At 46.9% G+C, this 71,540-nt stretch overlaps 1 protein-coding gene across 1 annotated transcript; it reads right to left on the reverse strand.

The window, feature by feature from the left end:
- Window positions 1-16,742: 16,742 nt before the first annotated feature.
- CA6 (carbonic anhydrase 6) lies at window positions 16,743-36,911 on the reverse strand. The gene is made up of 8 exons (XM_032415195.1): window positions 36,833-36,911; window positions 34,645-34,824; window positions 27,489-27,637; window positions 26,734-26,826; window positions 23,094-23,163; window positions 20,143-20,300; window positions 19,023-19,149; window positions 16,743-16,843 (listed from the first exon to the last, which is right to left on the reverse strand). The coding sequence occupies exons 1-8, from the start codon at window positions 36,909-36,911 to the stop codon at window positions 16,743-16,745; spliced, it is 957 nt and encodes a 318-aa protein (XP_032271086.1).
- Window positions 36,912-71,540: the final 34,629 nt, after the last annotated feature.

Raw genomic sequence — 71,540 nt, forward strand, 5'->3', positions numbered from 1 at the left:
TAAAATATCATGACCAACTGGAGTTTATTCTAGAAATGCAAGGTTGGCTTAATCCTCCCCAATTGATCTATAAATTCGACACAATTCCAACCAAAGTCTCAGCAGGCTTTTTTAGGGGGGATAGAAATTGACAAGCTGATTCTACAGTTTAGGTAGAAATGCAAAGAACCTATAATAACCAAAAGAACTTTGAAAAAGTTGCACTTGGATGACTGTATGACCTAATGTCAAGACTTACTATAAAACCATAATCAGAACAGTACATCGTAGAAAATAGATCAATGGAACACAATAAAGAATCCAGAAATAAACACATGTAACAACAGATATTGACAAAAACAATTGAATGGTACCAGGATAATAGTTCTTTTCTTTTTAAGATTTATTTTTATTTATTTGAGGGGGAGAGAGAGAGAGAGAGAACATGAGTGGGAGGAGCAGAGAAAGAGGGAGAAGGAGAGAAACCAAAGCAGACTCCATGCTGAGCACGGAGCCCGACTTGGGGCTGGATCTCATAACCTTGAGATCACGACCTGAGCCAAAACCAAGAGTTGGGCACTCAAGTCATTGTGCCACCCAGGAGCCCCATGACAGGATAGTAATTCTTTTTGTTTGTTTGTTTAAGATTTTATTATTTATTTATTTATTCAAGACAGAGAGCAAGGGGAGAAGCAGAGGGAGGGGGACAAGCAGACTCCGTGCTGAGCACGGAGCCCCACCTGGGGCTCAATCTCAGGACCCAGAGATCATGACCTGAGCTGAAACCAAGAGTCAGATACTTAACCGACTGAGCCACCCAGGCCACCCAGGATAGTATTTCTCACAAATGTGCTGGGTGATTATATCCACATGTAAAAAAATAGTATCTTCTATCCATACCTCACATGATATATAAAGATTAACTCCAAATGGATCATAGGCCTAAATTAAAACCTTGAACTCTAAAACTTGTAGAATAGAACATGAGAGATAAATACCTGAGACTTTGGCTTATACAAAGACAGCACCGAAAGCACAATTCGTAAAAGTAAATATTGATACATGGGACCGCTGTGATAATGAAAAGACAAGCAGACCAGCAGAAAATATTTGCAAATCATATAGCTGAGAAAGACTGGCATCTAGATGGATTAAAGTATAAAGAATCCTCAAAACTCCATAATAAGAAAACTTACAACGCAATAAAAAAATGGGCAAAAGTTTTAGATACTTCACCAAAGAAGAAATAGATCGTAAATAAGCATGGGAAAAGGTGCTCAATATTATTAGTAATTAGAGAAATGCAAATTAAAACCACAAAGAGCTACTTTAACGCACCTGTTAGAATGCCTGAACTCACCAAGACTGACTACATCGGGTGTCGATGGGATGTGGAGACAGAAGCCCCTGCACACTGCTGTCAGGATTGTAAAATGGTACGACCCCTTTCAAAACCAGTTTGCCAGTCTCTTAAAAAGGGATTGGTACATCTACGAGTGAGCCAGCATTCCACTCCTATGTATTTACCCAAAGAAAGTAGAGCATTTCTCCATACACAGGCTTGTATGCAAATGTCTATAGCCGATTTATTTGTAACGGCCCCAAACTGGAAACAATGTAAAAGTGCATCCCTAGGTGAGTGGATAAACCAATTGTGGTATATCCATACAACAGAGTACTGCTCAGCAATAAAAAGATAGGAATAATGGACAAGTGCTACAATATGCATGAATCTCAAGGTAATTCTGGTAAGTGAAAGAAGCCAACCCCCCCCAAAAAAAGTACATACTGTATTACTTCAATTATATAAAATTATAGAAAATGCAAACTAATCAGGGCACCTTGGTGGCTCAGTCAGTTAAGCTTCCAATTCTTGATTTCAGTTCAGGTCGTGAGTGAGATCAAGCCCCGAGTCAGTCTCCACACTCAGCAGGGAGTCTGCTTGGGATTCTCTCTCTGTGTCCCTCTGCTCCTCTCTCTCTCTCAAATAAATAAAATCTCTTAAAAATGCAAACTAATCTAAAGTTACAGAAAACAGATCAGTCGCTGCCTGGGGGTAACTTTTGGAATAATGGAAATGTTCATTATCTTGACTGTGGGGTAATATCATGGATGTATGCATATGTCCAAATATCAATTTGTACATTTTAAATAAAAGAAATGATTAATAAAAATATTTTAAAAATACACATTGGTAAACCACCTGTCTCTAGGGAATTGTGCTATGCGGTGGGGAGTTGGTGTGATCTTGGAAATCAAGAGGCCTAGAGTCTGGTCCCCACTCGGCCACAGACTCCATGTCCTAGAAGCAAGCCCCTGAATTTCTCGGGATTTCCTCCCCATGTCCATTGTACCGAACAGCGTTCCGTCCATCAGCTTCCCCATGGAGGTGGCACAGCCTTGGAGAGCAGAGTGCTTGACGGCACTTAGCGTATGCCTGCCCAGCGCTTCCAGCAGGTGCTCAATAAGTGCTTATTGACCGGGTTTAATTCCCAACCAGGTGACCCCGGGGCTCCAAGCTGTAACAGCCGCAGCCCCTCCCTGGGCGGCCTTGGTAGCATTGTTGTTCTGAGGTTTGGGGTTCAGACTGAGTCACTGCACGTGCCCCCGTCTCGTGTTTCGTGTGAGAATGAAGAATAGTTCTTTGTACTTTGCTTGGTTAACACAGCAATCTTCATGCCTGAGCCAGGTGCTGCAAGGACGTGACTCTGCAGATAAAGAAGGATGCCTAGGTCAAGGTTCCCAGAAGGAAGGGCGTGAGCCGAGATCTCGGGGTTCTAACTACTTGATTAACAATCTGCCATATGTTGTGTACTTGAATGAAGAAAACATACAGCATATTGTAATGATTCCACAACCCAGGCTTCTTTGTAATTCAGACTGTGCTGTTCTCAGCTTCCCCAAGAGTGACTGAGCTGTTCTAGAAGCCCAGGCTTGGCCGCCACTCCCTTGCCTGAACCCCGCAGTCCCCGAACTTGGGACCTCAGTGATGGTCTCATCATTGTCCTCATTTTACAGATGAGGACCCTGAGCCCAGGAGGTGAGGTGGAGTCAGCCTTGTCCACGTGGGGTCTGGACTGCCCTGAGCTTCCCTGAGGCTAACAGGGCCCACGGGCGTCAGGAAGGGCTTGGGGGAGAGGCCTCCGGGCTGGCTGATTGCACGGCTAGCAGGGTTTGGGCTCCGATGTGCTGTCCCCCAGGTGTGGGGCCAGGTGTCTCCCAGGCAGGCCCTCAGTGCCTGCTTGGTGGCCAGTCCGCTAGAAAACCAGCCCGCATGTCAGTTAATTGCCCGGCGAGTCCTGTGTGAACTCGAGGGGGCAGGGGTGTATTCGTGGAACTCTTGGAGCCCACTCAAGCGGTGGGGAGCGTTTTAGCCTCTCCGCAGCCCTACCCATTCAAAAGATCATGGATTTCAATACTGAAGGGGACTTTGTCTCTTAGTCCCTGTCTCTGGTAGGAATCCCTTGTTCAACATTCCTACCGTTGTCATCAGGCCTCTGCTTGAATGCCTTCATTGATGGGCAATTCACCACCTCTAAACACAGCCCAGCCCATTCCAGCCGGACTCTGGAGCCAGACAGCATGGCTTTGAATCCCGGCTCTGCCACTCGGGTAAGTTACTTCTCTGCCTCATTTTCCAATCTGAAAAATTGGGATAATAATAGTATTTGTATCTACCTTGTAGTATTGTTGAGAAGATTGACCATGTCCGTGTCTGGGGTTGGGGGCGCCTTGGCTGAGACTCTGTATGACTGGCTCTGCTCTCCTCTTTCCCCGAAGACGTTCTTCTGAGCCCAGGGTGACCCACGAGAGCTGGGGGTGGCTGCCCCTGCAACAGCCCTGCCCCCCACTGGCCGGTGGGGTTGATGTGCAGACGCCCCGGGGTGCCCTCGTCCCTCCGGTGGGATCAGTCCGAGGGTGTTCTACACGTTTGCGCAACTCTGGGGGATGAAGCAGCGGCGCCTGCTGATTTTCTTCCCCCTTCCAAATGACAGACTTGCCCTGGAATCCTCGATCAGGCTCTGCTCCTGGGGAAGCCAACTCAGTCAGCTTGCAGAGTGCTGCTCGCAGTGGGTGACCCCAAGTGTGTGCATATTCAGTGTGAGTGAGAACAGGCAGCTTCCCCCAGCTGGATGTCCTTCCCACATGGGTCCCCAGCCTTCCTGCTCGGAGCCCAGCCCTTCGTCCCCACCTCTGTATGGCCCCCGTCCCTTGGTCCTGTCCTAGACCCCTGCTCGGCATCTCAGTGAGGGTGGGCGCAGACGTCTCACCCCCCTTTGTCATTCAGGTCCAAGGGAACCTGCCATCTCAGCCACCTTCTGTCCGCAGAGTCTGCCCCCAAGCCATGTCCTGGTGGAAAGGGAGCCCCACTGATCATTCCCATCCTCCGGACGGGAGCCTCAGAGTGAAAGCCTTTTCTTGGGTGATGCAGGGTCTGTACCTACATGGACTGGTGGGTGCCAGCACCCTGGCCCTGTCTCGGGGTCACCAGGGAAGGAAGGACTTGAGTGCTTTGCTTTCTGAGAGGGACAGGTCAGCACCACTGGCCAAGGCTGGAAACGGGGCGTGAACAGGAGTCAGGGCTCCTGTCAATTTACCTGACTTTGCAATTCACCTGTTCGCTCCTGTAAGGGGACAGGATGTGACCAACCATGAGGGTCCCGGGCCCCATTTCTTGTTCCCCTGCTGTCTCTGTTCCTGTTCTCAGTCTAGAAAGGCTCCAAACACCTACGACTCCTAGACACGTCCTTGTAATGACCCTTTCCCCCCCAAGAATGATTCTTAAAAAAAAAAAAAAAAAAAAAACACTTACAAATTTGCCATATTTCCTCTCCTCCTCCTCCTTCTTTGCTGAAATATTTAAGGGTAAATTACAGACATCATGACATTTCATCCTAAAATATACTATGGATCTCTAAAAAATAAAGCCTTGTTGGGGTGCCTCGGTGGCTCAGTCAGTTGAAGATCTGACTCTTAATTTTGGCTCAGGTCATGATCTCAGGGATGTAGGATCAAGCCCCACGTCAGACTCTGTGCTGAGCAAGGAGTCTGCTTGAGATTCTCTCTCCCTCTGCCCCTCCCCCTCCAAATAAACAAATAAATCTTAAAAAAAAAATAAAGCCTTGTTTTTATACAATACCTCTATTTCATATACCAAAATTCAAAAGAACTTAATGTCACCTAAGATTCCCAGTCATTATTAAATACCTGCAATTATGCCCAAAATATTTTTGTGTTTCTTCCTGTCAGTCACCTGAAGTTGTTGTCAAACTTTTGGTTTACTTTTTTCTTCCCTGTTGTTTTTATTTTTGTATTCTTTTAACATGCACATCATGTGCATTTGAACCCTAAAGCCAGCAGAGGGCTGGCCTGTGCTTCTGGAATGCCAAGGCCTACGTTTTTTTTGTTTGTTTTTGTTTTTAAAGATTTTATTTCTTTATTTGACAGAGAGAGACACAGAGAGAGAGGAAACATAAGCAGGGGGAGTGGGAGAGTGAGAAGCAGGTTTCCCACTGAGCAGGGAGCCCGATGAGGGGCTCGATCCCAGGACCCTGGGATCATGACCTGAGCCGAAGGCAGACGCTTAACAACTGAGCCACCCAGGTGCCCCCCTAAGGCCTACGTTTTTACCCTTCCCCCAGTGTCTGAGACCTGGACCGTCAGGTTTCCTCGCCATTTCCTGTTACTGGGTGGACTTCTTTCCTGGTCTCCCTTTTGCTGAAGATCTTCTCTCCAGGGTCCCACTTTGGATGGGGGTCTCTATTCCAGGTCTCCCCCTTGGCTGTGGAGCTGAGAGGAGGGAATCCTGCAGCTGCTGGGACCCACCCTGGGGGGGAAGGCTTACGTGAGAACAAGACCCGCAGAGGGCAGAGCAGAGCTGAGGGACAATGAGCTCCACGCTGATGACATGGTGTGAGCACTGGGATCAGCTCTGCTCGAAGCCAGACCTCACCCGAATTTTCCAGTTAGGTAAACCAATAGACTCCCTTTGCTGCTAAAACCTGTTTGATCTGGATTTGCTGTCTCTGAAAACAGTCTTATATAAAATAGTTCCCTAAAGAACAAAGCCAATCAGAGCAATATTTCACTGCCAGCTAGAGATTTAGACCTACTCTATTAGCTTGCCCTGTAATGTTTTCGTTTTCAAAGAGAAGCTTGTTGACCATAGAGGATTTTTTTAAAGGTTTTATTTATTTATTTGAGAGAATGAGTGAGCGAGAGAGCACGAGCAGGGGGAGGGGCAGAGGCAGAGGGAGAAGCAGACTCCCCGATGAGCAGGGAGCTTGACTCGGGACTCGATCCCTGGACCCTGAGATCATGACTTGAGCCAAAGGCAGACGCTTAACTGACTGAGCTACCCAGGCGCCCGTAGAGGATTTTTTTTTTTTAAACTCACAACCCTGAGATCAAGATCTGAGCTGAAATCAAGAGAGTCAGGTACCCTGACCATAAAGGATTTGTAATCTCTGATGGTGAACTTCTGACAGGAGCCCTACGAGGTCCGCTCAGGTGGGAAATGTAGTAGAGAGATCACTGGCCTGAGAAACAGAAGACCTAGGTTCTAGATCTTGCTTTGCTGTTTCATACCCGAGGCACCTGGATCAAGTTGCTTGATGTCCTTGCACCTCTGTTCCTTGTTCTTAAATGTGGAGAGCTCAGCAGGTGGACTGGGTTTGGCGGACAGAGTGAGCAGAACATATGGTGCCCTTGTTCTTGAGCATGGGCAGTGGGGCACTGCCTCAGACGCCCCTTCCATGAACGTGGGGCCTTTTATCCTTGACAAGGGCTAGCGGTCCCATCTGGATTTTTACTTTCCCGGTCCAGGGCTCTGTTTGTCCATCTCTGTCTACTTCTAGGACGGGTGGGCATCAGGGGCGCCTGGCTGGCTGTCGGTAGATCATGCAACTCTTGATCTCAGGGTTGTGGATTTGAGCCCCACATTGGGTGTAGAGATCACTTAAAAATAAAATCTTAAAAAAAAAAAGAAGAAGAAGAAGAAGAATGTGCGTCAGCAGACTTTTCTCATGTCTGCACTGAAACAGAGACCAACATTTGAGTGGCCCACCCTGGATTGGTTGGGGATCCCTCTCCCCTCAGCTTGCATCCACAGGCATCTGTTAGCCTGCCAGGCGCGGGGCGGGGAACTCTGGAGTAGGGGCCAATGGAACATCTAACACGAGTTCCGAAGATGCTCAGGTCCCAACACCCAAAAACTCAGCCCAAGGGGTCTCCTTTGGTGAGGCTGCTGGTATGCACCCCAATGCACCCTCTTCTTCTTGCTGACTTGTTCCCTAGGCCAGTCCCAGGGGCCCGAAGCGTCAGCGAGAAAGTGGCTGGAGCACAGGACTTGGAGTTGAGTTCCCACTTGTCCACTAAGAGGCTGTGTGTCAGAGCACACTCTCTGGTCTCAGTTTCCTAACCAGGCCCTCCAGCCTCCCTGGTTGTTTCTGAGGCGCAAACAAAATGAAAGCTGTGTTGTGTCCTCGTTGGAAAGTGTGTGTTTGTGAGGATCAGAAATGCAATAAAATCGGCTCCATGGAGGCCTTGTGGGGAATTTCTGTGGAAGCCGAGGGCGGGCGTCCAGCCGCCACCAGCAGCTCATTGCCCACAAGCCTCAGCCACACTCACCCTCCCTCTCTCTGCACAGCAGTTGTCCCTGGAAGGACCTGGTGTCTGTAACCCGAGCATCCACTTGTGGGAGGCCCGGGGTTGCCCGTGCAGGCTCCCTCTGAATGGCCTAGGCCCTCAGACGGCAGCGGGGCTCTAGAGGGGCATCTGAATGGCCGGCCTGTCCCTTTCAGCTGCGGGGAGGCAGCCCCTGGTGACAAGAGGGTGGATAGGAAGAGCTGGGCATCTGTCAGCCAGGTGTGAAGGTGTTTTGATATTCAGAAAACAGTGGAGGCAGGAGGGACCACAGCCCAGGGCAATCCCACGCCCGCCTTCCTGTGTGAGAAAGAACAGGAATTCAGGGACATGCGCTGTGGTGGTTGTAACTTACCCCGAGACCTTTATGGGTTCCCCGTACCTCAGTTTACCAATGTGAAAAATGGGAGGAAAGCTCTTCAAGGGGCCCCGCCATCCTCAGAGTGGCCACTGGGGGGCAACACCTCCCCTGCAAACCCAGCCCGCCTGCTCAGCCCTCCCATCCGGCTGCCGCAAAACCTTTGCTTTCCTTAGTTTTCACAAAATGGCACCAACACAGAAGGCCTTGTGGAAAGTTCTGGCACTGGCGAGAGAAACACCCGCTGAGCGCACCCTGGAACTGCTAACAGGCGGTATCTGAGGGATGTTGTGTTACTCACGACTGCTCTCGAGGACCTTGAAGGCACACAAACCCCATCCTGGAACATTGGGATTGGGATTCAGGGCCTGCCGAGGGGGTCTTCCCGCTTCTGCTCCCAGACCGGCCCCGTCTGGCCCCGAGGGGGCGGCCGCCCGTGGCTTTTTTCCAGTGACAGCGTGAAGCTGGTTTTGAGGCTGTTTGAGGAGCAGATTCTCTGTGCTGTCCCCGGGATAGGATGTGCCCTGGGACCTCCTGCCGCTGCCAGGGAAAAAGCGCAGGGGAAACAAAATTGACCCCAGCAATTTACTTCAAAAAGTGTTCACGAGGACACTCGGAGGGAAAACAACATCAGCCTGAAATTAATACCGCCTGAAGCCTTTTAAGTTTTTTTCTTGGGTGTTTTTGTTTGTTTTCGTTTTTAAACTAAATTCAGCCAAATTCCTGGTGTGTGTTGTTTGCAACAGTGAACAGCTGGGATCATAAATTAACAGTAAAGCAGTAACACAATTAGACAATAATATTTATAGTTTCCAGAGACGTTGTAAAAATGTCAGTGGATGATTAAAAACTTTCATTTTCAACCTTTCAATACAATTAAAACAGAATTTAATTGACTACAGAAAAGTGGAAAAATTGGTCATGCCAGAAGATTCCAGATTTTTCCTTCTTTCTTTTGTTGTGTGTGTTTTTTTTTTCCTCATTACAGAGGTAATGCTCGTTCATGAGGCAGGAAAATGTCATACTCTAACCCACCTAAGAAGACTCTATGATTTAAATCCTTGGTGTGGAAACTTCCGGATCTCTTTGTACACACACACACAAATGTCATGCCCGCCCGGTCTTCAGATGAATTCTTTAGGGTTAGACATTTGCAAAATTCCCAATTTCTTGCTACATCAAAACTGAGCAAGCTAATGGGCTGAAACGTACTAAGGTATTTAAAAACTTTAATAGAAAAATATAATAATAATAAAAAATAAAAACTTCAATAGAAGAATTTTACCTGCAAGTGTTGCAGGGTGGACAGCCCCTCCCGGGGTCACTTCCTGGTCTCTCCCTCTCATTTCTCCTGCCTCCAAGGGGTCTCCCTCAGGCCCAAGGCCTCCACTCCCCCAGGAGCCCCTGGAAGGCCCTGGACAGTGAGGAGGCCAAAGCTCCCAGCCGGGCTGGTGAGCAGGTTGGCCAGGCCGGGTGGCTGTGGACACCTCCCTAAAAAGACAACTTGTGCCACCCCATCTGCCCCGGCCTCCCCTCCTTTTCCAGCTCCCGCCCATCCCACTGCTGTGCCCAGCAAGCTCTGCCCCCCCCCCATGCTCACGTGGCAGTAACAGGTGACCCTGCCTCCCGCCGCCCACTGTGACTCCCAGGAGTGTGGCCCTGGCCTGGTGGGGCCCCGGGAACACTAGCGCGTGAGTGAGTTTCTGGTCAGACCAGCGGCTTCCTGCCTTGCTCGAGCTCCCTCCCAAACCCTTGAGCTCCTTCCCAAACCCTCGCGCCTGGGTGAGAAACCACACATAGTGCCAGTGAGGGCCCGTGGCCTGGAAATACGAGTCAGTGTCCTCATGGGTCTATAAGAGGTGAGGGGGGAATAAGTTTGCTCAGGAGCAAGTGCGCCTGAAACAGTTTTTCGTCCTCATAGTTGCTCCCTGAGGGCTGAAAGCCATGACGTTTTTTGGACCTCTCCCACCCCTGCTGGGAGCATTGCCTGATCTTCCTCCCCGCCCCAAAGGGAGGTATCACAGGACAGTGGAAAGACACAGAATCCCAGTTCTATCCCTGAGGCACTCTGGGCCTCAGTTTCCCTGCCTCGAATTTGGGAGTCAGAGTCCCCACCACATGGCACTGCTGTGAGGCTCAAGGGGAAATGAGGTCTATGGGAACTTTCGGTAACTTTTGAAGCAACATAAATGCGAGTGACCCTTATAATTAACACGCTCGCAGAAGCTGGGTCAGTGCTGAGCCCCCACCAGCCTTGCTCCCTGCACTTGGAGCTGTGCCCTGGGCCCTTGTTTGAATCTGCCAGTGGCCCAGGGCGGCTGGAGAGAGCACAAGGCTCATCGGCCCAGGAATCCACTGGAGAGGATTCTGGAGACCACCATGATTCTACCCTGGATGACAGTCCATCCCTCCTCCACAACGCATCCTTCCTAGGGCCATTCTGCAAGCTCTTCTCCCAATCCACAGATGACTCCGCCCCGAACAGGATCACTTAGCAATGGCCCCAGCCCTGGAATTGTAGATCAGGGCAAAATGGTGAAGAAGCAGCCCACCACAGTGTCACCTGAGACAGCCAGGGTCATCTCAAGCTCATTGTCAATCTCTGGGGCAAAACAGAAGATGGCCTGGTGGCTTTTCTGGCGATGTGGGTGGAGAAGCACAGCAAGAAAGAACAGAAGCCTGTGCCCTGTATTCAGTGCAGTGAGAATCGTATGTGCAAAGGCCCTGCAGTTGGGATATATTTGGTATGTCTGAAAAACACTATAGCCTGAGCTCAGTGAGCAAAAGGGACAGATGATATCCAGGAAGTAGTCAGGGGCCAAATGGTAGAGACCACAATTAGGCCTTGGTATTTGGTCAAAGTGTAATGGGAAACCATTGGAGGGTTTTGAGTAGGAAAGTGATGTGATGAGATTCATATTTTTTAAGGTATTAAATAATAATTAATAAAGAGTAATGAACACCCATGTACCCGCCACGCACTTTAAGCAATACATCATCACAGATACAAGTGAAATCCCTGTGTTCCCCTCCCTCTCTCCCATAATGAACACCACCACTGTTCTGAATTTGATGTTTTCTTATGAATCACCTTTACTGTGTATTATGCCACCTCAAGATTATATATGTGCATAATTATTTTGTTATTGTTCAACTTTTTCTTTAAAGATTTTATTCTTAAGCAATCTCTACACCCAACATGGGGCTCAAACTCACAACCCCAAGATCAAGCGTGAGCCAGCCAGGTGCCCCTATGATTGTTCAACTTTTTAGAAATAATATTACACTATATATTTTTCCTGCTGCTTGCTTTTATGGCTCATCATGCTCGTGAATGTCTCCCACGTTGACATGTGTGGTTCTGGTTCATTCATTCTTTACTACTCTACTACCTAGATGATTATTGTACATTATCCTGTTCCCAGACACTTAGGATGTTTCCCATATGTTTCAACCACAGGTAATTCTGATGCGAACACTTTTGTCCCTGATGCATACATCAAGCTTCTCTAGGGTAAACTCCTACAAGTGGGGTTTCTAGGTCATAGGATATGCACGTGTTCCATTTTATAGGTATCACCAAGTTGCTTTCAGAGTGTGTGTTCCCATTGACAATCCTACCAGCAGAGGATGAAGATGGCCCCTCGTCTTCAGCAGTTCTTTTTTTTTTTTTTTTTTTTTTTTAGATTTTATTTATTTATTTGAGAGAGAGAGAATGAGAGACAGAGAGCATGAGAGGGAGGAGGGTCAGAGGGAGAAGCAGACTCCCTGACGAGCAGGGAGCCCGATGTGGGACTCGATCCCGGGACTCCAGGATCATGACCTGAGCCGAAGGCAGTCGCTTAACCAACTGAGCCACCCAGGCGCCCCCGTCTTCAGCAGTTCTTGATATTGTCAGACTTTTTGAAGTTTGTGTCAGGCTGGGGGTGTGAAACGGCAGCTTATTGTGGTTTTCCTTTTCATTACCTTCGTTACTAGTGAGAATGAGCCTTTTCATGCATGTATTGGCATTCCCATTTCCTCCCCTGTAAATTGTCAGCTTGTCCCTGTTTACGATTTTTCTTGTAGGTTGCTAGTCCTTTTCTTGCTGAGTTTTAGGAATTTTTTCTGTGGTCTAGATTCATTCATTCAGCACATTGTCACTGAGCACCTTTAGACGCCAGCTACTCTTCTCAGGTATTTGGAATAGTTTCTTGGGAAGGACAGTCTTCATGGAGCCTTTGTCTTCCCGGTGAACACCTGGTCTTCTATCCCCTGCATTTTCTGAAAACTGCTCATAGCTACAGGCTTAATTAGATTCAGGCTCAAAAAAAAAATTCTCTTTTGCAGCTCGTCTTCATTGACACTGCTGTGTATGCCAAGAGGCACAGAATGTTAGCTTATTTCACGCGGAGTGATGTTAAAACTGCTGAGTATCTCCAAAGGTGGCCGGCCCAACCAGGCTGTTGGACAAAGACCTTCTCAACCTTCCACCTACAGGTGCTAGGAGCTGATGAAGATCATCACCTGGGTCCACCACTCCACTGAGGTTGTAAAACGATTCCTTCTGAATTTACTAGCTGGAATTGCTCCAAGAATTTCCATTCACCACCTGTAGTGGGTTGAATGGTGCCCCCTCCAAAAAAGATATATCCACCCAGAAACTGTGAATGTGACCTTATTTGAAAAAAAAGCGATCTTTGCAGATGTCATTAAGGATTTTTAATTTTATTTTAATGAGGGATTCTGAGATGAGATCATCCTGGATTGTCGGGTGGGCCCTAGAACCGATGACAAGTGTTGTAAGATACAGACCGAGGGACACAGACACAGAGAGAAGTGATGTGAAGACAGAGGCGGAGATTGGAGGCAGGCAGCCCTGGGCAAGAAGAGCCTGGGGGCATCAGAGTTGGCAGAAACAGGGAAGGTCTCTCTCCTAGAGGCCTGGGGGGACCTTGGCCCGGCCAATACCTTGATTTCGTATTTATGGTTTCCAGAACTGTGGGAAAAAAATACATTTTTGTTCTTTTAAGCCAGGCAGTTTGTGGTCATTGGCTACAGCAGCCCAGGACCCACTATGAGATTTCTCCAAAATACAATCTGGACAGAAAAGGCAGGACAAACACTTGCTTCTTCCCCTCTATTATCAATTTACAGAATAATAAATTGTTCCCCTAGCAACCTCCAAAGTTGACCAATGAGTTTTCTTTCATTGTTTTAGCACCATATGAGTTCATGAATTTTCTATATATTTGATATGTTTTGATCCACTGCAGTTTTATTCTTTCTCTGATATATTTTTTTGACCATTAGGTTTTCCCAAGAGCCCATGTCAGATGGCCCCTGTGTCTTTTGGGCATGACTCCAGTAGTCTTAGGTAAATTTCTTGTTTTCTGGCCTAAAAAGATATCCCAGACCCATCGTGTATATCCTTGCCCCAGATCTGGACTCGGCATCTCTCCAGGGAGCCCTGGTTCTTCATGGTGGGAAAGAGAGAGACCCCTGTCCAGGCACAAGGTGTCCATTGTTGCTGCTCATGGTTGTTTCCAGGCCTGAGAACTACATAAGGCTATAAAATACATGCCCCTTAGAAACAGAATTTATCAAGTCACGCTGATATTTCCAATTCGAATTTACAATTATAGGGTTTTTACTTAGCTTTTTTGCTTTTATATTTGGATCTCTGTTGTATTATCCTGAAAATCTTGTTACTGAGGGCGTAAACATAATTATATCCATATAGTAACAGTGTAGCAATTACACACACCTGGGCACACACAGCTTCAAAGTAACAAGACCAGTACTGACCAGATACTGACAAGGTTCCTGAGTACTGTCTGGATTTCTTTGCAGTTCTTCTTGTCCTTAGGACATACCTACCCCACTAGGTGTGACAGTAAAATCACCATGTTTAAAGTTAACTTGGATGGGGCGCCTGGCTGGTTCAGTCGGTGGAGCATGCAACTCTTGATCTTGGGGTCATGAGTTCAAGCCCCACATTAGATGTAGAGAATGCTTAAAAAGTAAAATCTTTAAAATAAATAAATAAATAACCTGGATGGGGGCCTGGCTGGCTCAGTCGGTAGATCATGCAACTTTTGATCTTGGGGTTGTACGTTGGAGCCCCAAGTTGGGTGTAGAGATTACTTAAAAATAAAATCTTTAAAAAAATAAATTAGGGGCGCCTGGGTGGCTCAGCTGGTTAAGTGTCTGGCTTTGGCTCAGGGCATGATATCAGGGTCCTGGGGTAGAGCCCCACACCGGGCTCTGTGCTCAGTGGGGAATCTGCTTCTCCCTCTGACCCTCCTGCCTCTCGTGCTCCCCCTCTCTCAGATAAATGAATAAAGTCTTTTAAAAAATAAAATTAGCAAATTAAAATAACTTGGAAAAAATTCTTCTCTGTGATGCTACCAACTCAATATACAACTATTTGGTCATTTTACTATGTTTTCACATTTTAAGTTTTAGGGATTTAAAGAGATCTTTAAAATTTAATTTTGTTTTATAAGGATGTAAAACGGGGGGCACCTGGGTGGCTCAGATGGTTGTGCGTCTGCCTTCGGCTCAGGTCGTGATCCCAGGGTCCTGGGATCGAGCCCCACATCAGGCTCCCTGCTCAGCGAGGAGCCTGCTTCTCCCTCTCCCTCTGCCTCTCCCCCTGCTCGTGCTCTCTCTCTGTATCTCTGTGTCTCAAATGAATAAATAAAATCTTTTTTTAAAAAAAAGGATGTAAAAAGGAAGTTTCCAAAGTTAAAACTACAGAACAGGGTGCGCTCAGAAAAGCCCAACTTCCAGCCCCATCCTCCACTCTTCTTCTGCCTCCCCTTTTAGGTAACCATTATAATTAATTTTTGGTTCATTTTCCCCTTGTTTTTGAGGACAGACAGGCATGTGTAATCCTGTTTATGTCTTCGTTCACTTGTTTACGTAAACCCCTGGGCTGTGCTGCTCACTGTCTCCACTGCAGTTCATCGCAGACCCTCGTTGCTGGTGGAAAGGATGAATCTTACCGCAGCGAATGCCGTTTCCTTGCTGACCATCCTGCAGCAGCCGCCCATCGTCACCCGCAGGAGAAGATCCAAAACACCTCAGTGGCACAGAGGCGCTGGTGTGCCCGACCTCCCCCGTACCCCCTTTCCCTAGCGGCACCAAACTCTCCCTCCCGTGTTTTCCCTTCAGCACAAGCTACCACGCCCCCAACCCCCCCACCCCCGCTTGCGGCGCCCCTCGCCTTCCCGCTGGGCTCCCTAGGTGAACTCCTTCAACCCAAGCCAAGCCCCAGCCCCTCTGCGGAGGTCACAAACCGTTGTTCTCTGGCGAGAGGGCGATGGGTTAGCTCAATGTCTGTCCTGCTCACAGGACTTGAGCTCCCAGTGTGGAAACCAGCCCTCCCGCCCCATCTCTGTGGCCCAGTCCTCAGCCCCACGCCTGGCACGTGGCAGGTGCTTTACGACGCTTGGATAAATGAAAGGGAAGCCTTCTGTAGCTGAAACAACTTGGATACAAAAGACCTGGCTTCAGATCCTGGCTCTACCATCTTCTACCCGGGAGATGGTGGGCGAGTCACCGGGTTGTCCTGCATCTTGGCTTCTGTTTCAGTAAACTGGGGGAAATGCAGCTCTGCTGAGGACCGCCCTGAGGGGTAAAGGAAGTCAGAGGTGATGGATGACAGTGTGTGCAGGAACAAAGCCAGTAAGGAGAGCGGACAAAGGAACTGGGAAGAACATGGGGGGCTGGGCCGGAGACGGGGGAGTCGAAGAGCGAGTGGTGAGAAAGGGGCCTCAGTCAAAAACACGCATCAGTGTACCCAAACCTCGGTGATTATCGCAGTAAGCGATCATGACAGTGAGCAGCAGAACCGGCCCTTGAACCCAGCTCTACTGACAAGGCCCAGCCACCATCTGACTGATGAGGACGAGATCTGCAGGGAGGTCCTCTCTCCTCTCCTCCCCTCTCCTCCCCATCTCTCCTGGGAGCCCGCAATCCTGCTCCTCTATTTTTCCTTTGCTCACACAGCCTGGCCAGGGCTCCAGACCTCCCCACCGACAAGTTCCCAAAGTAAGACTCTCTCCTTTTTCCTAAACTTGGTCCTGGAACCCCTCCCACCTTGATCTCTGTCCCATCCCCGGTGTCCCTAGGGGGATGGCAAAGAAGGCATATTCAAAGTGGTACTAGGAAGAGAAAAGAGAAATTTTCAAATGACAAATTCCCAAAGACATTTTATTACACCTAAATCCCACAGGGCAGGCCGGGCTGCTTTGTAATTTACACAGATCAACATGCATGATTTGATAGGAAGATACTTAGGGCTCCATTTCCTTTAAATTTCTATTCCAATCAATTCCCATTGGTGTCGTCTAACAAACCCCTTCTCATACCCTTAAACTACCTCATTTACTCTCACGGATGATGGTTTCCCATGTCTCTTTTTTTTTTTTTAAGATTTTATTTATTTATTTGACAGAGAGAGACACAGCGAGAGTGGGAACACAAGCAGGGGGAGTGGGAGAGGGAGAAGCAGGCCTCCCGCCGAGCAGGGAGCCCGATGCGGGGCTCGATCCCAGGACCCTGGGATCATGACCTGAGCCGAAGGCAGACGCTCAACGACTGAGCTACCCAGGCGCCCCAGTTTCCCATGTCTTAACTCAGAAACTGAACAGAAGCCTCGGGGAGGCTGCCATGCCGACATGGGATTTCTCAGAGCCGGGGGGACCCGGGGGGAGCCCGGCAGGGCATGGGCTCAGGGGAGGGCCACCTCGTCTTGTACACCCCCTCTTCAAGCTCACCGCCTGTAGTGTTCTTCTTTCCTGTTTTTCTTTTCAATAAGTCTTCTCAAGTATTCCAGCTTATCGTCGAGCTTGTTTATATAAAGCTGGAACTCAGGAAGGACCTGGATTATATCCTATAAAAAGAAGAGTTAATACAGAAAGGTCAAAAGTTTGGTGGTACTTGTGAAAACAGAATGTGGGACAGCCAGACACCATTCCCCACACCTGTACTTATGGGAAGGATTTTAGGTTCCTTAGAATGCCCTCCATGTTCCCATCCCATTGTCTTCAAGCACCTTCACGCTGTCTGAGTTGAGGCGTGTAAGCTGCCAGAATCCAAGGGCTAAGATGTCAAAGGTGGTTCTACCCCTGGACCTTGGTTTCTCATGTGATGCTCAGGAGCCCTGACCTTAAGGGGATGTGGGTGCTTTCTAATAAATAAATTGCAAAACATCTATATTTGACCATTATCTTGCTTTTGTAATCTTGCTTCTTTGTCAGGTCATTCCTTATTGATGGGTTGATCATATTAACCCATCAGGGGGTGGAATTCGGTGGAACTATGAGGCATCAGGTGGGTAACACAACTTCGCTGACAAGAGACCAGAGCTGCTACCTAGAAGTCTGGGTCTGAGGGCAGGTGGGGCAAGATGATGCCCAGTTCTGTTGTCTTAACACAAAGGGAGGCTGTCGTTCCGGTCGCCTGGCTGCAAGTGGGGGAAGAAGCCTTCTTACTAGGGGCGCCTGGGTGGCTCAGTCGTTAAGCGTCTGCCTTTGGCTCAGGTCATGATCCCAGGGTCCTGGGATCGAGCCCCGTGTTGGGCTCCCTGCTCCGCGGGAGGCCTGCTTCTCCCTCTCCCACTCCCCTTGCTTGTGTTCCCTCTCTGGCTGTCTTTCTCTCTGTCAAATAAATTAAAAAAAAAACCTTTAAAAAAAAAAAAAAGAAGCCTTCTTACTATCTACTGGGAGCTGAAGTAATAATCTTAAACAGCGAGTCTCAGAAGGGTGGGCACAATGGACATCTAGGCAAACTGCAATGTGGGGCATCTTGGTCGGATATCTAAACAACCTGAGCTCCCTCCTGAGGGTGAATTGGAGTGACACGCCCCTCTCGTGGAAAGAGCATGTGGGTGTGGCATATGGGAAACTATACAATCTGCAGGGAAAATGGGAACATGGCAGGATTAGAACAAGGAGGCGGATCAGTGGGTCTATACTCCCTTTGGCTAGGCTGCTAGCATTTGGACCTTCTTAGCAGGATGTCACCCTTTGGAAAAGGAATGGGCACTGTTAATATCGTATATAGTGTAATATGGGGAAATGATCATTATAACTGGTGTCCTTTTTCCTCTGTTAGTCTTGTTGGAGAAGCAAACAAATGCAAGGGAAAACAATCAATGAACCAGGAAGGAAAGATCGGGAGAAAATCACAAATGGGCCTTTACTGATGAGGAGGGAAGGGGAGGGCATGTCTGGATATTTAAAAGTTTTGAAAAATACATACAATCAGTTGGGGTAAAAAAAATTAGTTGGGGTAATATTGAGTGGGCAATATTGATTGGAGACCAATTCTATTGTATTAGAGGATGTAAAGGTTTCAGGAATGGTTAGGAGAAATAGACTGTAAAGACAATGAATTCAGGGAATGTACAGATCACCACAATTTTACAGACAAACAGACAAAATAAAGATGGGAAAATTGCAGAATAATTGCATTCTTGCAACCACAGCAATAAGGTGAGCCAAGAAGCCTGACCCAGTGAGTTAGAGGGTCCCAGGGAGGCTGGACTGGTCATGCCTACTTCCAGCACCCTGATATCTGGGGCATGGTCCCCAAGAAAATGAAGTAAACAATACATGCTCTAGCAAACCCCACCTTGAGGGAATGTGTGGGAGTTGGGGATGGGCTTGGGAACAGACCAAGATAAAGGTGTGAGGGAAATAATTTTGAGTTGTGTTTAATAAGCTTACCTTGAGCCTACACTCTTATGGGAGCATCAGGATGTTGCTGAGCATCTTGCTTCTCCTACTGTCTCTGGCCAAGACTAAGTAGGAAATAAATCATGTAACTGTCCATCTTTGTGGTCTCTGTTCTACCCACTGGCATCACTGCCTGGATTGGGAAGATGAGCCATCTCCTCTGCCCACACATGCCCTGTACAGATTGGCCCATCCGAGCCTCCTGCCCTTTAGATGACTCTCCCTTCCCTACTATTGCCAAAAGAGATGCATCCACCCAGGGAAGGAAGAAAACAGGACTCAAAAAACTGCAAAGGATAAACAAGAGTTGATCTTACCCTGGTTAGGGAGATTGATGAGGTTGGTTTCCACCACTCTATTGTTCAGGGGCTGGGTCCTCCGGTAGTCATTGTGGAGGGTCTTGTTCTGGTGATCCACTACGGAATTCTCTAGTTTCCAAATCTACAGGCCACATGAAGTGAATTATGGAGGGGAAGAGGTACTGGGTGGTTTAAAGGAGCATAATTAGCCACTGAACTAGAGCTTGGGTTTACTTCTATAACCCTGATAAAGCAGGTATGAGAAGATCTCAAGTTCTGCTACATGGCAGGCAGAGCATCCATCCTTCCATCCCTCCATCCATCCATCCTTCCATCCATGCATCCATCCATCCTTCCTTCCATCCATCCATTCTTCCAACCATCCATCCATTCTTCCAACCATCTCTTTTAATTTTTTTCTATGAATATTTGATCACCAGTAGAAAGGAGGAAAAGAAGCAAACAGATTTGTGTGTGGGTATTCTTGAATAGGGGTCTTTCCACCTTTTCCTGCATTGGGGAAGTGAAAAGTTTAAGAAAAAGATCTATTTGTTCCTGAGGAAGAACATCACCCAGAAGGAAATGTAGCTTTGCCTCTGTGACCTCAGTTACATTTGTCCTTTCGTTAACGCAACAAATATTTATTAGGCACTGTGCTATGCTGGGGAACAAAAGGTAGCGGATACAGCTCTTCTCCTCAAAGGGCTGCAGGAGTGTTAGCATGGTAAAGAGCTAACGATGTCAATATGTCCATATGTCCTTGCCTAAAGCCATTTATGAAGTTAGCATGTAAGCTCCGTGAGGACGGCGGTTCTGTCCATCAAGGGCCTAGAACCGTACCTGGTGGGAGCATCCGCTCAGTAAATATTGCCTTCACCATGCAGCTCTGAGGTCAGGTCCCAGTGCTTTTGCTGCATCCAAGGTCTCAGGGTTCCTTGGATTCCCTGGTGCCTCAACTTGCTCATCTCTGCCAGAGGGCTAGTAAGATCACCCATGGCAACAGAGGGGAGGCCTGGTAGCCCCGGGCATGAAGGCCCCCTAGGAGCCAGGTGTCGGCGTGAGGTGAGATGTAGGGGAGCACTCTTGTCAGCCAGGCAGTCAGAAGGGGAGACTGGGAGGTGATGCCATGCCTTACCTGTGCGCTGGAGAGCGGGACATGACGGACCAGCACAAACCAGTGGACGTTCTCAGTACAGGGAGGAGTGGTGAGTGATCCCCTATAGCTGTAGTAATGGTGGACGTTCTCAGGGAGCATGTCCAGAATGTCAAGGCCACTCAGAACCATGCTTTGTCCTAACAGAGAGGACAGAAGATAAAGGAAGGTGAGGGGCCACCGGTGTCCCTTGGGAGGACAGCTCAGGCTCAGACCTCTCCATGTGTGAATCTCCTGATTCACCAGAACATCGAAGCTGATCATTAGAAACATGTCCCCAGTCTGCTGCTTCCTAGAAGGGGGTAAGAGCAAAGACTTTGGGGAGAGACCCACTCAGATACTTCCTCCTAGCTGCGTGGCACTGGTCGGGTGCTCACTCCTCAAAGGCTGCTCCCTCATCTGTGACAAGGGAATATTCAATAGGATTGCTACGAGGATAAAGGGGGAGGGGGTGTGCTTATAAAGTCTGGCCATTGAACTTGAACATAGGAAAGTACTCATGAGCCTGTCATCACAACTGTTGGCAGAGAATACACTTTATGATAAATGAAAGAAAAGAATTATGACTGCTAGGGGCTTCTGGATAAGAACTCTCCAAGAAAGAACAAAATTCCTTGGTTTGGGCTTACTTAGAAATGGGTGGATAGAGGGGTGCCAGGGTGGCTCAGTTGGTTAAAAGTCTGCCTTCGGCTCGGGTCATGATCCCAGGGTCCTGGGATCGAGTCCTGCATCAGGCTCCCTGCTCAGCGGAGAGTCTGCTTCTCCCTCTGCCCCACCCCCCTCTTGTGCTCTCTCTCTCTCTCTCTCTCAAGTGAATAAACAAAATCTGTAAAAAAAAAAAAAAAAAGAAATGGGTGGATAGAGATTAGAAAGGCAGACTCAGAACCAAGTGGGGGTGCAGGCACCCCGCCCTGAGCTCCTTCTGCCACGCCCCCAGGGAACCAAGCTCAGCCACAGGTGGGGTGTGGGGAGCGGCGCTTCGGCAGGGTGTCCGGAGACTCCCAGCCACGGGTACCCATCAGTGCATCTAGAGAATCCCTCTTCCGTTCCTGTCATGACTCCGAGCCCCTGAGCTCAGCATGACACCATCGAAGAAACATGGAGTTGAGCTGAATTTTGCTTCACTTTCCCCGAGCACTTTGCATCTTTTTTAATGGCAAAGAGATTATAGTTTTTACATAGACATAAATAGGCTTGCTAAACCAAGGCATCAGAGTCTGGTAGTGCATAATCCCATGAGTAGGCAAAAAGAATTCTAAATTTTAATGTTATTGGAAAGGCTTCAAGATACAACCTTCTAAAGGCTCTAGCGCATAGTTTCATCACTGTAATATATTTAAGTGAGTCAAGAATTCCAGAACCGTGGCGCAGCCGCTATGGAAAATGATATGATGGCAACTTTAAAAATTAAACGTAGACTTACCATATGATTCAGCAATTCTACTTCTCAGCTTATACACAAGAGGATTGAAAGCAGGGAGGTGAAAACAGTAAGCCCTGCTGATGGTTTGGATGTGAGAGATAACGGAAAGAGGAAAATCAAGACTGATTCCGGGAGGGGTGCCTGGCTGGCTCAGTTTGTAGAGCATGCAACTCTTGATGTCATGGGTTTAAGCCCCACATTGGGGGTGGAGCCTACTTAAAAATAATTTTTTTTTTTAGATCTTATTTATTTATTTGACAGAGAGAGACATAGGGAGAGAGGGAACACAAGCAGGGGGAGTGAGAGAGGGAGAAGCAGGCTTCCCACCGAGCAGGGAGCCCAACGCGGGGCTCGATCCCAGGACCCTAGGACCATGACCTGAGCTGAAGGTCACGAGCTACCCAGGCACCCCTTAAACAGAATTTTTTTTAAAAAGTAAAAAAAAAAAAGAGTGATTCTGGGATTTGGGGCTTAAACAATGGGATGGATTATGATGCTCTTTGCTGAGATGAGGAAGTCGGTTTAGGGACAAGCCTGGGGGTGGGTGGTAGGGAACCCAGTTAGGTTTGGGCCATGTTAAGTTTTAGATTCAGAGGGCAATATCAAGCAAGCTGTTGGATAGAGGGGAGAAAATGTGAAATAAGCATTCTGGAGAAGGGAAAAGCAAAGGCCCAGATGAGTAGTTTAGGATTTCCAGGCAGTGTTAATACATGCTCGTATTTGTAGCTATGAATAAAAATAACAGCCGTTGGGGGCGTCTGGGTGGCTCAGGGGGTTAAGCATCTGCCTTTGGCTCAGGTCATGATCCCAGGGTCCTGGCATGGAGCCACACGTCATCAGGCTCCACGCTCAGAGGGGAGTCTGCTCCTCCCCCTGCTTCTCCCCCTGCCTCTCCCCCCATCCCCCACCCCCACTCATGCACTGGTGAGAACAGAAGGCCCATGGGTCAGAGGTCAAGGGACCCCCTGGAGGGGCAGAACCTGAAGTCAGGGAGCTGGAGTCTGGGCGAGGGGGCCAAAGTCAGAAGCACAAAGCCAAGGTGTCAAAGCTGATGTGGCTGTTGCTCGGGTCACAGGCTGCAAGGGTAAGTGGCCTCTCAGACAAGAATTCTGCCTTCTGGAGGCAGGGGAAAGGGAGACCAGCCCTGTCTAGGCACGATGATGAGGGGCTTTTCCTCAGCCTGAAGCTAAGGAGGACATCTCTCTCTCTCTCTCTCTCTCTCTCTCTCTCTCTCTCTCTCGTGCCCACAGTCATCCCTGCTCACTGGAGCCAGAGGTGAAGCGAGGATACCCCGATCTGTGGTGCCCTGGCTTCCAGCTGTGGGAATCAGCAGGTGGGGTTTGTGAACACGTTTCTCGGGGTTGTTCGCAGCCTGAGCCGACAGCAGGAATTGCTGTCACGAGAGCCCCGGCGCGGGGAGGGGGTGCTCCCCTGGCGGGGCCTGTGTGCCGCCCTGTCTGCCCCCGTCCCCCAGCCCGGCCCCCCTGCCGCTGCTGTGGCCTTTCCTCACCTGGATACCGGATGTTGTTCAAGTGAGCAATGAAGTTGCTGTAGTAAGTGTTTTCACCGAAATCCGTGACCTGGAGGAGAAACACAGAGCGGTGCATCGAATGGAAAAGGGACCTCCGTCTGGTAACCCAGCTGTTTGGTGTCCCTGGGCCTGGGCAGAGCCTGGGGGGCAGGGAGGAGGCAGCCCGTCCACACCCCTTCCCCCCCATTGTGTGGGGAGAGATCGTCTGGCTGTTCTTTGCCACCAACTGCCTGGGCTCACTAGTCTCTTCCAGGGAGACAGGACGGAAGCATTTTACAGCTTCCAGGGAAAGAGCTTTCTCGGCGGTGACCGGCGAGGCCCTCAGGGCCTGGCCCAAAGTCACTGTCACCATACCCCCCAGGGACTCTGGGCAGGGTTCACCTCAGGCAGGGGGACTTGGTCTCATGTGCCCCCTTCCTCATCCTCAGGACTCGTGACTGAGCTGGGGACAGCCCTCTCTCCAATTCTGCCCTCAGTTGGGTCACCATTGTTTTGTGTAAGTGTTGACTCTTTAGAAGTCAGAAAAATTGCTTTTGGTGAAAAAAGGTGAATTTTCAATGGTTCTTTTCAGTCAGTGGTATTGATCCAGTTCTTTTTCCGCTGTGTATGAATTCCGATTTCTTGGATCTATGACTGTCGCTCACTATTTGTTTGGCTACGTGCCTCGTGGATTTTTGTTCTGTTCCACCTTCTGTGTGAAACCAATACTTTCCGTGTACCATTTAGCCATTTTTTTTCTAGATTTTACTAATTTATTTGACAGAGAGACAGCGAGAGAGGGAACACAAGCAGGGGGAGTGGGAGAGGGAGAAGCAGGCTTCCCGAGGAGCAGGGAGCCCGATGTGGGGCTCGATCCCAGGACCCTGGGATCATGACCTGAGCTGAAGGCAGACGCTTAACAACTGAGCCGCCCAGGTGCCCCCCATTTAGCCATTTTTAATTATTAGTAGTTGCTCTACTGGTTATAGCTGTCCCCCCTTATCTGAACGGAAGGCATTCCAGGACCCCCAGGGGATGCCTGAAACCACGGGTCACACCAAACCAGATATAATACCACATTTTTTCCTATACATACCTGTGATAAAGTTCAGTGTATGACTTAGACGCAGTAAGAGACTAACAACAATAACTAATAATCAAATAGAACAATTATAACAATATACTGAAATAAAAGTTATGTGAACGTGGTCTCTCTCTCTCTCTCAAAATATCTTATTGTACTGCACTCACTCTTCTTGTGATGACGCGTGATGATAGGTGATGCCTATGCAAGGAGGTGAATGATGTAGGCGCTGTGACCTAGCATGAGGCTCCTGGAATACGTCACTAGAAGGAACGTCTGCTTCTGGGCTGCACTTGACCGAGGGTAACTAAAACCTGGGAAAGCTAAACCAAGGATAAGGGGGGACTACTGTTCAATCTACAACTTATCACAACCTACGTCAGGTTAATACTAACTTCATTCCCATAAAATATAGCAACTTAGCTCCAAGCTAGCTCTATTTCTGTTTTTTCCCACTTTTGTCATCGACATTACATCTACCTATATCGTAAACCCAACAATAAGTGGTATAATGATTGCTTTCAACAATCCTATGGGTTTTTTAAAAGAAAAATTTTAAAGACAAGACAAAAATATATGTACATAGTCTTTTATAGTTACCATTTCCAGCATTCTTCATTTCTTCCTGTGGATTTGAGTTACTGTCTATTGTCATTGCCTCTCAGACAGAAGGATTTTCTGTAATATTTCTTGCAAGACAGATCTGTTAGCAATTATCTCAGTTTTTCTTTATCTGGGAATGCCTTTGTTTCACCTTATTGTTGAAGGGTGTTTAGTTGGATTAGGATTCCTGGCTGACTGTCTTTCCACCGCCTTCCGATGACTTGTTTCTAATGAGAAGTTGGCTATTAGTTGTACTGTCAGTCCCCTATTTATAAAAAAATCCTTTTTCTCTTGTTGATTTCAACAGTTTGACTTCGACTCTGATCAGACATGGGCTTTGTTCAGTTTCCCGGTTTAGTAAATTATTTTTTTTCATCAAATTTGGGGAATTTGGGGCCATTGTTTCTTCAATATTTTTTCTATCACTTTCTCTTTTTCCTCTCCAAGACTCCCATTAGGTATATGTTGGGCCGTGTGATCTTGTTCCTGTGAATCTCTAAGGCTTTGTTTATTTTTCTTCAATCTTTTTCCTTTGTTCCTCAGATTGAATAATTTCTTTGATCTCTCTCCAAAAGTACTGACTCCTTCTTCTGCTGCCTCATATCTGCTTTGAGACCATGTCATGATTTTTCAACTCTTCAACTCTAGACTTTCGATTTGGTGCATTTTTATAATTTCTGTTTCTCTATTGAGATTTCCCTTTTTTAGTCATTGTCATTATACTTTCCTTTAATTCTTTGAACACAGTTTCTTTTAATTCCTTGAACCCGTTTATGATGGTTGTTTGAAAATCCTGTCTGCTAATCACTGAGTCCACTCAGAGTCATTATCTGTTGACTATATTTTTTCTCCTAAATATGGATCATATTTTCCTATTTCTTTGCATGCCCAACTTTTTTTTTTTTTTTTTTTTGGAAACTGGACATCTAAATAATATATGATAGTAAATATGAACTCTGATTTTTAAAAATTGTCCTGATAATTTTTTTGTTTGTTGTGTATCTGTTTAATAATTTGCTTGGCCTTCATCTGCAGGATGTGTCTCCCTGGCCATGTACACCAATTGATGTCTCCACTCTGTTCTTAAATCTTATTTTTAGCCTGCATTCCTAGGGCCCTCTAGGAACTGCCTAGGGTCAGCATAGCTTTGTGGTCAGTCAATGATTTTAGCAGAAGTTGTTGTTCAAACCCCTCAAGCCCATCAGATTCGCACCCTCTGCTGATGGATTTGTGTGTGAGTTGAGAAGCACATTCAGAGATCAGCCAGTTATCAGGTCAGCCTCAGCTTTTGCTTTCCACTACTTTTACTGTTAGAGCCTGGGGCATGAGTTTTCAACTCACACTCCAAATCAAGTGAGTTGCCCGCCCCCAGGCAGTGAGGCTGCTCGTTCTCCTGTCCAGCCTGCCCCAGTAAAACTACCTTGCTGACCAAGCTAGGGGGTGGGGATAGGAATAGCCCCATTGTTCTTACTCAAAATTCTAGTCACTTTTCATAAATAAATGCCTCAATGCGTTGTTTGCCTTTAGTCCATTTCCAGAGTAGGGATATAGTGGTTTTTGGCCATTTTATCCAACTTAATACTTGTTTGGGGGAAACTGAGTTCATTGACCACTTCTTGCCACCTAGCCACAAGTCCTGCCCTCCAGACTTTCTGAGAAGAGCAGAGGTGTTCACTTTATCTGGCTTCCCCTTGCCCTCAGGCTGGTTTATGTTTGGTCAACCGTGCTGTGATCCTAGCTCTTTTAAGTCAGTTGTCACACTTATCCAAGGTCTCTGAGATTGGTGACACAGAAGGAACCCAGTGACTGGGAGCAAGGGCTTCACTGAGTCAGAGTTTTTTCAAGAACGGTGAGCTCAGACACAGATGAGGAGGGACGGGGAGGAAGACCCTTTGTCTACACTTGATACTTTGGACACCAATCTATGACTTCACATGTGTCGTTTCAGCCTACCTCAACGAGGGCTGCGAGCACAGCCAAACCATCCGGTTCATTCTGGGCTATATCGTAGCTCTTGTATTTAGAATTGTAGTGAACGATGTGAATCTGTGGGAGCAAGAAAGAGTAAGTCAAGGGCGGTCCATACAGACTTCAAATGCTTCAGGTTTCCAGGGAAGAATGAAAAGAAAGATGCTGTCCCTCCTAAACAACTCCGACCTCTTTCCTTCTGGGTATGAGATCTATCAAGACCAGAAAGTCCTCTAAGAATGGAAAGAGCATGAGTGGGATTCTGGGGAGATGGCAATTCAAAGGCATTTCCCTGACCCCACCTCCCTCCAGGCAGAATATCTGGCAGTGTCCGGAGGGCTCGGATGAGGCCACTGGGTTCTCCTGAGGTCTCCCAGAGTGGGCATGAGTCACCTTGCTCTGGAGGACACTGTAAACCATGGTCATCCTAAGGCCAGATCTATGCAAGAGAGAGAACCCTGAAAATCTAACACATAGAAATTCAGCTGAAATCAAAGAGGGCTTGCCCCATTCTATGGGCTGTAAACTCCTGCCTTGCTGTGCATTCTGTGAGAGCGGGGACCCTGCTTGAACCCCTGGCACATAGCAGGGATCAATAAATAGCTGTGAATGAATGAAAAAAAAAACCAACCTTAGGGTGACTTGACTGTCATCATGCAGTCTCTGTGGCTGTTTTAATAAGGAAAGTGACTGTGAGATTTGAAAGAGGAAAGAGGACCTGGCCGGGGTCCTCAAAGTACCTCAGCCACGAATCTGATCCCGTCGATGGTATGCTCGGAGCCGCTGATCTCGGAGGACGCGCCACCCCAGTGGAAGTGCAGCTGCTCCGCTATGTACTGGGTGCCGTCGCTGACCGTCATGCTCATGCTCGGGGGCAGGCTGATCTGCACTGGGAGAGAAAACGAGCGAGGGCTGCAAGTGGGGCCGATGGGTATGGCTGGGTCAAGTCTACCGGCCAGGCAGCTCCCCTGCTCCCCTGCCCACTTCTGGTGCAAGCCAGGACTACACTGGCTTAGAACACCATAAGCAGGGTCGCCCATGGGGAGGATGTGACTGGCACACAGGACAGGATGGGAGAGCCGGGCTGGGCAGGCGCCCATGTCAGGGCACACGCCCTCCTACCCAGAACCGGAGGTCTGGGGCAGGACCACGGAGTGGCAGGGCCAGCTTGTCAGCCCTAGGGAAGGAGGGTGCCCTAAAAAATATGGCCAGTGGGTGTGCCCCAGAATTGCACTTTCCACTTCTGGCCAATTTTGTAATTTGCCCACAGCGTAGGAATAGGAAGGGGTTGGGGGGCCTCTTGGGACTAGTTTGATGACTTTTACTCCCAGAGTACTGTTTATGAGGCCAAGTTGAGGTGTTTAATACAGTCATCCTGGGTAGCCTTTTAGAAATAGTCCAACTGAGCTCCCTGCTCAGCGGGGAGCCTGCTTCTCCCTCTGCCCCCTCCCCGACACACACACATGCTTTCTCTCTCTCTCTCTCTCTCAAATAAATAAAATCTTTTTAAAAAACAATAAATAAATAAAAGAAATAGCCCAACGAACAGCCAACTCCATTCCATAAAAGGGAGCATCCCTGCAGGCTTCAGTGCTTTTATTTTCTGGACAAGGAAGCCAACCTGGGAAGGTGGAAAGATTGCTCAGAGGCGCAGAGGTCGGGGGGAGGGGGCAGACCAGGCCAAGAGCGGGGTGTGGCCGGGATAGGATGTCACCTGTATTACAGGCCTCCACCTGTCTTCAGAAGACTGGAGACCAAATTCTACAGCAAATCGGGAAACGCACGAACCCCTGGCCTGGGGTTTAACTTGACATTCTTATCAGTGGATGCGTTCAAGTGTTAAGTTCTTGCCTACGGGAAAATGGGCCACTCATCCCACTTCCTCCTCCTGCCCTGTGCCCTACAGATTGGCCCCAGGGAGGTCACTCTGGTCACCTAGCTACAGTTGTTCCCTTCACTGGCTCAGGCCTCAGAGACATCGTTAAGTTTTGGAATGAGCCAGGCCAAAGGGAGACACAGGAGGGTGACAGCAGAGAGTGACGAAGAAAAAGATCTATGAGGATGTACATAATTTAGGACTGGGACAGGGACAAGCAGCATCTATGCTGTTAGCCAGGTCTTTCTATTTAAAGTCATCAAAGAGGATTATAAACAAGCAGGCTTTCTTAAAGAGTTAGTGTTAGGGATTTGATATCTATCCATAATGTCCCCTTCTTCCCTTTCAATTTGTCGAAAGCAGCAGCGAGCTGTGATTAAGTTCATATGCTTGTAAAACAGGAATCTGACCCCAAAGAGTTTAACATGTTCTTTGGCAGAGCTTTGTATTTATTTAGTGCTTAAAATGCAGCCAGCCTCCAAATCAATGTTCATAGGAAAAAAAAAAAATGGAAAAGCCTTTAAAAGAAGATATGCAGAATCATCTGTGCCAAGAGATTGGAAAGCAGAACACCAGACCAGAAATTTCTAATTGGACACTTAGCCCCACGTGCGCAATGACAAAACTCCTGACAGGGATGTTTCCCCCAAATATAATTCCCTGCAGACAGAGTGTTTTGCCCCTCAAGTTTTATCGACGGATCGCACGGGCTGGATTGAAAAATGGCAGCATGTTACTTCAGAGCATGTTACCGTGCCTTTGGAAAGGTGGAGCCAAATACCTGTTCCCAAAGGTGAACTTGCTGAGCCTCCCAGATTCTGAACATTGATTTAACTGTTAGCAGAAGGTGCTCCTCTTTGTTTGAAACTAAGTTCTTCAAGCTCTTTTCAAGCCAGAAGAACCACGTGATTTAAGCATTTTCTGTGCCCGAGAAAATGACAGCGAAGCGTCAAGGTCGTGAGGGTCAAAGAACCATGGAGGAACTGCCCGCGGTTGGAGGAGACTAAGGAGATGGGAGAGCTCCATGGATTGTGGGATCCCGGATGAGGTCTCGGAGCAGAGAGAGGGTATCTGTGGGAACGTGACGAAATTCACATGGGTCTGTGAAGTAGTCAATCGTGTTGTATTGTCAAGGTAGTAAAGTTATAGGATGTTAATATTAGGAGAAGTGGGAGAAGGGTATGTGGGAACTCTGTACTATTTTTGCAGTTTTTCTAGTCTAAAACTATTTCAAAATGAAAGTGGTTTTGGTTTTTTTTTTTTATTTTTGTTCTTGTTTATTAAAGACAAAACCAGCCTTGCTCCCTCAGCCTTCAGAGATGGAAACCTGCTGAGAAGCCTACATCACTCATGGGCATCTACTTGGGGATTTATCCTCTCACACGTAAGTGCATCTGGCCCATGTCTGGCTCTGTGCCAGGTACGGAGATAGAAGGGTGAATGAGAGATCCTTTCAAGGAGCCTAATAAATGGAGTAGCTAATAGTACCTACTAAGAGAATAGTGTTGTTTCTCCCACCGACCTGTAGAGGCCAATGTCTCAGGCCTGTAAGCTTTTCTGGAGCTTATGAATATATATTTTGGGGGATAAAAAATATATATATTAATCAATGAGTACTGGTCCACCCACTGTTACTAGTCCACAACTAAATAGGGAAATTGAGAATAAGTTTTGGAAACCTTTGTAGCAATTTAAGTTTGTCTCAATATCAAACTATGTTTTCAATTTCTTTTTACTGAAATATAATTTTATATCTGTTGGATCTAATAATAGAAAATGGGGTACCTAAAAATGTAAAGTAGAATTTGAAATTAAATGCTGGATGCCATTTGTATGAGCACTCCCCAAAATTAAATACGTACGAGTCTAACAAAGTGCGTACAAGATCTATATGAGGAAAGTTCAAAATTCCGATGAAAGAAATCAAAGAATCAATAAATGGAGAGATATTCTGTGTTCCTGGGTAGAAAGAGTTGATAGTGTCAAGGTATCAGATCTTCTCCACTTGGTCTAGAGAGTCAATGCAAGCAAAATTCCAGCAAGTTATTTTGTGGATATCAACAAACTGGTTCTGAAGTTTATATGGAGCAGCAAAAGACCCAGAATAGCCAACACAATATTGAAAAGAACAAAGCTGGAGGACTGGCACTACCTGGCCTGAAGACTTACTATTAAGTGACAATAATCAATACAATGTAGTATCAGCAAAAGAAGAGATAAACAGGTCAATGGAACCAAACAGAGAGCCCAGAAATAGACTCACATAAATATACTCAACTGATCTCTAGCAAAGGAACAAAGACAATACAATGGAGTCTTCACCAAATGGCGCTGGAACAACTGGACATCCACGTGGAAAGAAACCAATCTAGACACAGACCTCACACCCATCACCAAAATTAACTCAAAATGCACCACAGATCTAAATGTAAAATGCAAAACTGTAAAATTCCTAGAATATAACATAGGAGAAAACCTAGATGACCATGAGCGTGGTGATGCCTTTTTAGACATAACACCAAAGACAGTGTCCATGAGATAAGTAATTGATGAGCTAGACTCCATTGCAATTAAAAACTTCTATTCTGTAAGGGGTGCCTGGGTGGTTCGGTTGGTTAAGCGTCTGCCTTCGGCTCAGGTCGTGATCTCAGGGCCCTGGGATCGAGCTCCGCGTCGGGCTCCCAGCTCAGTGGGGAGTCTGCTTCTCCCTCTCCCTCTGCCCCTCCACCTGCTTGTGCTTTCTCCCTCTCTCAAATAAATAAAATCTTTAAAAAAATAAAAACTTCTATTCTGTAGAAGACACTATGAGGAGACTTAGAAGGTAAAACTCAGGCTAGGAGAAAATATTTGCAAAAGACACACCTGATAAAGGACTCCTAGCAAAAATATACAAAGAACCCTTTAACACTCAACAATAAGAAAACAACCAACCTAATTAAAAAATGGGCCAGAGACCTTAGCAGACGCCTCACCAAAGATATACAGATGGCAAATAAGCATGTGGAAAGAGACTCCACATTGTATGTCATCAGGGAAATGCAAATTAACAATAGTGAGATACCACAGCACACCTATCAGAACGGCCAAAATCCAGAACACTGACCACACCAAATGCTGGGAGACTGGAGCAGCAGGAACTCACTGCTGGTGGGGATGCAACAAGGCACGGCCACTTTGGAAGACAAAACTAAACACAGTCTTACCATACAGCTCAGTAATCATGCTCCTTGGTCTTTACCCAGTGGAGCTGAAAACTTACGTCCACACAAAATTCTGCACCTGGATGTCTATGACAGCTTTATTCATAATTGCTGAATTATGAACTTGAAAGCAGCCAAGATGCCGTTCAGTAGGTGAATGGATAAACTGTGGGCTATCCAGACAATGGAATATTATTCAATGCTAAAAAGAAATGAGCTATCAAGCCATGAAAGGACATGGAGGAACCCTAAGTGCGTTACTAAGTGAAAGAAGCCAATCTGAGAAGGCTACATACTGTATGATTCCAACTCTGTGACATTCTGGAAAAGTCAAAACTATGGAGACAGTAGAAGGATCAGTGGCTGCCGGGATAGCAGTGGGGGGAGAGATGAACAGGCGGAGCACAGGGGATAAATTAAGACCGTGAAAATACTCTGTACGATACTGTAATGATGAATACTGTCATTCTACATTTGCTCAAAGCCATAGAATGTATAATACCAAGAGCAACCCCTAAGGCAAACTCTGGACTTTTGGTGATTTTGTTGTGTCAAGGTAGGTTCATCCGTGGTAAAAAAAAAAAAAAAAAAAAAATGTACTATCCTGGGGGCGCCTGGGTGGCTCAGTCGGTTAAGCAACTGGCTCTTGATTTCGGCTCAGGTCATAGGATGGAGCCCGTGTGTGGGGCTCCAAGCGCAGCACAGAGTCTGCTTGAGATTCGTTCTCCCTCTCCCTCTGCCCCTCCCCCTGCTCACTCGCTAAATAAATAAATAAATAAAATCTTTTTAAAAAACCATACCATTCTGGTGAGTGATATTGATAATGGGGGGACAATGTATGTGGGGGCAGAGGGTGTATGAGAAATCTCTGTACTTTCCTCTTAATTTTGCTATGAACCTAAAACTGCCCTAAAAAATGAAGTCAATTAAAAATATGTATATATAAATACATATATACATTTATATCTTAGGTTCCGAGATCTAGAAAGAACCCTGCAAAATAAAAATTAATAAATGTTTATATCATATCAACTTTATTGTTAAACTTATTCACCAAAATGTTATCAGATTTGAAAATTTGTTGATTAAGGTGGTGTTGTTTTTTCCTTCAGTAGAATTCTTAAAGTTTGGAGCTTGCTGACAATGTAAAGCCAACTGTAAAGAGTTCTAAAAATCTTTCAAAATCCTTGACATCAAAAAAATATAAGTAATGGGAGCTGGTGGAGTGCATTCCAATATGTTTGATATGATGTAGGGTAGATTGGGGACCTTTGGCTTCCAGCCTTCAGAGAGCCCAGTACAGCCCATAAGAGGAAGGTCCAGGGCCCTTTCCAAACTGGGAGGAGGGAGCTGCTGTAAGCTTCGTCCCCCACCCCCACCCCCCGCCTTCCCCGGGGAAGCTGGGACCTTCCTAACACCTCCCCTCTCCTGGGTCCCCAGCACAAAACCCTACCAAACAGACATGCAACACAAACAGCCCATGTTACCAGTGGGGGTTTTCAATCCTTCGATACTTCTGGCTGCCTGTCCTGGTGGGGTCAACCAAGCTTCTCCCCTGCCTTCAGCTGCCACCTTTGGCCCTTCTTCCTCGAGGGCAAGGAGAGCAGGGGAAGCTCCAACCTGCCAACCTGCTGGAGGCTTCAGGGAGCAACTTTGGAAACAGGAGCTTGACATTAATGATAAAATCAGGCTTTCATGAATTATTTGTGGAGTTCAGGGATCTAGGCCACGTGTGCCTGAGGCCTTTTATAGATCTTCACTCTCCTGTGTCCACCAGCTCCATTAAGGGCAACTGGTTTTATCTTCTCACTTGTGCACATGGGAGATCTAAGTCCTATGACCCCCATGCACCTCTGTGGGTGGGCAGTAAATCGGCCCAGCCCAGGTGGAAGTGGGGGGGGTGTCCAAGGAGGACGTGGTTGAGGAATCAGACATGAGGGGGAGGGGCCTGGGTCCGGCTCAGCCACCAAAGACTGTGTGACCTTAAGTCCTTCAGCCTCCCGAGGCCCCTGGCCTCCAGCCTAAACAACGCCCCCTGCCAGGGGTGGGAGGTATCATGAAGCTCGGAGGAGATGGGCCCACTTGGAAAACTCAGAAGTGTGTTCAGTAAACATAAAGCATGGATTTTCCAGTTGTCCAGTCCAGACTTCTAAAGGCGGGGGGGGGGGGGGTCTCCAAGACCCAGGTCAGCCTTTTCCTATCCGGCCTCCACCCGCTTCCTAGAAGAAGACCTAATTCAAGACCTCAAGAGCCTCTTTGTAAAACCTTTGAGGGATGCCTGGGTGACTCAGTCGATTAAATGTCTGCCTTCGGTTCAGGTCATAATCCCAGGATCCTGGGATCAAGTGGGGAGCCTGCTTCTCCCTCTCCCTCTGCCTGCCCCTCCCCCTGCTTGTGCTCCCTCTGTGTCAAATAAATAAATAAAAATCTTTAAAATAAATAAATAAATAAAACCTTTGAGAAATACTGGGCCCGCCTGTCAGGCGTGTTGAGCCAATCAGACTCAATACAGAAAATATGGAAAAGTCAGAGCCGGGCACAGATCACAGATGGCAGGCGGGTCAGGGCCTCGGTCAGCTGGATTGCATGCTGGCTGGGTCAGACTGAGCTGGGGAGAGGTTAATGCACAGAAGGAAGGAGCCAGCCTGGAATCGAGGGCAAAGACAGAGGCCCTCCCGCGCAGCTTGGGGTGGAGGCCGCCGCCTGCCTGGGGCCTGCAGCTCCCAACCTGCGCTCTGCGTCCCCCGTGTGCCCCTCTGGCACCCGGCACCTGCCGCCACTGCTGAGCGCCCGTGGACAGTCCTGCCGCCTGCCCCTTACCTGTGTGGCCGTTGTTGACCACGGGGAACTCGCCCGCCTGGACCTCGTAGCCTGACAGTTTCAGAGCCTTCAGCGACGGGTTGTACTGAACCTTTCTCCTCCGCAGGTCGATGGGTGACTGTCTCGTCCCCCCACAGGTGGGGTACTCCCTTGGCCAGTGCGCTTCGTCCAGTGCCCCCTCTGTGACAGGAGAGAGCCAAGGGGGGGGTCAGAGTTCAGGGGCAGTTAGCTCTCAGCAGGGTCTGCCCAGCGGGAGGCCAGGATCAAGGCCAGAGGTCTGCCTTCTGGAAAACAGAGCCTGACCCCCAGAAGGAGGCGGGAAGGACACCGTCGAAGTCCGCTCCGTGGAAGCTGGCGTCTCAGGGGCTTTGACACGGATTCCAGACTCCCCTGTTGCTGTCTCTGGCGCCGAGAACAGTCGGCGTTTGGGAAACAACGAAGGTCTTTAATATACAGCTTTAGTTTTCCCCTGGAATGGGAATATGCTGATAAATGCACTGGAAGACTCCTTGGGGCTTGGCATTGCTGTGTTACTCTCAGGGGTCCTGTCCCCATTTCCTCCTAAGGGCACAGTTTTTCTTCCCCTTCCCCAACAATCTTGCAGTCCCCTCCCCAACTGTAGGACCCCCCCCCCCCCCCACCCTCTCCCCCCCCCCCCCCCCAGTGGGGCCCCCCCCCCCCCCGTTTACTTGCTCCAGCCCCTTTCATTGGGTCCCAGTAGGGTAGAGACCACCTGGGTGCCTTCACCTGTGGATTCAGGGCAAGAAAGGGAAGCATCAGGTTCAAAGATGACCAAAGTGATTAGCTGAAAAAAATCAAAGTAAGGAAATGTCTCTTTTTTAAGGTGGGCAATAATTCTAGGGAGAGAAGGAGGAAAGCTAGTCGTTGTAACAGGCCCACCCCTTCGCAGTCGAGGACCCAAGCTCTCTCCCCCATTAGGGGGTAGCTGCATGGCAAGTGCATGGCTTGTTTTAAGGAAGATGTTTGTATTGGGGCCCCTCACAGCTGCTTAGTTTTGCAATCAACAGAAAAGTCAATTTTTTATTTCTCTGCTCTTCTTGATTTAATACTACAAACCAATATTTAAACAATTCTTTCCCAGAGGTGGGATGCCAGGATCAAGGCCAGAGGCCCCGAGCACAGCCCCCTGCATGGATCAAGAGGCTTTGGCCTGTGTCCCTAGCAGTGGTGTGGGTTTCTCAAATATTCCTGAAAGGCCTTTGAAGTAGCCGCCCCCCACCCCCCCGACCCGAGTGTTCCCTGGGCCCTGTGGCTTTCCAGAAGGCCCGCAGTCTCAGAGGCTGGGCTGAGCCTGGAAAGGACAAGGCCTGACTGTTGGAATTCTCTCTCTCTCGCTTACCCGTCTGAACCACCCCGAGTACCAACAAGCCACACGAAGCAGAGGCCCAGGGCCTCCGTGGCACTGGCCGCACATGGCCTCCTCTGCTCCAGAGCGGGGCGCTTGGTCAGAGCTGGGGGCCCCTGCCCTCTGACGCTGGACTCTCTGAGCCTCCCATGATGTCCCTAATTCTGTTGCCCTTGACTTAACAGGGCATCCATCCACCCTGAATGTATGCTTCCCCTGGTGTCCAAAGCTGGGGGGCGCCATGTGGAGAGTGGGTCAGCCAGCGGCCCTGAGGGTCCTCCAGAGCCCCATCCCTGGGTGCAGTGCAGGAAAAGGGGGGCAGGGGCAGGAGCTCTCTTCACCGCCCCGTGGGAGGGGTGACTCGGGTCCAGATGTGCAGCTCTGGGCCTCAGCAGGGTCATGGCCACTGGGAGACGGCAGCCCAGGGGCCATGCAAAGTCGCCGGGTTCTCGGCAAGTCGGGATGTTCTGGGTAAACCTCAGACCATGAACTCCCCAAGAAGAAAGCGCTCACAAACCCGCACACCCTCTGTGAGATGGCAGGAAGCCCTTTCTAGCAACCTCCTCCTCCACGTGCAGAGCCGGGGAAAGCAAAGGGCTTCGCAGTCAGAGGCGGCAGGTGGGCTCCCAGCCAGCACCGTGGCCAGAGAAGGTTCTAAAGCAGAAACCCCGGCCGGGGCAGCGGGGGTCCGGGGAAGGAGAGCGAACTCGCCTTGTCCCCATCAGGGGTCTGAGGTCAGTGCGCTCTCCGGAGGCAGGGAGGGCAGGCCCAGCAGGGGTGAGGGTAACGAGGAAAGGCGCAGCCCCTGGGGTGGGGGCTTACCTGAGTAGGTCCACTCGGAACTGTGCTGGGCCCGGGCCCCCAGCAGGAGCAGGGCCAGCAGCGGGGCCGAAGCCCTCATGGTGCCGCGGGTCTGGAATCACGCCGGTTCTCGGGCCGCACTCTTCTTTTAAAAGCTCAGAAACTGTAAATAACAATTTACCAAGTCTCACTGACTGACCCACCCTCAGCTGCACCCACTAAAACAATAACACCTTCCCACAAGGTCCTTGTGACTTGGGTGGCGGGGCCGGGTGGCGCACTCGTCCGAGCCCCACTGGCGTCACCGCCACGGGCCCTGAGCCCACGGTCTGGGTTGTTCTGTGCCCTACCTTATGAAAACTCACTTGAAGGACCACACAGTGCGCGCTTTGTGGATGAGTGGCCACAGGACAGGGCAAAGGCCCAAGGCAGAGAATCAGGATGGGGAAGATTTCCCGGGACAATGACACTTCCTGTGCCCTTGCTCCTGGCAAGCGGGGACTCTGAGAGTGGGTGAGGGCCGTCCCCGGGGGCCTGGAAGCCCTAGCTGGATTCGGCTTGCTATTTCCTGCCCATCTCAGCAGTCCACACGGGCTGCCCCTGCAGACCTGGGCTGTCCTGGGAGATGGCCTGGCCCCCTGGGCTTGGGCACGGACCTGAGAGTCCCACCTGGAGGCCCTTGTGTTCTTAGCCTCACTCTTGAATCACCTGTAGACCCTGGAGCCCCAGCTCAGGAACCACGTCCCAGGGCGTGCCTCGGGGCCATGGAGTGTGGGCGTCCTGTCTCTCCACGGGAAGCCTTCGTTCTGACAGCTGCAGGCGCTTGGTCACACCCAGACGGGTTGGATCAGCCCCGTGCTTAATCCTCCTGTGTCTACTTGGGTAAACAGTCCTTGAAACCAGCTGAGGGAGAAACTTTTTGGTTTATACCTGCTGACAGGCCAGCATTTCCCATGCCCTTCCGAAAGGGCAAAGGCACGGGGCAGGCAGCGTCCCCACAGGGCGCATAGGGCACTGGCCAGACACAGACGACCGTCCTGTTCTGGAGAGCAGCGCTAACGCGACCCCTGCTACCCGAGCTCAGCCCTGGAGCCCGGGGATGCGGGACCCGCTACGCGCCGGCGCCAAAGGAGCCTGGCCCAGGGCAAGGGTTCTTAGGAAGCCAGACTGACAGGGTGCAGATCCCCGCTCTGCCACTGACGAGCTGTGTGTGACCCTGAGCAAGTTCCTCACCCGCTCTATGCCTCAGTTTCCCCACCTTGAGTAGGCTTCCACGATAGGAAGGGTGCGTGGCGAATGGCTTGTATCTTCTGTTCAGATCCCTCCCTTTATGAAGAAAGGAAGGCACTTCCCATCATCAGCCAGCCTGTTAGTGAGGGAGCTAGAGACAAAAATGAGGGGCTCATTCTTCCCCTCCTGGAACTCTCTTCCACATTTTCAGAAATTGGAAGCCCACTCCCCTGTCTTTGCAAAGTGAGTCATGCCCTGCCTGCTGGGCCCCGGCCCTGGGTGAGACCCCGCCTCTCCTGAGGACAGCAAGGACGCCAGGGACCTTCCCATGGGCCAGGGACCCCTGACGTCCAAAGGGCAGGGAAACACAAACCGAGGCGTCTGAGCATTTTTCTTGGGAATCTGAAGTGGGACTCGGGGAAAGAGGGAGCACAGAGGGAGCCTGAAAGGTCATGGCCTGCTGACTGCTGGGGGTGCGGAGCCTGAGCAGGGGAGGCAGGAGCGGGGGGGGGGGGCTGAGTGAGGGGTCGGGGCGGCCTGCAGAGGGAGGGAGGGAGGAGACAGGACCCGTGCTCACGGTAAGGAGGGCTCCAGGAGCAGGTGTCCGCTGCCTGCCAGGGAGTTGGAGGGCATCTGTTACCACCCATGACTCCATTTCCCACGGGTCCCCCGTCCTGCGCTTAGCGCTTTGGGGAGGCCCAGGGAGCCCCGGCCCTTTTATAGCCCCACAGAGTCCTCACAGTAAGCGCATGTGAGTCTGTAATTTTAGACACCTCACCATGGAGCCATCCTGCAATATACTCATCCATCAGACCCACAGCCTTGCCCTGGTTTCTCCGAATCCTTGGCTCAGGCAAGAGCCGGGGCGTGCTGGGAAGCTGTGCAGCTGGCCAATGTGGACAAGAGGGGGTTAGAGTGAGTAATTGAGTTAACCAAGTGATCAGACCAGGCAGGACCCACCTGCTAAGGAGGGCGCCTTACTGGAGAAAGAGGGTCCCTCCCTCTCCAAGGACATAGTGGACAGAGTCAAGCAGGGTCCCTTCCATTGCCTACTTTCTAACTCACTGTCTTCTTCAACCATAAAATTTTCCATTAACTTTGAACATGAGTTTCCTCCTTCTTGTATTTGCAAAGCACGTTGCTTGTTTTGGTTCGGGTTTTTCTTTCATTTTAATTTGTTTCTTCGGGGTGTCGCGTTTGATTCTGAACTCACTTTTGCCATCATCCGACCACATCTCCGGCTCAAGGCTGTGTCTTATTCTAAACGCCTGTTTTTCTAGGCCTATGGCTTGAGTGACTGGCTGAGACGAGCTGTCAGGTTGCCAATTTCATCATAACATCAGGTCAGAAATGAGAAGGGAGCTTTGTTCTTCCTCAGTGCCACCACAGCTCCATGCCGAGACCCATAGAGACAAAGAAAAGGAAGAGGCAAGAATGTGTGGTCAGCCCAGGTAAACAGGGAAGCACCATCAACCCAAGTGAGCAGGGAGGGGTGGTCAGCCCAGGTGAGCAGGGAGGGATGATCAGCCCAGGTGAGCAGGGAGGGGGTGGTCAGGTCAGCCCAGGTGAGCCAATGATCAGGTTTGCATAAGACGCCTGGGTGGTTCAGTCAGTTAAGCATCTGCCTTTAGCTTGGGTCATGACCCCAGGACCCTGGATCCCAGGACCCAGGACCCTGCATTATGATCCCATGATCCTTGCATCATGATCCCAGGACCCCGCATCGGGCTCCCTGCTCAGTGAGGAGTCTGCTTCTCCCTCCCTCTGTCTCTTCTCTGGCTTGTGCTCTCTCTCTCTCGCTCACTCTCTCTCTCAAATAAATAAATAAAATCTTAAAAAAAAAAAAAAAGACTAGCATAGAAGAATGGATCTGGCTACCCAAGAATATGCACATTCTGGTTGTGGTAATACAGACGGGCCATCATTTTGTTTCATTCAGGAGTGCTAGCTCTGGAATTCTGAAGAATGAATCATTCTGGACAAGTGAACTTTCTAGATGGTTAAAGGCTCAATTCTATATAAGTACCAACACACAGTCTCTTTTGGATTAAAATTAACTTCTCAAATGTATCACACTCATGCCTGTTTTCTTAAACAGATTAAGCTAATGTAATTAAGTTTTTCTTAATGACTGAGGCTCACTGATATGAAAATCAGTCATCCTGCATTGTCATATATTAAATGCCCACGGGCCCATAACTATATAAGACTGTTCTCCCTACATGAAACAACCCCTAACTGTTTTATTTTTGGATTTCTTAGATACTGAGGGGGGAAAGTTAGCTAGCTTAATTATTAAAGCAATATACATTGGATGTTCCTGAGTGATATTCTAATTATTAACATCGATAAGGCCAAAGCATGACCAATCAGGACAGAAGTGATACTTGGTTCTGTAGCAAGGTCTGGAAGCCCTGTGCTTTGCCAGGAGTTAACCCTTTCGTTGGTGGACTATATGGAGATTGTGAGGCTGGAGCCGGGCTGGGCAGCAAGAGGCTCTGGAGGTACCACTGTGTATATGTTTATTTTTTGCAGTTAGCATTGCTCACACAGGTTGTCAACTGTTTCCTCTTAGGGTCGTCTGTTTGCCTGCCCTTATCTTCCGGCTTCCTAAGAAGTACTGTTTTTTATCTGTTTGGCCAGAAATCAGATGACTACACATCTTAGAATTACATGCACAAGAAGAATGGATAGAGCTGAACTGAGAGCCTACAGAGTGTACTAAAACCAAAATATGCAAACCCTGAAACATCTTTTTTTTTTTAGTGTATCTTTTATTTTATTTTATTTTTTTAAGAAAGCTCTACACCCAACATGGGGCTTGAACTCACAACCTGAGGTCAAGAGTCGTATGCTCGACCAACTGAGCCAGCCAGGCACCCCTGAAACATCTTTTTTGACTACCCAAAAGATTTTTATTTCCTTTCTGACTTTCAGCTATGTCCATATAAGTGAAGCATTAACATAACTAAATTGTCATGTGAAATAATCTGCTTGCAGAATATTCAGCCATATCCACCCACAATCAGTGAGGATGCTCATGCTTTCTCTCACCAGCCTCCCTGGGAAGAGACCCAGTCTTACAGGGTATCTTCCAACTCATCCGTTCCCCTAGAATTCAGCACTTAGGGTGTCTACCAGCAGGCATGTTCCTCCATCATATCTACCCTTCTTCCAGTAACCCACATCAAAAAAACACCCAGACCAAAACCCTGGTGGAAATTCTCTTCTCTATTATTAGTTTAGGTATTAACAAAACTGGAATCAAATTCCTAACAACATTTGCAGCCCAGCCTGCCATCAACATTCTGAGCCCTTTATCTGTGTAAACTCACCATAGGACCTGCTGTTGGAATTGGTCATCCCTTTTGCACCTGCTGGATGGACCTTCTACTTCTTGGAGCAGGCCAGAGTCTTGCTTATATCCCTTTCACGTACTCCACGCCCACTTGCCTTCTGGAGGACAGGTGCGTGCCTTTCAGCTCCACCCCGAAACCAGTCAGTAAACAATTCCAAATCTATGCTGAGTCCTGACACTCCCCTTACACCCAAGAGAATGGTTATGAAAGTAGACTGTATCAGTTTCCTGTTGCTGCTACAACAAACTGCCCCGAAACAATGTAACGTATTCTCTTACAGATCTGGAGCTCAGAAATCCAAAACCAGTTTCGCTGGGCTCAAGTCAGGGTGTTGGCAGGGCTGGTTCCTTCTGGAGGCTCTGAGGGGAAAATCCGTTCCCTCACCCTTTCAAACTTCTGTAGCCACTGGCCTCCCTCCCAGAATCCCTCCCATCTCGTTTCAACCATCACACCTCCTACATCCCCCTTGGGTCTTCTTGCTTCCCTCTTATGAGGATCCTTAAGATCGCATATAGGACCCACCCCAAAAATCCAGGATAATCTCCCCATCTCAAGGTCCTTAATCACATCTGCAAGGCTCTTGTGACAGTCACAGGTTCTGGGGAATAGGACATGGTCGTTTGGGTCAGGGGGCAATATTCAGCCTACCACAAGGAAGGAGGTAGGGACCCACCAAGCTAAATGAAACTTTGAGCCACTGAAAACTGGATTTAGACTCAATGTCACGAGACACGCCAGGAATGTGTGTCCCCCCACAGGGGCTGTGGGGGAGCAAGATGGACCAGGGCTGATCTGTGGGGAGAATACCTATTGCTGGGCACTTCTCTGAGCTCTTAACAGTCACCACGGTGTGACCAGGGTCAGCTGGTTGGACCGGTACAGCAACCCAGTAACCTGAACAAGTGTCAGTAGCACTTTAGGAGAGGGTATCAAAGACCCAGTGTGGTCAGTCTTCCAGGAGCGGGCAGGACCAGCACCCCTTGATGTGCATCAAGAGGGACAGAGGAGTCACCTTTGGCCTGAGGGACAGCCTTAGCATTGCTCACATCAGAAATAGGGTGTCCTTTGCCTTGTGCCCACACACACCTCTGCGATATCGATCAAAGCGTGAAAAGGAGAGTGTAACGGGTAGACTGAAATTTAAAATCTTTAAGGTTTTTCCGCTTCAGCAAAGGAAGCCTAACTTATTTTTTTACCAATACTTCCACCAAGAAAACTAGAAATGCCGGAAAAATTAGTTTTTTTTTTTAATATTTTATTTTTAAGTAATTTCTGCACCCAACGAGGGCCTGGAACTCACAACCCCAAGATCAAGAGTCACGCACTCCTCTGACTGAGCCAGCCAGGCACCCCAAGGGCAAATTCATTTTTTTAAAAACCTCTTGGAAAACATCAGAGCTCACCAAGACAGGGATATATAAACAGGATAATACGTCACCAGAGGTTGGGTTTGTCCCAGGAATGCAAGGTGAGTTTAACATCAGAAAATCAATGTAACAAAAAATAGGAGAAAAAGATATTAAAAGCATTTCAGCATATGCAGAGAAAATCAATCAATAAAATTCACCATCCAAAAGAGAAAATCAAAATCCACTTATGATTTTTTTAAAAAGCCTCTTAGGAAGCTAGAGGAAAGGGGGAGTTTTCTCAATCTGATTGAGAATATCTGCAAAAAATTCTACAGCAAGCATCATACTTAATGGTGAAACATTGGAAATTTTCCTCTGACATTAGGAAAGAGGCTAGGATACTTGCTACCCCAACTTAAAATTTAAAATTTACCTGGAAGTCCAGGCCAGTGCAATAAAGGAGGGAAAGTTTTCGGGATTAGAAAGGCAGAAATACAACTGTCTTATTCACAGATGACATAACTGAGTACATAGAAAATCCAAAATATCAACAAATATATTATTACAGTTAATAAGTGAGTATACAAAGTTGATGTATACAAGGACCGTCTACAGAATGCAATTGTATTTCTATATAACAACAAACAGAAAATGAAACTTGAAAAAAATTTTTAAGTAAACTCCACACCCAACCTGGGGCTCAAACTCACAACCCTGAGATGGAGAGTCGCACACTCCTCCGAATGAGCCAGCCAGGCACCCCAGTGGTGGTATATTTATACAGGGGAATGAATTGGCTACGGTTACAGGCAACTACATGGAGGAAGCTCACAATATGTTAAATGAAAGAAGGCAGTCACAGAAGAATAAATGAAAAATGATTCTATTTATATAAAGTTCCAAAGCAAGCAAAACTAATCTCCGGTGGTGGGGGTGACTAGAAGGGAACACGAGGAGCCTCCTGGAGAGCCAGAGGATTCTGACCTGGGCATTGATTTGAGATGATTGAGTGAAGTGTGCATGTCTGATTTATGCGATCACCGATGCGTAAAACTTCAATTAAACAGTTAATAATGACAGAAAACTGTTTGGCAATTCCTCAAAAAGCTAAACATAGAATTACTGTCTGATCCAGCAATTCCATTTTTTTTTAAGTTTTTATTTATTTATTCATTCAAGTAATCTCTACACCCAACGTGGGGCTCGAACTCACCACCCGGAGACCAAGCGTCTCATGCTCTTCTGACTGAGCCAGGAGCCCCTCCGCTTCTTGATACACAGCCCAAAAAATTGAAAGCTGGGACTCAGACAGATACTTGCGCACCCATGTTCACAGCAGCAATATTCATCATAACCAAAAAGTGCAAACAGCCCAAATGTCCTTTGACAGATGAATGGATAAACTAAATGTGGCATATATATACAATGTCATATTATTTATTCAGCCTTTAAAAGGAAGGAAAGTATTTTTATTTATTTATTTTTTCCAGCTTTATTGAGATAAAACTGACATCTAACACTGTGTAAATTTAAGGTGGACAGTGTATTAACTTGATACATGTATATATCACAAAATCATTACCACCATAGTGGGAGCTAGGAATGAAATTCTGACAGATACACACTACAACCAGGATGAACCCGGAAAACATGCCAAGTGAAAGAAGCCAGACACAAAGGGACATGTACTGTATGATTCCACTTACGTGAGGTACCTGGAGTAGGCAGATTCATAGACACAGAAAGTAGAATAGAAGTTACCAGGGCCTGTTGAGTGGGTCCAGTTTCTACTTGGGAAGATGGAAAACTTCTGGAGAAAAAACTTCTGGAGATGGATGGTAGTGGTGGTTGCACAACAATGTAAATGTGTTTAATGCCACCAAACTGTACACTTAAAAATGGTTCCAGTGGTCAGTTCTGCACCTTCAGCTCAGGTCATGATCTCATGGGTCTTGGGATCGAGTCCCGCGTCGGGTTCCCTGCTCATCAGGGAGTCTGCGTCTCCCTCTCCCTCTGCCCCTCCCCCCTGTTTGTGCTCGCTCTCTCTCTCAAATAAATAAATAAAATCTTTAAAAATAAATAAATAAAATTAAAAAATTAAAATGGCTAAGATGGTAAGTTTTATGTCATGAATATTTTATCACAATTAAATTTTTTTACTTTTTGGTGGTTAGAATGGTAAATTTTACTCTATAGAGAGTAGTAAGATATAGTAAAATTTACATATATAATAATATTATATATATATATTTATAACCACAATTTAACAAGTTAATTATGGGCGCCTGGGTGGCTCAGATGGTTAAGCGTCTGCCTTCAGCTCAGGTCATGATCCCAGGGTCCTGGGATTGAGTCCCACATTGGGCTCCCTGCTAGGCGGGGAGCCTGCTTCTCCTTCTGCCTCTCTCTCTCTCTCTGACTTTCATGAATAAATAAATAAAACATTAAAAAAAAAAAAACAAGTTGGGCACCTGGGTGGCTCAGTTGGTTAAGCGACTGCCTTCGGCTCAGGTCATAATCCTGGAGTCCCTGGATCAAGTCCCGCATCGGGCTCCCTGCTCGGCAGGGAGTCTGCTTCTCCCTCTGACCCTCCCGACCCTCCCCCCTCTCATGCTCTCTCTCTCTCAGTCTCTCTCTCTCAAATAAATAAATAAAATCTTTAAAAAAAAAAAAGTTAATTATGAACAATTGTTTGTCCATTGGTGTGAAAACATAGATCAAATGGACAACTCTCTACAAGAATATAATGTAATGTAATGTCTCTTAGAAAGAGACAAGCAGAATTATCTTATAATTTTTAAAGAAATTGAATCAACAGTTTAAACACATCTTCACAAATCAAAAGCAGGTCCATGAGGTATCACAAGACTGTTTTCTCAACCATTTTAAGACACAAATAATTCTAAACTTACACAAAACATAGCCCAGAGCGGGGATAGGTAAACCACAGTTTGTGGGCTGAATTTGGCCCTGTCTGTTCTACCCGTCGTCTGTGGCCACTCTCAAACACTAACTAGCATGCTGAGTAGTTGCGCCAGAGACCATAGAATCTGCAAAGCCTAGTGTGTTTACTATCTGGCCCTTTACAGAAAACATTTGCCAATAAAAGAGAACTCTCTCCGACTCATTTATAAGGTTAGTATATCCTTGACACCAAAATCTAACAAGGACAGCATAATAAGGAAAAATTATAATATCACTCATGAATTTAGATACAAAAACCAGAAACAAAACAGGAATGAATGAATGAGTGAATGAATGAATGAAAGAACGAACTAACTAATGAGTGAACAAACAAGCTTCCTAAGACTTTCTGAGTTTTCAGTCTGCATTCCCTGGGCCTGTTCGGTTCCTTATGGGAGTGTCATTTTGTTATTGATCAGTCTCTCTTAGTTCATTTACTCAGCCATGGAAGGCACCATTGCTGACTAACCGTCCCTTTTCCTTTGCCCACGTCCCAGCCCCTCTTGTGGCTAATAGTGGCCACACCACTCACTTTTGACCAATGAGACATAAAGGGAAATCAGCTGGGGAGACTTCTCAGAAAGCTCTTGTTTTCTTTTTTTTAATAACAGTTTTTTTTTTTTTTTTAAGATTTTATTTATTTGACACAGAGAGAGTGAAAGCACAAGCAGGGGGAGTGGCAGAGGGAGAGGGAGAAGCGGGCTCCCCGCTGAGCAGGGAGCCCGATGCGGGGCTCGATCCCAGGACCCTGGGATCATGACCTGAGCCGAAGGCAGACCCTTAACCGACTGAATCACCCAGGCGCCCCAAAGCTCTTGCTTTCTTACAAAAACAGGCAAGAAGAGAGAAGAGCTTGCCAACATGTTTCTTCCTCTTTCTTTGGCACTAAAATTCAGGTCTGATGCGTGGAGCTGTGGCAGCTATCTTGCGACCACGAAGGTAAAAAGCCAGCATGTTAATGACGGCAGAGCAGAATGAGAGGAAGAGTTTGGGTCCTCGACGGCTTCGTAGAGCAGCTGAGGCACAGCCAGAAACTGCCTCTAGACTTCCTGTTATCCGAGGAAATAACCCCTTTTGTCTGAGTCTCTGGTAGTTGGGAGTTCCATCACGTGCATATGAAAGCATTCCGAAGAGATACATCCACAAATATGCAATATTTCTGTCACTTTTCTAAGCTATGCTTTCACAGAGCTTACATTCTGGTTGGAGGAAGTCAATATTTAAAAAAATTTAAATAAATAAATAGAAAATAAATAAATAAAAATTGGGGCACCTGGCTGGCTCAGTCAGTGGAGCATGCCACTCTTGCTCTCAGGGTTGTGGGTTGAAGCCCACGTTGGGTGTAGAGATTACTTAGAAATAAAATCTTAGGGGCTCCTGGGTGGCTCAGTCTGTTGAGTGTCCCAGCTCCCTTGCTTGGACACCTGTAGTGGTCTCCACCCAGTCTCCGACTTCTACTCAGGTCCTCCCTTATAGTCTATTCTCCAAGTGGCCATAGAGAACCTTCTAAAACATGAACCAGCTCAGGGCAATCCTTGCTCAAAGCCATCCAATGGCTCTGGTCTCACTCAGGGTAACACCATCTCCTACCACTCTGCCCCCATTTCCTGCTCTTCTCCTATAAAATGTGATCTCACCACAGGGCCTTTGCACCTGCTGTTTCTCTGCCTGGAAGGCTCTTTCCCTAAATATTCATATGACTCCTCCCTCATCCCATTCAGGTTACTGGTGGAGAGTAACTCTTAAGAGAAGGTAACTCTGGCCACTCATCCCAAAACATACATCGTCACTCCCGGTCCTTCCTATTTCTTCTTGCACCATCATTCTAAAGAATGATCAGATTTTCTTTTTAAGTTCCGAATCTGATCTTTATTCCATACTAGAAGTTGTTAGTGTTAAGGATGGGGAGAATTTAAGTGCATTTTTAAAGTATAAGCTTCCCTTCCTTCACTCCTGGGTTTGCTCAGGTGTTGGGCTGCTACTTTACATCACCTACTATTGAATACCTCATAGAAATAAAAATGTAGGGGTGCCTGGGTGGCTCAGTCAGTTAAGCATCCAACTCATGGTTTCTGCTCAGGTCATGAGCTCATGGGTCGTGGGATTGAGCCCCGTATCCAGCTCCTCGCTCAGCAGGGAGTCTGCTTGGGAGTCTCTCTCTTTCTCTCTCTCAAATAAATAATCTTTAAAACAAGAAAGGAAAAAAAATGTATTTTTTAGATGTCTTATCTAATTTTGTGAATATATTGTTTGTTTCCAGCCCCCTGTTTCCAATTTCTCTAAGCCCACATTTCAACACTTCCATCTTCATGAACCTGAATTGGCTTTTAACAAACCATTCAAATCCTTATAACTTGCAGACAGACCCACCTGTGGAGGGGGCGGGGAAACCTGGTGTCCTTGGAAGTATGAGATTTAAACTATCAAGAGCCTAAATTTATTTCCTACTCAATTCATTGACCTTCCTTCCTAATTAAAAAAAAAAAACAAAAACGTTAGCAATGTTATTGACACAGATGATTTCCCACAACCAAGAGGAATAATTAGAGCTGCTGGTTGGCACACTCAGGCCTCCCTAACTGCCCCAGCTTCGAGAGGGAACAAGAGTACTTTCATAAATGAGGAAATACTGATATCAAAGCTGGGTGTATCTGAACATTCCATAGCTGTACGATTCTGAAGTGGGATCAACTGCACTCAGGATGATTTACACAGAAGTTACTCTCTAGAGGAATTAAAGACTATTCAATGGGAGGCCGGGGTGGGCGCGGGGGACCTGGCTGGCACACTCAGTAGAGCATGCCACTCTTGACTTCAGGGTTGTGAGGTTGAACCCTGTGGTGGGCATGGAGCCTACTTAAAAAGAATAAAGTTTTAAAAATTTTAAAGACCATTCAATGGGAAATAAGATAGTGACAAGCATCTACTTGTCCTTATTTTAATTTGCTAAATGAGTGAAGCTCTGTACCGTCTAAGGCCAAAAGGTACTCTTAATGCCTCTCAATGTCATGCTTGCACAAACAAAACTTTTACAGCTCATCCCCTGCCCCATGCCCTCTGCTCAGACATACGGAGGACCACCGCCATGTTGAATGAAGCTGAGTTCCTCCGAGGGCAGTTTTTCTAGCTGAGGTATATACTGTGCGCTCATGACATCCAGTGGTCAGAAAAATACTGTGCAGAATTTTTATTTATTTATCTTAGTTTCACACACGATCCTCAGTGCAATTGCAAACAGCTGCTCTGTAGAGGAATAAAGGATCCACAATGAAAGAGAAATGAGTTTGGTGTCTCCCTGCTGCAAGGTTAGCAAGAGTCCAGGCTGACCCGGGAAACCTATTTGACGGATGCCCATAAAAGGTCTTTTGGCTATTTAGAAAATTCCATGGCCGGGGCGCCTGGGTGGCTCAGTCGTTAAGCGTCTGCCTTGGGCTTAGGTCATGATCCCAGGGTCCTGGGATTGAGCCCGGCATTGGGCTCTCTGCTCGGCCGGGAGCCTGCTTCTCCCTCTCCCACTCCCCCTGCTTGTGTTCCCTCTCTAGCTATCTCTCTCTCTCTCTGTCAAATAAATAAAATAAAATCTTTAAAAAAAAAAAAAGAAAATTCCATTCCCCACACCATCCAATACGCGGTTATAGAAAGAGTGAAAAATTTTTTTAATTTTTTTAAATTGAGGTGAAATTTACATAACATAAAGTTAACCTTTTTGAAGAGTACAATTCAGTGGCATTTAGTATATTCACGATGTTGTGCAGCCACCAACCTCTGTCTAGTTCCAAAACATTTTCATCACCCCCGAGAAAATCCTGTACCCATTAAACAGTCACTCCCCATCCCTCCTTCCTTCACTCCCTGGCAACCACCAGTCTGCTTTCTCTCTCTGTGGATTTACCCATTCTGGTTATTTCATATACATGGAACCATCCTATATTTGACTTTTTTGTCTGGCTTCTTTCACTTAGCCTAATTTTTGGAGGTTCATCCATTTATAGCATTGTATTAGCATTTCATTCCTTTTTATGCCCGAGTAATAGTCTATTATATAAATATATCACATTTGGTATATTTATCAAATTCATCTGTTGATGGACATTTCAACTGTTCCCACCATTCGGCCACTGCTCATGGTGCTGCTGTGAACATCTGTGTATGAGTATTTGTTTCAACACCTGATTTCGATTCTTTGAGGCATAAACCTAGGAGTGGAATCCCTAGGTCACATGGTCATTCTAATTAACTCTTGGAAGAAAAAAATTTTAGAATCCTTGAAATCAATAGAAGAAATTGAAATAGATTTTTTAGACTCTTTGAAATTGATAGAGGAAGAATTTTATTTATTTAAACCAGGACCAACTTTTCTCAAATGACCCACTGATTTTTTTTTTTAAGTTTCCATCATTCATTTGTTTCTAAAGACGTTAGCCCAGCCTGAAAGTACCCACGGGAATGAATGCAGATGGATGAGATAAAAGAACCCATTCAGGGGAAAGTTAATTTGCCTAAGGATACTCTGTTGACATTTGTTTAGCTTGAGGTGACAGTTCAGCAAACGGAAATCCTTGCCCCAAATCTTTCGTATGAGCTCTGTCATAACATTTTGTTCGAAAATAGCCTGCAGACCTAAAATGAGTTTGGACAGCCAAAGTGAATTAATTAAGCTGAAAATAACTCTCAAAACAATGATTTCCCTGGTGTGTTTTTTATTCAAATCTTCCGGGTCACTAATTTGTCATGTTTTCTTTAAAAGGAGAAAACAATGAGGGGATGTATTTGGCGCCCTCTATGGTAAAATATTCTTGACTTAACAACAGTGGAGAAAGAGCTGCTTGGCGTAAATGAATGTTCCCGTAAGCCCCCATTATAAATACGTTAACCATTTTGGATGAAATGCTTTCTAAAATAGCACTCGATTTCCTGTCTTCTTAAAAAGAAGATTCTGGGGGGGCGCCTGGGTGGCTCAGTCGTTAAGCGTCTGCCTTCGGCTCAGGTCATGATCCCCGGGGCCTGGGATCGAGTCCCGCATCGGGGTCCCTGCTCTGCGGGAAGCCTACTTCTCCCTCTCCCCCTACCCCTGCTTGTGTTCCCTCTCTCGCTGTGTCTCTCTCTGTCAAATAAATAAATAAAATCTTAAAAAAAAAAGAAAATTCTTTTAAAAAAACCAAAAAACAGAAGATTCTGAATGTGATTATGAACATATTTGTTGGACCCAGTCGGAGCGACAACACAGTGGTCTTAAGAGCGAAGGGCTTCGGGGGCACCTGGGTGGCTCAGTCGTTAAACATCTGCCTTCGGCTCAGGTCATGATCCCAGGGTCCTGGGATCGAGCCCCGCATCGGGCTCCCTCCTCTGCAGGAAGCCTGCTTCTCCCTCTCCCACTCCCCCTGCTTGTGTTCCCTCTCTCACTGTGTCTCTCTCTGTCAAATAAATAAAATCTTTTAAAAAAAAAAAAAAAAAGAGCGAAGGGCTTTGAAAGGGTGCTTGAGTGCCTGCCATTTACTCTAAAATCCTTCAGCGCCGTTTGTACATGTAACTTAGTTTCAGTCTACGTCCCGGGGACAGACAGCCTGCTCTGATCAATCAGAAATGCAAAACTCCAGAGATAGTTAGAACCTATTTGAAAGACTCATCGAAACCCCACTCAGGCTCTCTTTATCTCCAATCAACACCAGATGGTTTGCTAATCAGCATAATGGGTGCTAAGAATAATTTTTCACTGATGGATCGGTGGAATCGCCAAGAATATTGTCTAGCATCTAGACTCTAGACACTCTTGCCAATGTATGAGCAATGTGTGTGTGTATCCGATGAGCCCTGTGTGTGATTTTAATTTTCTAGTAGCCACGTTTAGAAAAAGTAAAAGCAGGTGAAATTAATTTGAATAATAAATTTTATTTAATCCAATATATCCAAGACATCATTTCAGCATGTAATTAATATTTAAAATATTTATGAGATATTGCACGTTATTTTTCTTGTACTGAGTCTCGGAAATCCAGTGTGTATTTTGCATATTACTAGCCACACCAGCACTGTGCTGGAAGCTCTAGGTGTATTTTATATCTCTAATCCTTAAAGCAACCTTGGAAGTTAGGGTATTTTGACCCATTTTACCGAGGAGCAAACTGAGGCGTGGAGATCTGAAGTAACTTTCTCAGGTGATATGCAGTTGTCAGGGCGGCCAGAGGTAGGAGGTAATACGGTCACACTTAGATCCTCTCTTGGTGGCAGGCACCATACTCCACCTGCTGACGCAGGGATACAAAGGCCCAGCCCCCCGGTCTCAATTTCAGACCAGCGCTTTCTCACAGAACGGGCCTCAGTTGCAGCCACACTGGGCTCACCTTCTCCCCGCACCGGGTCCTACCCTCCTCACAGCCAGGCGGCATCTCTCCCCAGGGACTCCCCAGGCAACATCTGCCGTGTTTCAAAGGGAACCAGTCTTAGACCCCAGGACTCCAAAGCCCTTCCTTAGATATGCCCTTCTCTTGAGGCGCCTGGCTGGCCCAGTCGGTAGAGCGTGTGACTCTTGATCTCGGGGTTGTAAGTTCGAGCCCCACATTGGGTGTAGAGATTACTTAAAAAATAAAATCTTTAAAAAAAAAAAAAAACAAGAAATGTTTTTCTCGTCATGAGCTAACTGCAAAGAGGGTGTAGTGCCCTGCACTGCTGACCATTTGGTCTTTAGAAGCTAGGCAATATGAGCTCATTAGGAGAACAAATGGGGGGTGGTGGGGGGGTGGTAAGCTCTCTGCAGTTTTAGAGCACACGGACCTATAGAGACAGACAAATCAACAATAGCATCGGCTTGATTTCCGAGGAGTCCCCCAACTAATAAAATGTATCTTCAAAGTACTCTGAAAATGGCAAATCTTCAAGAGACCTTAGTCACCGTGGATCTTTGTATCACTTTCCATCAGCCCAACCTCAAAAATTACAGCAGCAAACTTCTCAGGTTGACCAGCCAGCAGGCCAGGGGTCACCGGGGAGTCAGCCCTGACCCAGTCGCCTGGTCACTCGGTCTGCTGGGTTGGCACTGCCCGCCCCCCCAGGGCGTGGACTCACCCAAGACCTGAGGGGCCCTCCAGGACGAGCAAAGGCATTACCTGTCTTTTAGATGTCCCTTCCCGGGAGATCTGGGCAGTTCATGTATCAAAACAGCCCTGTTCCCTAAATTTGAACTTCCTGCTCAATGCATCCTGTGGCAAGGATGCATTCGATTCCTGGGGTCCCTCTGGTTAAATTATGTAGGACTTTTTCTAAATAATTATTTTTTTTTTAAAGATTTTATTTATTTATTTATTTAATTGACAGAGAGAGAGAGACAGCATGAGAGGGAACACAAGCAGGGGGAGTGGGAGAGGGAGAAGCAGGCTTCCCGCTGAGCAGGTAGCCCGATGCGGGGCTCGATCCCAGGACCCTGGGACCATGACCTGAGCCGAAGGCAGATGCTTAACGACTGAGCCACCCAGGTGCCCCTTTTTCTAAATAATTAAAGGGACTTTTAGAAACAGGCCCTGGCCTGTCCTTAACACCGCACCAGGGAAGACAAAACAAAAAGAGGGGGAAGAAAATGACAGATCGCTTTTATTTACATCTGGAGCCCAGGGGCAGCTCTTCATAGCAGGAAAACTCATCTTCAAACAAACAAATGGCCTAGGGCCACAGTGGGCCTTGGGGGCTGGGGGTGCCCACCAAGGGATCTATCCAGCTTGTCCCTAGTAACCCAGTTGGGCAGGGGGAGGAAGTGAAGATAAAAACCCAGCTGGATCGGGGCTCCTGGGTGGCTCAATTGGTTAAGCGACTGCCTTCAGTTCAGGTCATGATCCTGGAGTCCAGGAATCGAGTCCCACATCAGGCTCCCTGCTCAGTGGGGAGTCTGCTTCTCCCTCTGACCCTCCCCCCTCTCATGCTCTCTCTCTCTCTCATTTGCTCTCTCTCTCTCTCAAATAAGTAAATAAAAATCTTAAAAAAAAAAAAGCAGGATCTAGGCTGGCTGCTTTGCCTCCCCTTCCCTCTCCCCGGTCATTTCCCTTCTCCAGCCAGCCCCAGGGACACACGGAATGTCACCCCCTCTTGCCCCAACCACCCCTTATTGTACCTGATCTGAGTCCTAGCCAGATGCAAACACATGTGGGCTCCAAAAATTGTACACCACAAGGAGTAATGCTTGTTGTAAACAAAACAAAACGAAATGAAAAGAAACGAAATAAATAAAGGAATAAATAAAATATCCCAGCAGTGTGTAGAGGAGTAAAAATAAATCCATTTCCTTCCTCCCTGCAGCCCCTCCCCAGGGGTTGCTGCTGTTAGCCATGTGGTGTGTGTCCTAGACGTTCTCCAGATGCACACGCGCGCACACACACAGTTGGGTTCGTGTGACCCGTGTGGCCCGGAGCTTTGATTCTTCTCCCCTCACTACACAGTGGACACCTTCCCGCATCACGCATACACTGTAGATCATCTGTTCATGGTGAAGGCCGGTTCCACTGAATGGATGCCCCATAACATGGTGCAGAGGAGGACCGCACGCATGTGCTTTCTTCTGCTTCCCCTCGCAACGTTGGCGGGTCCCCTCCTCGGGCTCGGCCAGCTCCGCCACTCGAAATACAGCCTCTCCTTTCCTTTCGCCGCTGTGGCCACAGCCGTGAGTAAGCTCAGGCTTCAGAAGAGGCTCGTCTCGGGGCGCTCATGATCCTGGGGTCCTGGGATCGAGCCCCGAGTTGGGCTCCCTGCTCAGTGGGCTCCCTGCTTCTCCCTCTCCCTCTGCTGCTTCCCCTGCTTGTGCTCTCTCTCTCTCTGTCAAATAAATAAATCAAGCTTTAAAAAAAAAAGAAGAAGAGAAAGAAGAGGCTTGCCTCCAGTGTTCTTGGCTGTGGCAAAAAGAAGGTCTGGTTGGACCCCAATGAAACCAAGGAAATCGCCAATGCCAACTCTGGTCTGCAGATCTGGAAACTGATCGAAGACGGGCTGATCATCCGAAGTCAGTGACTGTCCATTCCCAGGCTTGGGGCGGGAAGAACACTTTTGGGCCTGCTGGAAGGTCAGGCATGTGGGCATTGGTAAGAGAAAAGGTTTATTTTTTTATTTTATTTAAAAAAATTTTTTAAAGATTTTATTTATTTGACAGAGAGACACAGCGAGAGAGGGAACACAAGCAGGGGGAGTGGGAGAGAGAGAAGCAGGCTTCCTGCAGAGGAGGGAGCCCGATGCGGGGCTCGATCCCAGGACCCTGGGATCATGACCTGAGCCGAAGGCAGACGCTTAACAACTGAGCCACCCAGGCTCCCCGAAAAGGTTTATTTTTTAATTCTACCATTCATTCTACATTTATTAGCTGGGATTCTTGTGTAAATAGAGCTTTCCCTCATCAATTGAGCCTACTTGGTTCCTATGAAATATAGAGTATATTCTACTGGGATAAATGCTCTAATTCTTTTCCTTCAAGTACCAGTTCTGAGAGAAGGGAGGTTGCATTACAGTCATTTTCAATGGTAACAAGTGAGATGGGCTGGTTGTTGTTGTTTGTTTTTAGCTTTTCCTCCTTAGGTATCATTGACTTGTGGATTTTCATACGTTTATTACGCTAGAATTAACTACAATCATCTCCTCCTATTCTTCCCGTATCCATTAGAATTTATCAGAATCACCAGAATCAACTACAGAAGAAAGGCTTCTTTTGTGGCTTTGACCTTGGGTAACTGTAGGAGCTGATTACATAGTTCCTGTGTGGTTGTGCTTCTGTGTAGGCAGGCCGTTGAACAGGAAAGATGGGTGTGAAATGGGGAAAGGAAGGGCAACTGGAACCCACAAGGACGAGCCAGACCCATGTTGGTCTATCACCACCTCAAAGCCTCCAACTTCAGTGGTGTGGGTGACCTGCAGGAGAAGTCAGCGCCTTCCCCGCAGAGCCGCACACAAACCTGGCTGGAGGAGATCCGGTGGGACCTGGCGTTGCCTTGGCTCACCTACGGCTCCGCTCCGGAGAGGTGAGCCAGCGATCAGCAACACGTGTGAGCTGCCACAGAGCCTGACTTAACACAGACCTTCCCACCAGCAGAAACACATCTGCTGCTTCACTTTTTCCTTTTCTTAGAGAGAGAGAGAGAGAGAGAGAGAGAGAGAATGGAGGGCGTGGCTGCAGGAGGGAAGGGCAGAAGGAGAGGGAGAGAATCTAGGCAGGTTCCACACCCAGCACGGAGCCTGATGCTGGGCTCAATGTCATGACCCTGAGATAATGACCTGAGCTGAAATCAAGAATTGGACATTCAACCGACTCAGCCACCCAGGTGTCCTGCTGCTTCACTTCTGAAGCACCTTCCTGCTAAAGAAAGAGCTACACATGGGTACTGAGCCCCAGAAATGTGGGTAAAGTGAGATGTGCTGTTTGCTTAAGATATACACTGGATTCCAAAGACTTAGCCCAAGGAAAGGAATGAAAATATCTGATGAATAAGTTTAATATTGATCATATATTGAAATGACATTTTGGATCTACTGGGTTAAATAAAATACAGTACTAAAATTAATTCCACGTGCTTCTTTTTACTTTGTTTAATGTGCCTACTACCAATTTTTAATGGCCTATGTGGCTCATGCTATAGTTCTGTTGGGCAGCAAGAATATAGGCAGACAGTCATGTCAACTTCAAATGATGACAGTTTGGTTTTTTTCCAATTCTACATTTCATTTATTTTTCTTGTCTTATTGCATTAGCTAATACCTCCTCTTTAATACTAAATAAAATCAGTAATGGTGAGGATCATTGTTATGTTTCTGACTCAAAAGGATGGTTTCTCAGATTAAGGAATTTCCTAGCTTACATTATGGCTAAATTGTCCCATCCCCCCCGCAATTTATATGTTGAGGTCCTAACCCCCAGTAACCTCCAAATGTGACCAATTTGAGAATAGGGTTTTTAGAGAGATAATATTCAGTTAAAATGAGGTCACTGGGGAGGGGCGGGGGGGGCTGGCTGGCTCAGTCAGTAGAGCACGTGACTCTTGATCTCAGGGTCATGAGTTCAAGCCCCATGTTGGGGGTAGAGATTACTTTTAAAAAATTCTTTTAGGGGTGCCTGGGTGGCTCAGTCAGTTAAGTGCCTGCCTTTGGCTCAGGTCATGATCTCAGGGTCCTGGATTCCCTGCTCTACAGGGAGCCTGCTTCTCCCTCTGCCTGCAGGTCCCCCTGCTTGTCCTCTCTCTCTCTCTGTCAAATAAATAAATAAAATCTTTAAAAAAATTTTTTTAATGAGGTCCTTGGGGTGGGGCTTAATCCAATATGACTGGTGTCCTTATAAAAAGGGGAAAGTTAGCCACACAGAGGGAAGATGCTGGGAAAAGGCATATGGGAGATGGTCATGTACAAGCCAAGGAGAGAGGCCTGGAGCAGATCCTCCCTCACAGCCTCAGAAGGACCCTACCCTGCCGACGCCTTGATCTCAGACTTCCAGGGTCCAGAATTGGGAAGATATACTTTTCTCCTGTGTAAGTCACCTAGTCGGTCGTACCGTGTGATCGCAGCCCTAGCAAACTAATGCACTCAGATTAAGGAATTTCCCTTCCATGCCTACCTTGGTAAGCATTCTTACCATAAATGATTGTTGACTTTTCTCAAATGCCTTTTCCATGTATATTGAGATCATCATATGGACTTTTTCCTTCAACCTATATACCAATAGTCGGTCGCTTTTCTGACTGAGCCAGCCAAGCGCCCCCCATCTGGTCATTTTTGGAAGTCTCTTCTGTTGCTCAATTTTTAACTCCTTTTTTCTTTTTGTCATACATAGGTATCTAGTTTTTGTTTTTTTGTGGTTTTTTTAGATTTTATTTATTTATTTGACAGAGAGAGACACAGCGAGAGAGGGAACACAAGCAGGGGGAGTGGGAGAGGGAGAAGCAGGCTTCCCTCCGAGCAGGGAGCCCGATGTGGGGCTCGATCCCAGGACCCTGGGATCATGACCTGAGCCGAAGGCAGACGCTTAACGACTGAGCCACCCAGGCACCCCCATAGGTATCTAGTTATCTGTATCTGATCACTCCACGGTCTGAAATCTTCCACTGGCCTAAGTCTGTTGTTCATAGTTTCTGCTGACTCTCACTCATGATGGCTTGTTTCCTTATATGTTTGCAAATCATGTCTCATGAGTTTGTCTTTCGTTGAACTTGGTATAACCCTGAGGGCTAAGTTGGGGGTGCTCTCCTCCAGAGAGGAGTGACATGCAGCCGAGTCAGCCACAAAATGGAAAAGCAGTGAATGAGATATGATAAAACGCCACACGGTCTGACACCGTGGAAACTGTTAAGTGCCCCAGGAGGTGAGAAGGGGAATAGATCTGAAATGAGTGTTAAAGGTAGTGAGCGAAACAGGTTGTTAAGTTAAGAAGTCATGTGATATCCTTTTCCTTTAGAAACAATTATTCTCTGGGGCGCCTGGGTGGCTCAGTCGTTAAGCATCTGCCTTCGGCTCAGGTCATGATCCCAGGGTCCTGGGATCGAGCCCCACATCGGGCTCTCTGCTCAGCGGGGAGCCTGCTTCTCCCTCTCCCACTCCCCCTGCTTGTGTTCCCTCTCTCGCTGTGTTTCTCTCTGTCAAATAAATAAATAAAATCTTTAAAAAAAAAAAAAAAAAAATAGAAACAATTATTCTCGGGACTCCTGGGTGGCTCAGATGGTTAAGCGTCTGCTTTTGGCTCAGGTCATGATCTCAGGGTCCTGGGATCGAGCCCCACGTGGGGCTCCCAGTCAGCGAGGAGTCTGCTTCTCCCTCTCTCTCTGCTGCTCCCCCTACTTGTGTGCACTCACTCTCTCTGTCAAAATAAATAAACAAAATCTTAAAAGAAAGAAAGGAAGGAAAGAAGGAGAGGGAAGCAAGGAAGGAAGGAAGGAAGAAAGAAAGAAGGAAAGAAAAAAAGGAAGGTACAGGGAATGTTAAATACAGCTCAGGACCCTGGGGTCTTGGGAGGGGACAAGGAGTGGGTGGAACGGGGGTGCAGGGGGCCCAGGGGTCGTCACCGAGAACCGCCCCATGCTTTTCTCTCCTGCTGGGTGGTCCTCCCAGCACTGAACAGTAACTGACCTTTAAAATATCAGTTTGTTTCTAATCAAAATTTACTCAAAACAATGAAAAATAAGACACATGTGCCTGGGTCTCTGCAAACAGCTTTCCCGCTCCTGCCTCTTTCCATCCCTTGTCTTTGCCTCCTCACTTTGGACAAGAGCAAACCAGCTGGTGTGGAAGCATGAGTCTCTTGCATTACACCCCAATAGAATGTTTTTATTTTTAATCATTTTTAATCACAGAACTTCACTTTAAGTACTTTTTTTTTTTAAAGATTTTATTTATTTGACAGAGAGAGACAGAGCAAGAGAGGGAACACAAGCAGGGGGAGTGGGAGAGGGAGAAGCAGGCTTCCCGCCAAGCAGGGAGCCTGATGTGGGGCTTGATCCCAGGACTCTGAGATCATGACCTGAGCTTAAGGCAGATGCTTCACCAGCTGAGCCACCCAGGCGTCCGTAGGTACTTTTTATGTATTTGGTATTAGACCTTTTCATACCCAAAGTGACCGTGTTTACAAACTGAATTGAGAAATCCCTAAAACATGTCTCGGGAAGTCTGCTCTGTTGCCAGTTCAGGCCTCTCTGCCACGGGCAGGGGGTCAGTGGTCACCCAGCAGCGAGGACAGTGGGAAGCCCCCAAGTGGCCCCTCACTGGCCACACACTTAACTGCTCCCTGTGGTGCCTCTGTTGGGGAAGGAATCCTGGGGCTGAAGGTATCCAAGTGGAAATAAGTAGCCCAAACTCCCAGCCAAAAGGACTCCTTGTTACCCCTTATTATTGGATTGTTAATATTTAAAAGTTGTGCATCGCTCCACATACACAGGCTGCTTGTGTGTTGACTTTACTGTTAAAATAATACTAGAACCTTCCAGATAGTTTGGGGCGGGCACACCTGGAGAACTGCCCTCAATTCCACCCCCTAAATATCATTTTCCAGGCTTAGGCTGTATTTTGCCTAAAACACTAATTCATTTTTCAGATTATAGGTTAGAAATACTTAATGATATGAAAAGATGTCTCAGAGTATGTTTTTAAGTTGGGGGGTGGGAGCAAGCTAAACTTAACAGTATGTTCAAAATTAGTCCATTTGCTGGGGAGGAGGGCCCTATATCAATATATAAGCAAAGGAAAAACGATGAATGTGATCCAAGAGTTTCACTTCTAGGTTTAAACACAAGAGAAATGATAATATATGTCCACACAAAAACATGGGCGTGAATGGTCATAGAAGTATTATTCATAACAGCCAAAAGGTGGAAACAACCCAAAAGTCCACTGACTGTTGAATGGATTAAAAATGTGGTCTATGTGGGGCGCCCGGCTGGCTCAGTCAGTGGAGAATGAGACACTTGATCTCGGGGTTGTGGGTTTGAGCCCCACATTGGGCATAGAGATTACTTAAAATAAATAAATAAAATGTTTTTAAAATGTGGCGTATCTCCAGAATAAAATATTATTCCGCAAAAACAAGAAGTATTGACACATATTACAACAATATTTGGAAAGATTATGGTAGGTGAAAGAAGCCAAACATGAAATATCACGTATCGAATAAGGCTATTTGTATGAAATACCCAGAATAGGCAAATTTTGTCAGAGATAGAAAATACATCAGTGGGCGCTTAGGGCTGGGGAGAGCAGGAATGATCTGCTAATGGGTGGGGGGTTTTATCAGGGAAGATAAAATGCCCTAAAATGAGATTGTGCTGGTGGCACAATGCTGTGAACATACTAAGACATTTTTGAATTGTATACTTCAAATGAGTGGATTCTATATTATGTAAATTCTATCCCAATAAAGTTGCCAAGGAGAGAAAAAATAAACCCCAAGTTGTTAGTAGGCTCGTTTATGAGTGGATATATGCATGGGTTTTATTTGCTTCTTTTCATGTGTCTGTACTTTCTAAACTTGACTACATTTGTAAAACGAGAAGGACTATTTTTAAAAGATTATGTTTTCCAGCGATGATGCATACGAATATTTCAGCTTTGTTCCTTTTGTTCTGACCTTTGTTCACAAGCTCCATCTGCTTTCAGAAAACAAGGGAATTTTTTTTTTCACTTAATATCAGTCAACAAACACTTATCTAGGTCCTACTGGGCCTTACTATACACTCTCTTTGCCACAGAATCTCATTTCTACTTGTCCTAAAGCTCACTGGGGACATAGGTCTCCACCTCCATCTGAAGCTAACTTCAGAGATTCGAGCTTAAAGACTTGAATAGATGCCTTGACAGTATTTTTTTTTAGTTTGAAATTTACATGACATTATTCTAGCTAATTCTAAAAATGCATGCAGGTTTAATAGCGCTAACTAATGGTGATCTTGTGATTTGGTGGTCCTTATTTGGGGGGGGAGAGTTGTTTTTGTTTTCGCTTTTGTTTGGTTAAGACGGTAAATTTTATGTCATGTGTTTTGACCACAGTTAAGAATAAAGTATAATAATTAAAGTTGATAATAGAGGTACAAAAGTTTATAAAAATTACCTTCAATTCAAAAAAGTGTTTCACACAAAGAGAATATAAATTCATCAATAAATAGATGATGAAATTAATTCTATTTTTATGACAACTCACCCAGGTGGGATAACACAACCATTGACCTCTAACCAACAAAAGAAATGAACAAGGTAAGTCATGAACAAAGCATGGGTAACATACAGACAAATACATACATAATTTTACTGACGATAGACACATGGCTGATTCAAACTTGAATTAAAGCCCATGTTGTCTTAAAATGCACTGAGTTGAAAACTCATCGAAAAACAGTACATAGGTGAAAAACAGAAACACAATTAGCTAATGTTGTGGAACCTACCATTAAAAGGGAAGCACATTGTTATGGAATTGCAAAACAAGAGTAAGAGAAAATTTAACCCCCCAAATTCTGAATAAAACAGATGTACCAAGTATAAAAAGGAATCCTGCTATATACCTGCAATTTTAAATTGCGACTGTGTGCCCACGAAAAACAAGTATTTTGAACCATTGTCATGTGTTTTATGGCAGTAAGACTGGGCAGAAAATTCATTACGATCAATCATAAAAGCTCTAATGAAAAGTTTTATGAATAAGCATTTAAATGACATTAGAGAAATTTATTATGTTATTAATATATTGTTCCTACTCTTACACAGAATGCAAAGGCTGTAATCCATCCCTTAGATGCAAAAAAAAAAAAGAAAGAAAGAAAGAAAGAAAAGAGAGAAGCTAAAAAAACAAGAAAACCTCTTCATTTCTGAATAAAGAAACACCATGAAAGTTGTAAAATATGCTGAGAATCACTGAAACATAAAACAAACATTTGGGATTAAGTTACACCACGATTCAGATACGTTTTGAAGAAAGTGGATGATTATTCCAATAATTACTTTTTGCCTTAAGTAAACCTATATTTATGAACCAAACGTTTTAATAAATATGGAGTGCCTACTAAGTATCTGACTCACTTATAAAATGTGTATACATTCCAGCACATTCTGTCAGAACTTACAGATCTAAAATCACAGGGGAATTTCACATAAAATTAATCAGAAAGTGAAAATATATAGGACATAATCCCAGGAAGCTTCATATTAAACAAGATGTAATTATGAAATGATAGTTATTAAAAAAATAAGGTGATGGGACATCTTGGTGGCTCAGTCGGTTATGGGTCTGCCTTTGGTTCAGGTCATGATCCCAGGGTCCTAGGATCGAGTCCCTCATTGGGCTCCCTGCTCAGTGGGGAGCCTGCTTCTCCCTCTCCCTCTGCCACTCCCCCTGCTTGTGCCCTATCTCTCTCTGTCAAATAAATAAATAAAATCTCTAAAATAACAAACGACAAACAAACAGAAGAATTCTCTGATGTAAATACATACAGTAAGTTAGCTTACCACTGAGGAACTGGAACACAGAATTGAAATTGCTAACGTTAGTTCATACAAAGAAAAAGGAACATTTGAAGCGAAATAGAGGATTAGGCTTTCTCGTTTTAAGGAGGTGTTTCATTCTCTGATGAAATCACGGACTCTGAACTTTGCAGTTATGTTTGAAGCCTCCATTAGATTGGAGATAATAAAGCCGAAAATATGTGGCATCTGTCTCTGGTGTTCCTGAGATTTCTGAACCAAATCCCAAAACTGTCACGCCCCTCAGACTTCAGACATGAAGCCAAACCAGAAGCTGAATGGCTTAACGCAGGGGTCCTCAGCAATGGGCACAGATTCTTCCTGACCCCCCAGAAGGAAGCAGTGGGAAAGCAGGTCCCGCAGGCCTGGCAGTGACCGGGATGGAAGACACTGGAGTCGAGGAGAATCTTCAGAGGACCGGCGAGCGGGATGGTGTCGGACAGGTGTCCTTCTGGGTGGACGGCCACTGTCTCTTTCGCTTCATGTCCCTGGGCTCCTGCTTTTGTTCCATGAAGGTGCCCGGGTCTGGCTTAAGTACAGCAAGACCGCAGGGATCTGAAGTCCAGTCATGCAAAGAAGCTGCCAAGAGACCTTCTTCAAAGGAAGGAAATAGGCCCTGAGTGCGGTTTGGGGGAACCCGAAAGGAAGTTATCCTCATGCAAGGAGAGAAGGTTTATCCCTGGATAATTCCCGCTGAGTGCAGAATTCCCACCCCTCCTGAGGGAATTCTGTGGCCCCGTCCCTGAGTGGTCAGCAGACCCCCAGAACCTGCTATTTCTTTCTCTTCCTCCTCTTGCTCCACGTTTCTTTCCCGGAAGATAGGATGTGGAGAAATGACATCTGCATCTGGAGAACAGACTAAGTTTGCTTACATTTTGGAGCTCATCTCCATTAGCACAAGGGAATCCCCCCCAGCCCGTGAAAGGGGAGGCTGCCCTGGGGACAGAAGAACAAATCTCAAATTTCTTTGCCCCTCTCTCTGCTCAGAGGACTGGAGCGCTGAGGAGTAGACAGGAAAAGAAGCTCAATTTAGCCAATGCTCCTAAAAATGCCAATTAAAGCAAGTTAATGCTTTTCACCTCACAGACTAGCAAAGATTAAAATGCTGGTGTTATTGAATGTTGGGAGAGATGCAGAGACAAGAGAGTTCTCTTCTGCTGACAGGGCAGCAATGCATGGTCTTGGTATGGTCACTTTAGCAATATCTATGAAAATGGTATAAATTCATGCAATTTGTTCAAATTCTAGAAATTCCGATTCTTGTTCAGTTCAAATTTAGAAATCTGTCCTACAGAAATACTCTCACGGGGGCGCCTGGGTGGTGCAGTTGGTTAAGCCTCCGACTCTTGATTTCGGCTCAGGCCATGACCTCAGGATTGTGAGACTGAGTCCTGGGTCCGGTTCCATGCTGGGCATGGAGCTTGCTTAAGATTCTCCCTCTCCCTCTGCCCCTCCCCCACTCTCTCTCCCTGTCTTAAAAAAAAAAGAGTGAAAATTTGGAAACAACCTAAATGTCCACCAGCAGGACACTAATTAAATCACGTGTGATATTTAAACTCTGATGTTCAATGTTGCCTTAAGAAGAGCAAGGATAGATGAACTGAGAAATATACACATGATATAATGGGGTGGGGAGGAAAGCAAATGGTACAAGTATATACATCTAGTATTTTCCATTTTAGTCTTTTTAAAAAGTATTTATACATCTCTATATGTTTCTTGGAACATACGCAGAAAAAGCCTGGAGGGTCGCACACCAGACTGTTAACAGTGCAATTGAAATAGGGATGGGAAATGAGTATGCTTCTGTTTTGCTTGAATTATTTAATAACTAGTATAGAGTACTTTCAGAATTTTAAAAGGAAGTAGTAAAAACTCAACTGCTTCTTTTTCTGCCCTACTTTAAGAACTGGGAGAGTCTCTAAACATATAAACTGCTAGAATTTTATATTAATAAGTTGATTTATATGGATCACATAGCACCTTGATCATACATGTCCCACTTGTACTCCCTTTCCGACTCCCCTTCCTGCTTTAAGGATCTTCACAGCATTTACCGCCAACTGACTATCTTTGTCTTACTTGCTTATGGCTTATTTCCTACATCAAGGTATCAGTGCCATGAGAGCAAGAACTTTACCTGGCTCTCTATTCCATATCTAGCTCCTAAAACAGTACCTACCCATATAGTAGGCCCTCAATAAATATTTGTTGAATGAACCTTAACCAGCAGAAGAATAGCAAGGTAACTTTAGGGTGTGTAATCTGAATCAGATTTCAATACAAATCAGAAACCAGAGGTGTTGCTGCCCGAGGTATGACATTGTCAGAGAGGTAAAACCGTTCCTCTACTCTGTTGTGTTTAGTCATTGGGGGCCTGCAAATTAAACTGACAGAAGACAGATCAGCGAGAGAAAAGACACATTTTGTAACATATAATTGTTGAATCATTATGTTATATACCTGAAACTTAAAAAAAAAAAAAAAAAGACAGATTTTCATTTCTGTATGTAGTGGAGTTCACAGAAAAACATGACTAAGGAGATTAGAACTTGACAGGGGAAGGGAGGAGTGAAGGGCCCTGCGGAGAATAGATGGGAATTTTGTGACAATGTCTATCGATAAGAGTCCACCTTCCCTGGTTGCTCCTTATGACAATTTGAGTTCCTTTAAGAGGTTCTACTTTTAGACAGATAAAGGAGACAGAACAGCAACAAAAAAAATCCCATTCTCAAATGCCTTCAGCTCAAAATAATTCTCATGCCATAGTCCACATTGCAGACCCCTTCAACATTTAATTTTGCATCGTAGCTGGGTGTGTTCTGTCCCACCCAGCCCGCCCCCCTGCCTCAGAGGCAGGAACTGCGTCTGACTCACCTTGGACTCCATCCCCAGCGCTGAGTTGGTGCCCAGAAGGCATTTAATAACCGTTGCTGCATGCAGAGCTTTTCAAAATCCCTCACACAGAAGGCAAACAAGAAGGTGGTGCTCTCTCCCCATCCAAGTCGAAGAACACCCAAAACTGTGTGAATCAACACATAAATGTACATTTTTTTATTGGGCAAGAACCTCAAACCCCAAAAGGGTTTGTAACCCTCTCTAAAAGGTAAAAAAAATTATCAATATGAGTGCTAGAAATTGATGACCCCCCCTTCTGATTCTCTTCTCCTGGCATATTTATCATAGATTCTGGCCCAAGGCATTTCTCCTGGCAGGGGGTAATGCTGCCTGCTAAGGTGGGTGCCTCTTCCCTGCTCCCCCACCCCCCCAAGGTGCTGAGCGAGGCTCCTGATTTTGTATTTCAGGTAAAATGCCAGACTTTGTATTTCAGGTAATATGTCCCGGTAAATGGGACATAGTCTATATATTGACTCTTTGGGTAAATGAGAATAAATTAAACTCAGAGTATAAGAAGCACTGGCAAGATGTAGGCTCCTGCCTGGGGAGCTGGTATCTGTGGGTTTGGCAGCAGGAGTAAAAGCTTCTGTCTAGAGCGAGCCCAAGGACACCATTAGGATGGAACCAGGAGAAGGACCTTGGCACGACCGGCGGGGGCCCTTCCCCTGCCAGGAGTCTGTGCACAAGCACTGCATTAGCGAGGCCCAGGATGGCATCCAAATGGGACACTTTAATTGGAAAGTTACAGAAGCATCTTTGTCTTTGCCGAAGCATCTCTGTCTTTCCTGGATCCAAAAATCCATTTGTTATGAATGGAATCCGTGGCGGGTGTTCGTTCTCAGCCTTGGGGGTTTTGTTTGTTTTCCTCTTTTTTGTTTTAATCCCAAGTATTCACAAATCATCTTGAAGATCTTCTAAAAATCTCAAAAGGGTTGACAGTAAATTAATATTTATTCACCTTAAATGTGTATCCATACATGCCTTTCGGAGCCAAGGGAGCAACAGCAGAGTCTGGGGAGACTCTCCCTGCACAGCTGGCCCCCAGGGGTGGAACCACGTGTCATCTGGAAATGTTGCCTCCTATTTTTCTCCTACATCCAGCTGTAGGAGACTCCCCAGCCTCCCCGAGACTCTCTTTCAGCTCTCAAGTCCCCCGAAGTCTGCTCTGCTCCGGGGGGTGGGGTGGTCCTGCCTACCGCCCACGCTGCCTCCCTAGCAGGGTCCTCTGTGGGCTGGACAAGAATCTTCTATCGACGGGGCGCCTGGATGGCCCAGATGGTTAAGCGTCTGCCTTCAACTCAGGTCATGATCCCAGGGTCCTGGGATCAAGCCCCACATCGGGCTCCTGGCTCAGCAGGGAGCCTGCTTCTCCCTCTGCCTCTCCCCCTCCTCATGCTCTCTCTCTCTCTCTCTGTATCTCTGTGTCTCAAATGAATAAAATGAAAAAAAAAAACAATCTTCCATTGACGCTGCTTTAGCATTAGCTACCGTATCACCCTGGGCCAGGAATTAGGGAGAGGCAAGCAGGCGCTCGTCTGGGGCACACAATTCAAGGGGGAGCTCAAACCTCAGTAATGTAGAGAAATCATCTTTTTTTTTTTTTTAAAGATTTTATTTATTTATTTGACAGAGAGAGTGAGAGAGCACAAGCAAGCAGGGAGAGTAGAGGGAGAGGGAGAAGCAGGCTCCCCGCCAAGCAGGGAGCCCAATGTGGGACTCGATCCCAGGACCCTGAGATCATGACCTGAGCCGAAGGCAGACGCTTAACCATCTGAGCCACCCAGGCGCCCCGAGAAATCATATCTTAAAACATCAAAATTGACACCAAAATCCATGACGAGCAAAATATTGCAATTTTATTTTGTTGCACACAGAGATTTCAAGTAATCTCTACACAAAACATGGGGCTCAAACTTACAGTCAATCCCAAGCTCCACTGACTGAGCCAGCTAGTTACCCAAATATCACAATTTTAAATAAGAGGACCTGCAATATTGGAGTCCAGCACAGGAGGAAAAATGTATGCCCCCAAATACATGTGTTTATGTATTTTTTAATAGTTGATTTTTCCCCCCAGGACATTAAAGTGGTTGAGGAATTATTTAAAAATTGAAAAGTAAGGGGCGCCTGGGTGTCTCAGTGGGTTAAGCATCTGCCTTCGGCTTAGGTCAGGATCCTGGGGTCCTGGGATCGAGCCCTGGGTCAGGCTCCTTGCCAAGCAGGGAGTCTGCTTCTCCCTCTCACCTCTGCCCCTTCCCCTGCTTGTGCTCTCTCTCTCAAATAAATAAAATCTTTTTAAAAATTGAAAAATAAGTGTATTAAAATTCATGTTATTTTAAGTGTAAATACTTTACTTATACCCCCCCAAAAAAATCAATTACAATCTTACTTTCCCAGCTTTAGCAGAGGCGAACTCATCAGTAAGTCTTTTCAAAATCTTCTGTAATATATTCAGTATTACCGTGGCCGATCACACCCCCGTGCTTACAGCCCACTCAGTGCCCAAGCAGGACCACTGCACACGTGCGGTCAGAGGATGCACCACCCAAGGGTGCCGCCTCTAAAGGGGCACCATTCCCACCGTGGCCATCTTTCTTCTTTTGACATTTTTGTATTTTTATTATAACCATATTGATTCCTAAGATGGAAGCAAAATGTCTCAAGGAACAAGTATCCTGTGGGCCAAGGCAGCCCTTGCTGCCAAGCTTTTCCCTCCCCAGTGGCTGCTTGCCCATTCTCTTGACCGTTTGGTATGGATCTTTCTAGTCTTGATTTAGTATGCATTGATTTTATTGCACACAGCTTTCTTCAAGGAATCTCTCAGGTCCTTTTTGGAAGTAGGTGAGGTAGAATAAATAATTGTGTGCTGTGCCCACATCCAGTCCATCTGCCAAAAGCGTCAGCTGTGTTTGCAAATAAATATATCTGGAACCAATCACTTCTCACGCGTCCTTTGCTATCACCCTTGGGACCTAGGCAGCCACCACGCACCATGGTCTGTCCCCTGGACAGGCAAGAGTCCCCTCACCAAGCCTCCCCGTTTCTGGGCTGCCCTCTGTGGCTGTTTCTTTGGGGTCCCTATGAGCAGGCCTTTTGGGAGCCAGGCCTGCGGGTAGCCCCACCCACAATGATGCTGGGCTTGAGCATGTGACCTGCTTCGGCCAATGGGACATCAGCAAGAAGTGTCTCCATCAGCTTTGTGCTTTCGGATGGCTGCTTCGTGGGCTACAGCCGCCGTGTGAGAACCTGGAACAGACGCGGGTAGAGACAAGCTTTCTCTATAAAGGGTCAGGTTAGGTTCTGTGGGCCTTGTGGTCTCTGTCACAACTACTCAACTTGGCCCTTGCGTCTTGAAAGCCGCTGCTGACAATATGTAAACAAAGGGCCACGGCTGCGACCAGTAAAACTTTGTTTACAAAAACAGATTTGGCCCATGAGCCAGTTTGTCAGCCACTGGGCTCGACTATGGAATGATGAGAGGCTACAGGGACAGACCCTGCAAGATGGGAGGCTGTACTTTGTTGAATTGTGTCCCCAAAACGTCATGTCCACCTCAAACCTATGAACATGACCTATTTGGAAACAGGGTCTTTACACATGCAATCAAGTTAAGATGAGGTCATAGTAGATTAGGGTGGGACTTAAACCAACAGACACCATACTACTTCTCACCACCTCGTGGAGTCTGTTTCCTCATGGACTTTCCAGCCTCATGACTGTTTCTTTGAGGTCCCCATGACCCCAAGACCACTTATGGTCTGTTCTGTGTCTTTCTACCATCAGATCATTCTCTTTGTATATCCTGAGTTCAAACTTGGCTGGCCAGTCACCCACAGGCCATCATGACATGCTCCTACCGGGCAGAGTTCTCAGGCCAGGCCAGCTCATTGGCCACTTCTGGCGCTGATCCTCGCTCCAGCTGGCTGCACGCGGTGGTAACGACCTGCCCTATCTGAGAAATCCTTCCATGGGCGCTGTGGGCATGGCAGGCACTCAGAAGCTCCTCAGGAGGGGGCAGTTTATCACCCCTGCATCTTGCTTTGGCCTGTCTGGGGCAAATCCTGAGTCAGCCACTCACTCACGCAGCTGTCCGGCCCAGCTCTGATGACCTGTGACTTTTTAGCCGCGTGTCCTCGCCACCCTCATCAAGAAGCGAGCCTTCAGTTTGGGATCAGCCCCTCAGGAGACCCAGTCAGCCAGTTATAAATCAACCCAGTCTGCACCGCCCTTCTAGCCACAAGACTCTCCTGACAGGCTCTGACAACTCTGCGCTGAAATCCGTTCTGTCCACTTTCCTGACCATCAGGAAGCAATCACGCAAAGAATAAAAGAGTAGCCGGGGAATTCCAGTATAGGAGGTCCAGGGACTTTGGCTTTTCAAGGGAACTGTAAAGGGTCTGTGGAAAATCGGAGAGAGTTTCTACCCTTTTGTTTAGGAAATGCCAGCAAATGCCACCATGAGTATGGGGTTGGGGACATTTTGTAATTGGAACTCAAACTGCAATACAATGTAACAGGTGCTCTGATTCTGCAAGCTGCCTTCTCCTTCCCGCTCCAAACTCTTTCTGGAGAGAATTACAGTATCTAGCGGATAAGGAAGCCTTCATGAGTCTTGTTTCTCAATGTGAAACTGTTACAATTAAATTCCATGAGGGAGTTATAGTCCTGGGTAGATAACCCTAGTTAAGGGCAGGCTCCTTGGACTAAGTTCAGTGTTGTGGCAGCTCATTAAAATCCAAGGACAAGGTGAACTTCCTCTTGGAGGAGCAGGATGCCAAGTGGTTGGGGGAAGAGCTGATCCCCTTGGCGCCTCTATTCACTAGCTGCGGGCACGGGCAAGTCAGCCAGCCTCCCCGTGCTTTGATAATGGAGGTGATCACACGGAACCTGTTCATGGTCTTGTTGACAGGGGAATTCAGTGCATCCATCTGTGAAAGGTGGAGGGAGAATTTCTCATTATCTTGCGGTCCTTGTAAAGCCTCACGGAAACCCTACTCTCGGTGAATCACAAGGGGCCACTCCCTTCCGAAGGAAGAACTCAGCTCCTGCTTTTCCATCGGGAGCTCACACTGCGTCCTCAGACCTCTCTTTCCTTCGCAGGGACTGGCAGTTCGGAGTGGGCCATCTGAAGGTCCTGCACTCCTCGGCTCCAGAAATGCCACCGGCCCAGCTAACAGGCAGGAGCCCTCTGTGCTGGCCACACAAATAGGGTTTTTTGGCCAAGGCTACAGCTGCCTGGGCCTCCCTTCCAGTGACAACCTTAAGAACTGGGAGAAAAAGAGGGTGGGGACAGATAGGGATAAAAAGAAAAGTGCCCCAGGGACCTGTCACAGCTGCTCTTAGAGATATCGGTGGCTGGCAGGTCTTCAGCTTTAAGAGATGATTCTCACACTGATAAGAACTATACAGTTCCAGGCAGCCTCCTGAGGTTAGTATTATCACACCCATTTCACAGATAAAGGAGTTGAGGCACAGAGGCTCCATCAGAGCTCTTTCAAACCAAGCCTCCAGTCCCCACTTGCTCTCCTTCATGAGCTCCTCCAAGGGGAACTCTGCTCAAGGGTGCCTGCTCCTTGCTTGCCCAACTTCCCTGGGTTTTTTAAATCTTTAGTCTCCCCTCCTCCTTATTCCTCTCCTCTGTGCACCCCTAGATAAATTCCCTCCTAGCAGTGACTTTGTTTAACAACCATACCATGCTCTGTCTTCCTAAATCCATGTCTCGTCCAATCCCTCCTTCTTCCAGCTGACTTTGTGAAGTCACCTCTGAAGAAGGCAGAGGAGGGGGCTGTTGACAGCAGGAAGCCCTAGAACGTGCCCTCAAAGCGCCATAAAGGTAGAGGGACATGTGGGTTTCTTTGTGAAGGACTGGAAAAGGGTGGTAAGTTGAGAATCAAATTTCTAGCAAAAATTGCAAGGGAAGAGTGGAATTTCCTTTCATACTGGGTCAGAACTCATATTCGCTGCTGGTGGAAGTGCATG

The sequence above is a fragment of the Phoca vitulina genome, unplaced genomic scaffold (assembly GCF_004348235.1).
Source record: "Phoca vitulina isolate PV1807 unplaced genomic scaffold, GSC_HSeal_1.0 scaffold2, whole genome shotgun sequence".
NCBI lineage: Eukaryota > Metazoa > Chordata > Mammalia > Carnivora > Phocidae > Phoca > Phoca vitulina.

Bases quoted from the DNA above. Each gene is read 5' to 3' on its own strand.
- CA6 (XM_032415195.1), bottom strand. From the start codon at position 36,911: ATGAGGGCTTCGGCCCCGCTGCTGGCCCTGCTCCTGCTGGGGGCCCGG. The intron at 27,638-34,644 runs GTAAGGGGCAGG...TTTCTCTCCCAG, and splicing joins GGTCAACAACGGCCACACAG to TGCAGATCAGCCTGCCCCCG. The intron at 26,827-27,488 runs GTACTTTGAGGA...TTGCTCCCACAG, and splicing joins GGATCAGATTCGTGGCTGAG to ATTCACATCGTTCACTACAA.